This window comes from Triticum urartu, chromosome 5, assembly GCF_003073215.2.
Source record: "Triticum urartu cultivar G1812 chromosome 5, Tu2.1, whole genome shotgun sequence".
Classification (NCBI taxonomy): Eukaryota; Viridiplantae; Streptophyta; class Magnoliopsida; order Poales; family Poaceae; genus Triticum; species Triticum urartu.
Window position 1 is genome coordinate 533,229,902 of NC_053026.1, and position 72,089 is coordinate 533,301,990.

At 41.0% G+C, this 72,089-nt stretch overlaps 2 protein-coding genes, 1 long non-coding RNA gene and 1 pseudogene across 7 annotated transcripts; all 4 read left to right on the forward strand.

Annotated features, from left to right (window-relative positions):
• Positions 1-14,543: 14,543 nt before the first annotated feature.
• LOC125510443 (noroxomaritidine synthase 2-like) lies at positions 14,544-16,293 on the forward strand. The gene has a single exon (XM_048675622.1). It carries the CDS (start codon positions 14,927-14,929, stop codon positions 16,136-16,138), a length of 1,212 nt encoding a protein of 403 aa, XP_048531579.1. The 5' UTR covers positions 14,544-14,926; the 3' UTR covers positions 16,139-16,293.
• An 11,455-nt stretch (positions 16,294-27,748) lies between these two features.
• LOC125510444 lies at positions 27,749-31,091 on the forward strand. 4 transcript variants are annotated; one of them, XR_007284621.1, is made up of 5 exons: positions 27,749-28,519; positions 28,984-29,537; positions 29,653-29,689; positions 30,565-30,666; positions 30,894-31,091. It is a non-coding gene; the product is annotated as an uncharacterized LOC125510444 (long non-coding RNA). The 4 variants fall into 4 exon arrangements; XR_007284620.1 differs by lacking the exon at positions 29,653-29,689 and having other exon boundaries at positions 28,984-29,267; positions 29,346-29,537; XR_007284622.1 differs by lacking the exon at positions 29,653-29,689 and having other exon boundaries at positions 27,749-28,314; positions 28,386-28,519.
• A 1,412-nt stretch (positions 31,092-32,503) lies between these two features.
• LOC125510445 (noroxomaritidine synthase 2-like) lies at positions 32,504-34,278 on the forward strand. 2 transcript variants are annotated; one of them, XM_048675624.1, is made up of 2 exons: positions 32,504-33,864; positions 33,964-34,278. In XM_048675624.1, exons 1-2 carry the CDS (start codon positions 32,577-32,579, stop codon positions 34,140-34,142), a joined length of 1,467 nt encoding a protein of 488 aa, XP_048531581.1. In that variant the 5' UTR covers positions 32,504-32,576; the 3' UTR covers positions 34,143-34,278. The 2 variants fall into 2 exon arrangements, with proteins under 2 accessions (XP_048531581.1, XP_048531580.1); XM_048675623.1 differs by having other exon boundaries at positions 32,504-34,278.
• A 5,471-nt stretch (positions 34,279-39,749) lies between these two features.
• Positions 39,750-41,472, forward strand: LOC125556618 (annotated as a pseudogene).
• The last annotated feature ends 30,617 nt before the right edge of the window (positions 41,473-72,089 follow it).

Genomic DNA, 72,089 nt, shown 5'->3' on the forward strand with positions numbered 1-72,089 from the left:
TATAGGTTAAACCTAAGAATACAACTATATTTATTTCAAAATATTGAAATTTGACGTTCTCCTACTCAGTGGAAAAATTATATAGAAAGCTATGTTTCTCAAAATGTATTAGAAGTCTGTATTTATTTATAATTCGTATGAACACCATAAACAACTACTTTTTAATAATCTATAAAATACAAAAAATTAACTAAGAATTGCATAAAAACTGATAAATTGATTTTACTCCATGTGAGTTCTCTAAATAGCAAAATTATTAAATAGTCATGTATAGAAATGAATAGGCACATGAATGTGGAATAATATATAAAATAAATTTCACAATATACTTTACATTTGATAACATTGAATATATAGTGACGAGATATCTAATAACAGAACATGCATCATGTTGATGTATCAACATGCACATGTTGCTTAAATGTATAAACATGCATAGGGAGAAGGGAGCAAGAAAAGAGGTTGAGAAAATGGAGCAGAGAATCAAAAGAAAATTGTGGCTGGAAATGAGATGGATGGAGGAACATGATTATGTTTTAGTCCTCTGTAAGAAAATCCTATGGGCTCTAAGGTACAAGAAAGACCGGAAGAAAAATATATAAGAATGAAGAAAATTGCAATTTCACGACGATCTACCTTTGTTACACACCAATGTTTCTTACAAGCAACTTGATGTATCTTTATTTAGTAAATTCCATTTGTGCACCTGATTTTGATTGAAACTGATAGTGAAAATATTATGGTTACACAGTTCTCAATAATTTAAAATACCCACGTAACAACACTTTAATAATATAAATATGATAGAAAGTAAGACATAAATTTATGATATTTAGCTAATCTAGCCGCGCAAATGCGTGGGTAACCCACTAGTTATATTATTACAAAGATAGTAAAACTCAGCTAGCGATGGCTTTTCCATAGTATTTTAAGTTTGTCAGACGTCCGCTCTCCCGTATGAACACACAAGATTGTCGGGTCGTTACAGTGCTGCGCGTCATGGCCGCCTCAACATATCAAGGCTGCTGCTCTGGGAGCTTGTACATAGCGCTCACTACAAGCACTACAATCAGGTCGCCCGCAGGCGCACACGTCCATACTTCTCCCTCTCGCTGGTAGCCAAGTACGTACTCCCTCGGTCCGGAAATACTTGTCACCAAAATAAATAAAAAGGAATATATCTGGATGTATTTTAGTTCTAGATTCATCCCTTTTTATCCATTTTGATGACAAGTATTTTCGGACGGAGAAAGTATGTTTTGGGAGTTTTCTCCCTTTTTGGATGGGCCGGCCCCATTACCTTCGGCCGCTGACTTCTGTAACGTAGACAAATAGGTATGATTTTGGGGTGTTGTCCTTTTTTTCTACGGCACTAAAAAAACTTAAAAATGTATGCAAATTTGAAAAATGTTCAAAAACTCAGCTAGCTACGACTTCGCATAGTGTTTGAAGTTCATCGGCCGCTGGATCTCCCATGTGAACGCACAGGATTGTTGGCTGGTTACAAAGCTGCGCGTCACTGCCACCTCAACATATCTAGGCCGCTGCTCTGGGAGCTTCTATATAGAACTCGCTAGTAGCGTAGTGCGCATATGTCCAGACATCCCTCTCGCTGGTCGCGCGTGGGGTGAGCCGACCCCATTACCTTCCGTTGGTGACTTCTATTTATTTATTTTTTTCGAGAAAACTTTCAATATATTCATCTTCTATCATGGCAGTACAACAAACACTAGAAATAATAAAAATTACATCCAAATCCGTAGACCACCTAGCGACGACTACAATCACTGAAGCGAGCCAAAGGCGCGCCGCCGTTATCACCCCTCCCTCGCCGGAGTCGGGCACAACTTGTTGTAGTAGACAGTAGGGAAGTCGTCGTGCTAAGGCCCCGTAGGACCAGCGCACCAGAACAGCAACTGTCGCTGATGAAGAATAACGTAGATCGAAAGGATCCAACCTGAGGACACACGAACATAGACGAACCACAATCAGATCCGAGCAAATCCATCGAGGATAGATTCGCCGGAGACACACCTCCACACGCCCACCAACGATGCTAGACGCACCACCGGAACGGGGACTAAGCGGGAAGACCTTTATTCCATCTTCAAGGAGCCGTCGCCGTCTCGTCTTCCTGAGTAGGACACAAACCCTAACAAATCTTAAAGGAACGACCCTCCCGTCGGCCCTTGCGAGGATCCACCGCGCCCCCATGGCCCTAGGGCCACCGGAAACGAGGCAGACCTGCAGCAGAGCCGGCGAGAGGCACGAACCCAAGCTTTTCTTGGAAGAGGAGGCGGCGGCTGGAAAGAGTTCGGACTTTTCAAGAACGGCCTAGAAGTAGCTTCGTATCTATGATTTTGTTTTTTCTCTACCATACTAAAAACTGTAAAAATGTAAAAAATGTATGCAAATTAAAAAATGTTCATCAGTTTGAATATTTTTTCCAGATTTGACAAATGTTCATGTATTCAAAAAATTATCAGGAATTCAAAAAATGTTAGTGATTTTCAAAACTTCAAGAAGTTTAAAAATATTGACAGATTAAAAAGTTTATGAATTCAAAAAAGTTGGTAAATTCAGAAAAACTTCATGAATTCAGAAAATGTTCACAAAATTCAATAATATTTGAATTTATAAAAATATAAAAAATGTTCAACGTATTAAAAATTGTGAATTGTTTTTTCATGAAATTCAAGAAAAGTTAGTGAATTCAAAAGAGCTTCATGATTTCAAAATATAAACCCAACATACAAAAGAAGTTCACAAATTCAGAAACTATTCATGACTTTAGAAAAAAATTGCGAATATGAAAAGTGTTTGTAAATTCAACATATGTTAATGAGTTTGAAAAACATTCCCTTATTTGAATAATATTCATAAATTTAAAAAGTTTGTGAAAAAAATTATGAATTAAAAACATGCAAATTTGAATGACATTGACTAATTTTAAAGAAATTTGTGAAATTCAAAAAATCCTGGATCTCGGTAATTTTATGCGAAAAAATTAAAAAGGTTTGCGATTTTGAAAAATGAAAAATAAAAGGAATAAAAATAAAAATGCAAAAGAAATGCTGATGAAACAAAATAATAGAAGAAATAGTGGGGAAAAAGGAATGACAATTGACAGAAAAAACAACTAGAAAAAAACCCGGCCCGTAAGCTTCCCAAAACCAGTTGGGAAGCTCTCGAAAAATTCACCAATCCCGCTCGAGAAGAACGCTTCATAGCCCATAGCCTTTGATGGGCTGGCCCATGCCAATGATCATGTGGGCGATCACAATGATAGGCAATACGTATCAATTGTGTGCTGCTCCCGTGACCGACCAAGGCGCCCTCTCATCGAACGGGGTGAGAAAATACCCGCTTGCGCTTTTTTCACAGAGGTTTGCAGGATCTGGCTGGCCCTACACACTCATAACTTGTTTGATGATTCTCAAAAATTCATACCATGTTTGATGTAAAGCGAGATTTCTGGAGGCTGGCGGTGCCGGAATCACGGTATCGGGGAAGCTTTACTGTTCCCCTTCCTTCTGTTATTTCATTGATGGCTAGTTGTCGGCGTTGGTCGAATCAGTCCCCACTCTACCTCATTTTTCTATTGGGATGTCAAAACGCCATATCTTTTGGCCACTCCCCTTCCCCTCTTCCATCCACGAGTGATCGTCATACTGGCAGTGGTTCTGCTCTCCCCTTCCATGATGGTATGTATGTGACATCATCTGCTCTTCACTCTCGCGGCTACTTGATGGTCGAGGAACAATGACGTTGCGCAGTGCTGGCTTCTTTGAGATGTGAGTGTAAAAGTAGTTGATTTGATTGATTCATGGTGTTTTGGTTTTATTTTCATTGCGCCTACATATCCTGTACAACTGGACCCTGTTTCCACAAGGGCACATCACCAAGGTTAAGTACCACAGTGGCAAGATATTCATCACCTAGCATCATTGTCGCTTCCTCGGGCCCCCATAGACATGCTTGTGCCAAGAAACGGCAATTCAAGGAGGTTCCCAACAGGCCAACACAACAACACTGGACGCTTGATATTCCCCCACCCCCCTCCGCATATATGTGATGATTGGTTGGTCTTCTTTCCCGTCAGTGTTTCCTTAGGATGCCGCAGTGGAATTTTGTACTACCCGGATTATTCCGAGATAACGGAGTAATACCCTGTAAGGGCATCTCCAACGATGAGCCGCAAATTTGCTCTTGCATATGTCCGCGTACAGGTGGACCAATGCGAGGACACGGGTGCGAGAGCTGGGGATCCAAAGCTAACTGCATATGCCCGGTTACATTTCAAATGAAATTCAATTTTATTGGATTATCCGAGGTTATCAATATGATTAATTAATAATCAATCGACAAACCGAGATATCCAATAAGCTCACTAATTAGAATCACCGCATATAAATTGTTGTGTATTGGTGCAAACTATAACTTTAAATGCTTGGTCACTCTCTAGTTTTATGCAGTTGGAGAAAAAAATGTTTTCATATTGTTTGCATAGTAGAAATAAAATCATGACTCATTGCACATATGACTCGATATTTTTTGCCAGTTTCCAGTGCGAGTCCACTCCATTTTTGCTCTGACTCCACGATCAAATCTACATCCTGCCATTATGTGCTCCGTTCTGAATCTGACAAAAAAATACGGTCTGCGTATAGGGAAATCATTATCCGGTGTGCTCCGTTCTGAATCCGCGACAACTTACCCAAGGGAGCAGAGTTCGCCGCCAGCTTTGATATCATGGCTGGCAGCCTCTTCACCATTGATGGTTCACCGTCTCTTCGACCACACACAAAAATCTAGAGGGTGCTTATCAACCCATGGTTAGTTTCTAGAATGGCAACTTGCTATCGTGACAAGGTGGAGAACGGCCTTCTCCCATTCTTTGCCCGCCTGGCAAGCATCGGTGACGGGCCTCGCTCCACTCTGCTTTGGCCCAAGCCAATCAATGACGGGCCTTATTCCGTTCGCTCATCAAAAGATTGTCTTTCTTTTTATACTTGAATTTGGAGCATGACATAATAGAAGAATCAAAACTTCTATATCTATCCATCGTTAACAAAGAACCTTGTCTAAATTACATTTTGTAAGCTCCACGGAAAGGAAGAGCTATAGTTACTGTCAATTTAATGTGTTGGGTCACATTCTCTATGTGTGTCTCATATGTGTGGGTGCTTCTTGTTTTTGTATCACCATTGTCGTATTGCAGTGTTTTGTTATATGTCATGTTGTAGACTAGAGAAGGGGGAAAACTATTGCTACAGTGGCGCATGCACAAGTGTGGGACAGTTTGGCCTTTCTGGTGGCATTGCGGTTGCGCTCGATGGTGTCTACGCATGGCTGGGTCGGTGAAGGGAGTGTTCTTTCGGGTGTGTGTACCATACTACACCCACTAGAAACCAATGCCTAAAGTTAACATATAAAAATAGAAAAATTGGAGGATCTATGTGACTGCTAGTTCTATAAAAAAAAGTTACATACTTGTAGTATATTACTAGATTATTTCGATTTGCTGTTCAGGTTTTATGCCCACCCAAATCGATTGGCTTTCATATGTACCCTAGTACTTAATTATTCCCACTCCCTCTGTTCTTAAATATAAGTCTGTTTAGAAATTTCAATATGGACTAAATACAAATGTATATAGACGTATTTTAGAGTGTAGACTCATTCATGTTGCTTTGTATTTAGTTCATTTTATTACAATTTCAAAAAACACTTATATTTAGGAATGATGGGCGTACCTTCGTATTCATTGGATCGACATTCGTGGATAGAGGGTCACAATGCACATAAGATACTCCTTCCAGTCCTTTTTACTCTACGTATTAGATATATGTCAGGTCAAACATTGCAAAGTTTGACCAAATTTATAATGAAAAGTATCAACATCAAGAATACCAGAAAAAAGTATTTACTATGAAACTACATTTCAGAATGAACCTAAAGTATTGATTTGGCTTCGTGAATGTTGATACTTTTTTCTGGAAGTTCGATCAAAGTAAAGATATTTTGACTTCGGACAAAACTTATATGTGGACTAAAAAGGACCGGAGGGAGTACTTGTCATTTCATTCTTTGCTTGCTACCAGGCTATGATCACGACGGATATAAATATATATATATATATATATATATATATATATATCACTATAGTAATAATAATATCGACAACGACATAAATAAATATGGACCACACGGGATGCGTCCTAATAACTTCAACAAAATCATCTTCAATCACTACGAATGTGACCGGTCCTGATAGCTTGTGGGAAGCAAACCATCAACGTTTATACCCATTGTGATCCAAGATCCATGCCTAAATTCAAATTTTAACTTCCATGAGAAAGATACCATATTTTGACTAGTAGCTTTAAATATTCATTAACTGGCACATTTTGAATTTTTCATAGTTTCAGAAAATATAGATACGGCTAAGTATATGTCTCAGGATCGACATCTGCACCCAAATAATTAAAAATACTATTGCATTTCCTAGTCGGATAGTGATTGCCTACTGACCAACTGCTAATTAAGTACGATTTGGAGACTTTTCTCGAGCATATAACTACCTTTGTTGGAGCTACAAATATAATCTTCTAGTTGCTAGCTAATTATTGGTTAGTCAACACGCACTTAAAAATGCGAAAGAACATGCACATCAATGGACTTAGATAGAGGGAACTTGTCTCTAAATGAAGCCATGGGCATCTCAATTGCAGGATGCATAAATCGAAGTAGTACGGCAGTAGCATATCCTCCACTACCCTCGTGATAATAATGTCTAGTAGTTTCTCGCAAGAGCTGCTCATTTGCACCCTCTTGCTACGTGTCCCAATGTACATCTACTTCAGGTATAGTAGTAGATCAAAGAACCCAACAACGCTTCCCATAAATTGTCCAATATTGCACATGTTACCTTCCTTCCTGGCCAACACCCACAACTTGAATGACTATCTCACCATACTCCTTGCCGATTCAGGCCACAACTTCAGGGTACATGGCCCTGTTGGGAGCGGGATGTGGTTACTCATCAGCTGCGACCCCGCGAATATCCGACAAATCTTCACCACAAATTATACAGCCTTCCCCAAGGGAGCAGAGTTCGCCACCATCTTTGATATCATGGCTCGCAGCCTCTTCACCACTCATGGTGCACTATCTTTACGACCATGCGCAAAAATCTAGAGCATGCTTATAAGCCTGCGGTTGGTTTCTATAATAGCGACCTGTTACTGTGACAAGTTGGAGAACAGCCTTCTCCCATTCTTTGCCCGCCTACCAAGCATCGGCGACGGGACTCGCTCTGCTCTACTTTGACCCAAGCCTATCGGTGATGGGCCTCGTTCTGCTCGCTCATCAGAAGTTTGCCTTTCTCTTTATACTTGAATTTGGAGCGTGACATAATAGAAGAATAAAAAATTCTATATCTATCCATCGTCAACGAAGAACCTTGTCTAAATTACATTTTGTAAGCTCCACGGAAAGGAAGAGCTACAGTTACTGTCTATTTAACACGTTGGCTCACATTCTCTATGTGTGTCTCATATGTGTGGGATCTTCTCGTTTTTGTAACACCATTGCCATGTTGCGGAGTTTTATTATATGTGGTGTTGTAGACTAGAGAAGGGGAACTATTGCTACAGAGGCACATGCACGAGTGTGGGATAGTTAGGCCTTTCTAGTGGCATTGCGGTTGCGCTCGATGGTGTCTACGCATGGCTGGGTCGGTGAAGGGAGATGTTCTTTCGGGTGTGCGTACCATACTGCTCCCACTAGAAACCAATGCCTAAAGTTAACATATAAAAATAGAAAAATTGGAGGATCTATGTGACTGCTAGTTCTATAAAAAAAGTTATATACTTGTACAATATTACTAGATTATTTTGATTTTCTGTTCAGGTTTTATGCCCACCCAAATCGATTGGCTTTCATATTGACCCTAGTAGTTAATTATTCGACTCCCTCATTTCTTAAATATAAGTCTGTTTAGAAATTTCAACATGGACTAAATACAGATGTATATAGACGTATTTTAGAGTGTATATTCATTCATTTTTCTTTGTATTTAGTTCATTTTATTATAATTTCAAAAAATCCTTATATTTAGGAACAATGGGCGTACATTGGTATTCATTGGACCGACATCGTGGGTAGAGGGTCACAATGGACATTAGATAATCCTTTTAGTCCTTTTTACTCTACATATTAGATTTATGTGAAGTCAAACATTGCAAAGTTTAACCATATTTATTTTAAAAAGTATCAACATCAAGAATACCAAATATACATACTTTGAAACTATATTTCATAATGAACATGAAGTATTGATTTGGCTTCGTGAATGTTTATACTTTTTTCTGGAAGTTCGGTCAAAGCAAAGATACATTGACTTCAGACAAAACTTATATGTAGACCAAAAAGAACCGAAGGGAGTACTTGTCATTTCTTTCTTTGCTTGCTACCTACCAGCCTATGATCATGATGGATATAAATATATATATCACTATAGTGATAGTAGTATCGATAACGACGTAAATAAATATGGACCGCACTGGATGGGTCCTAATAGCTTCAACAAAACCAGCTTCCATCACTACTAATGTAGCTGGTCCCGATAGCTTGTGGGAAGCAAACCATTTACGTTTATATCCAACATGATCAAAGATCCTTGCCTAAATTCAACTTTTAACTTCCATGAAAAAGATACCATAGTTTGACTAGTAGCTTTAAAGGTTCATTAACTAGCACATTTCTAATTTTCATAGTTTCAGAAAGAATAGATACGGCTAAGTATATATCTCAAGATGGACATCCACCACCAAATAAGTGAAAAAGATTATTGTATTTCCTAATCGGATAGTGATTGGCTACTGACCAAGTGCTAATTAAGTATGATTTAGAGACTTTTCTCAAGCATATAACTACCTTTGTTAGAGCTACAAATATAATATTCTAGTTGCTAGCTAATTATTGGTTAGTCAACACGCACTTCATAATGCGAAAGAACGTTCACATCAATGGACTTAGATCGAGGGAACTTCTCTATAAATGAAGCCATCGCCATCTTCGATCGCAGGATGCATAAATCAAATTAGTACGACAGTAGCATATCCCCCACTACCCTCGTGATAATATTGTCAATTAGTTTCTCGCAAGAGCTGCTCATCTCCACTCTCCTGCTACGTGTCCCTATGTATACTTTGGTATAGTAGTAGATCAAAGAACCAAACAACGCTTCCCACAGACTAACCAATATTGCACATGCTACCTTCCTTCCTGGCCAACGCCCACAACTTGCGTGACTATCTCATCATACTCCTTGCCCGATTCAGGCCACAACTCCAGGATACATGGCTAGGTCAGTAGCGGGATGCGGTTACTCATCACCTGTGACCCCACGAATGTCCAACACATCTTCACCACAAACTATACCAACTTCCCCAAGGGAGTAGAGTATGCCGCTATCTTTGATATCTTGATATCATGGCTGGCAGCCTCTTCACCATTGAGTGTGCACTATCACTACATCCACGCGCAAAAATCAAGAGCGTGCTTATCATCCCGTGGTTGGTTTCTATAATGGCAACTTGTTACTATGACAAGTTGGAGAACAGCCTTCTCCCATTCTTTGCCGACCTGGCAAGCAGCAGTGACGGGCCTCACTTTGCTCTGCTTTGGCCCAAGCCTACCGGTGATGGGCCTCGTTTTGCTCGCTCTTCAGAAGTTTGTCTTTCTCTTTATACTTGAATTTGGAGCATGACATAACAGAAGAATCAAAACTTCTATATCTATCCATCGTTAATGAAGAACCTTGTCTAAATTACATTTTGTATACTCCATGGAAAGGAAGAGCCGCAGTTACTATCTATTTAACGTGTTGGGTCACATTCTCTATGTGTGTCTCATATGTGTGGACTCTTCTCGTTTTTGTAACACCATTGCCGTGTTGCAGAGTTTTATTATATGTGGTGTTGTAGACTAGAGAATGGGGGAAACTAATGCTACAGAGGCGCATGCACGAGTGTTGGATAGTTTGGCCTTTCTGGTGGCATTGCGGTTGCGCTCGATGGTGTCTACGCATGGCTGGGTCGGTGACGGGAGATGTTTTTTCGGTGTCCGCACCACACTGCTCCCACTAGAAACCAATGCCTAAAGTTTACTTATAAAAATAAAAAAATTGGCGGATCTATGTGACTGCTAGTTCCATAAAAAAGTTATATATTTGTAGTATATTACTAGATTATTTTGATTTGTTGTTCAGGTTTTATGCCCACCTAAATCGATTTGGCTTTCATATGGACCCTAGTAGTTAATTATTCCTATTCCCTCCGTTCTTAAATATTATTCTTTTTAGAGATTTCCATATGGACTAAATACAGATGTATATAGATGTATTTTAGAATGTAGATTCATTCATTTTGTTTTGTATTTAGTTCACTAGTCGTTAACCCGTGCATCTGCACGGGCTAGCAACTTTAATGTTAGATACAACGAAGTTGTTGCAAATTAGCAATGCCAGACAATAATATGAATATCTGGATATGGGTTATTGTTGCCACTGATGCATGTTTGTCTTTGTTGGATTCCCAATAAATTTTATGATGTTAAAAAATGGTTTTTTTTCTATTACAGGTACTGTTATTTTAAGGACGCTATCTTTTCTGTTTGAGGAACGGATGGGTTTTTTTACAACGTTGGAATTGTCACAAGCCAATGTTTGGATGGGGACATTTATGTTTGGCAAGATTTCTTTTTATCAGATATAAATTTTCAATTCAGTGGTCTACTTAGTTTTGGTGACTTGAACGATCCGGCCATATACAGGAGCCGTGGTTGCCTAAAAAATGTACGGGAGCCAATGTACATGCTTTCTCTTTTTTGGGAGAGATGCTTTTTTTTCTAATTGGCAAGAAGGCTTTCACTACTAGCTGTTTGTAACGGAAGGGGCCTTTTTTGAGACGGAGACTATCTCCTTTCTCTTTTTCTTTTTTTTTGAAACTAGACTATCTCCTTTCTAAAGGAACGGGCGGATACCTTTTGTATTTCATTTCAAAAATTGGACGTGTCAGATTTTTTCTTTTTTTTTGGAATAGACCACGGAAGCCAAGGTTACCTAAAAAATGCACATGAGCTGAGGAGATGTTTTCTCTTTTTTTAAGAAGCGATGCAACTCCTTTTTTAATTGCAGAAGAGTTTCACGAATCCTGCATGTCAAAAAAGATGTCTCATGGATCTTATAGAGTTTTTTTACATCTAAGATCATATATACTCCCTCCGTTTCTTTATCTAAGATGTATTATTTTGAACATGGTGACCAAGGCGCACAATTATAGAGGTCTTATGACAAAAGTACCCTTGGCAAATTTGTTGGTTAGTGGCAAGTAAATCCTTGAGTCCAAGAAAGTAAGAGATACATGCAATCTAGAGAGAGATAGTTTTCTTCTTTTGATACAAGGACACACAAAGGAAATCAGGATAGAGATACTTTCCTCTTTCTAGAGGGATAAAAAGGGAATTACGAGGAATTAGAGCAAATGCACCTTACATTGTGAAATTTAATGAAAAAACTAATACACCTAATATAAAGGAATTGAGGGAGTATAGAGTAATTATGGAAGGACTTTATCATTTGCTTTAAAGGAATATATGGAATTTTTTTCGAAACATTGGCCGTGTCATATGTCTTTTTGGACGGCCGGAACCATCTGTGTTATGCAAGTTTTCTTCTTATCTTGGACTTAATTTTACAATCCAACGGTTTAATTGATTATGATGGTGTGTCTTAATTAAAACGCTTGAAAGGTGCCTCTAATTAGTAAATATATAAGATTGTATTAGAATCTCTAAAAAGGCTTATATTTAGAAACAATGGGCGTACCTTGGTATTCAACGCAGGTTGGATCGACATTCCTGGGTAAAGGGTCACAATGGATATAAGATACTCTCTCCAGTTCTTTTTACTTTACGTATTAGATTTATGTCAAGTCAAACGTTGCAAAAAGTTTAACCAAATTTATATTAAAAAGTATCAACATCAACAATACCAAATATATATATGTACTATGAAACTACATTTCATAATCTATATCTATATCTATTAATAAAAGGATTAACACTTCATGAATTTCAAGATGATATGCTGGCTCAGTCTTTCGGATGTGCTCATAGGGGTAGGATGTGCATGTGTGCGTTCATAGGGGTGAGTGTATGCGCATGTATATGAGCGCTTGCGTCTGTGCTGTGTTCAAAAATAAATAAAAGGACTAAAGCTTCTTCCTCCCTAATTTTCGTTCGTTATTAGTTTCACCCGTCAATGCTCGTTTCGTCCGTCGTCGGTGAGTATAATTCGTCCGAGCCGGGTGAACTGAGCCCGCCCGTGCGCTCTGGCCCACCTATCATGTTTGAAGCAAAAAATACATGCCGATGAGAGGATTCAATCCCCAAACCTAACGTCCAACAGATAATGGCACAGCCAACCGAACTAGTTGTGTTATTTGAAGGAACAAATGTAGATTCAGTTGTTAAATAGTCCCACCTTGCTCCCTCAAATCCAATCTACCCAATATGCATACATCTTTAATCTCCTTGGTATATCAAGAAGCCATCTAGCGAACATAGTGAAGTGTGGGTCTCATGTTTCCTAAAGATAAAGATGGAAAGAAGGGATTTCTGTGATTGACAAAGAAATAGGAAGGTGGGAACCTGTCCGGTAATAAGAAGGAAAGGAGGGCTTTCGGGGATTGAAAGCGAAAAAAATAGGAAAGTAGGAAGTTGTCGCGTAATAAGAAGGAAAAGAGGGATTCGGGGAAAAACAGGGAAACCAGCCATCCCGTAATAAGAAGAAAGTGTCCTAACAAGGAAGAAGGAGAGAACAAAGAAGGAAAGGAGGGATTCCGGGAATTGAAAATAAAGAAAAAAGGAGGGATTTCTGGGATTGATGGAGAAAAATAGCAAAGTGAGAAGTCGTCCGGTAATAAAAAGGAAAGTGTCCTAATAGCCTCATGACTTTTTGTCATTTGTTTTGTCCCATAATGAGTTGTTGATCTCTAAAAAGATCGTGGGAACAAAAGTATACCAGTTAGAAATCATTCAAAAGTGGCCCCCCTCAAAAACATTTCATCCTCTGCCACTAGCTATAGTCCCACGAACGCATAGTTTTACCCCTCCCCATAAATGGAGAGAAAATTATGTTAGAATTGTTTAACACCTGCAAGAAAAACTATGTCTAAATCATAATTAATTTATTTACTTATTGTTCATGTACAATATATTTAAAAAATATATGATGAAAAAGATAGTACATGTTAAAAATATTTGCTTGATTGTTGGACACGAATAGTGCTATATACACAGTCCCTAAACCTAGCCAACATTGGTTCATGAAAATCAGTGTTACCTCCATAGTGAAGCACAAACATTGTACTAGAGTAAACTTTACTATTTACAGTATAATGCGATATGTTTTGGGCATCACTAAGCAACTCCAACAAAGGCATGAAGGGATACTGACAACCAGGTAGATATTTATGTGATTTAAATTCCACACACCTTTAGTACACTTCTGAAATATGTTCATATTTTTTCCGCAATACATATTTTCATGGCAGCATGGAGGATTTCAAAGAGTTTGTTCATGTCATCATGCCTAGCGGTGGATCGTGGAATGAGGAATGGGGGTGGGGGGTCTTGAGCAATTGGGTTAGAAAAGTGTGGTTTTTTTCACCCGTTGCAACGCATGGGCATTTGTGCTAGTGAACCTAAAGTATTGATTTGGCTTCATGAATGTTGATACTTTTTTCTAGAAGTTCGGTCAAAGTAAAGATATTTTGACTTCGGACAAAACTTATATGCAGATAAAAAAGGACCGGTGAGAGTGCTTGTCATTTCATTATTTCCTTCCTAGTAGCCTATGATCATGATGGATATAAATATATATCACTATAGTGATGATAATAATATCGACAACGGCGTAAATTAATATAGACCAAAGTGGATGGGCCATAATAACTTCAACAAAACCAATTTCCATCACTGCTAATGTGACCGGTACCGGTATTTCGTGGGAAGAAAACCCTCTACGTTTACATCCATCGTGATCAAAGATCCTAGCCAAAATTCAACTTCCAAGTTCCATGAAAAAGATACCATAGTTTGACTAGTAGCTTTAAAGATTCATTAGCTATTATGTTTTTAATTTTTTAGTTTTAGAAAGAATAGGTACAGCTAACTATCTCAAGATAGACATCCACCACCGAATAAGCAAAAAGACTAGTATATTTCCTAATTGGTGAGTGATTGGTTACTGACCAACTGCTAATTAAGTGCGATTTGGAGACTTTTCTCGAGCATATAACTACCTCTGTTGGAGCTACAAATATATTCTTGTAGTGGCTAGCTAATTATTGGTTAGTCAACACGCACTTCATAATGCGAAAGAACGTGCACATCAATGGACTTAGATCGAGGGAACTTCTCTATAAATGAAGCCATCGCCATGTTCGATTGCAGGATGGATAAATCAAATTAGTACGACAGTAGCATATCCCCTGCTACCCTCGTGATAATTATGTCGACTAGTTTCTCGCAAGAGCTTCTCATCTCCACTCTCGTGCTACTTGTCCCTATGTACTTCTACTTTAGGTATAGTAGTAGATCAAAGAACCCAACAATGCTTCCCACAAACTGGCCAATATTGCACATGTTACCTTCCTTCCTGGCCAACTCCCACAACTTGCATGACTATCTCTCCATAGTGCTTGCCGAATCAGGCCACAACTTCAAGGCGCATGGCCCGGTTGGGAGCGGGATGCGGTTGCTCATCACCTGCGACCCCGCGAATGTATGACACATCTTCACCACAAACTACACCAACTTCCCCAAGGGAGCAGAGTTTGCCGCCATCTTTGACATCATGGCTGGTAGCCTCTTCACCATTGATGGTGCACCCTCTCTTCGGCCGCGCGCAAAAATCCAGAGCGTGCTTAGCAGCCCACGGTTGGTTGCTAGTATGGCAACTTGCTGCTGTGACAAGGTGGAGAATGGCCTTCTACCATTATTTTCCCACCTGGCAAGCACCGGCACTCCGTTCGACATGCAAGAAATGTTTTCCAGGTTTATGTTTGACCTGGCTGCCACACCTCTCTTTGGCGTGGACCCTGGCCTCCTGTCCTTCTCCTTAGACATGTCGATGCCACCCATGGATGCCGCGGTCGCGATGGACACGGTCATGGAGGTGGGATTTATCCGACACTTAATTCCAGCCTCTTGCTGGAAGGCAATGAGGCGCCTAAACATCGGCTCCGAGAGGAAGCTTCGCACGGCGCACACGGTGCTAAGAAGATTTGCTGCAGAGATGATCGAGGAGAGGAGTAAGATAACTCTCAATAGGGGAAGATGTGCATTGAGTAATGATGATGAACACGAGGATATTCTATCTTCCTACATAAATGACCCAGAATACACAGACAATGACTTGCTCCATGCGGTGCTCCTCAGCTTCATGCTTGCTGGGCGGGACACGATTGGTACCACTCTACCCTGGGTCTTCTACAACCTCGCCCAGAACCCTGGCATTGTATCAATTATCCGCAGTCAACTCTCACCCATTGCATCGCGCAAAGTACCCGCGAGTACGGGTGCCATGATGATCTTTGAACCAGAGGATACAAAACCTCTGGTCTATCTCAGAGCTGCGTTGTACGAGACTCTTAGGTTGTACCCATCGGCACCTATTGAGCGCAAGACAGTGGCTGCTGGTGATATCATGCCGAGTGGCCATGAGGTGAAGGTCGGGGACACCATCCTTATATCTCTCCACTCCATGGGGAGAATGGAAGACCTATGGGGTAAAGACTGCCTTAACTATAACCCGAATAGGTGGTTGTCAAAGGATGGCAACACCCTGAGGTACGTACCATCTCACAAGTTCTTGGCCTTCAACTCAGGCTCGAGGATCTGCCCTGGCAAGGAGATTGCGGTTATGCAGATGAAGACCGTCGTTGCGACTGTGTTGTGGAACTTTGATGTCGAGGTGGTGGAAGGGCAGATCATCCAGCCCAAGCCATCTTGTATACTACAGAGGAAAAATGGATTTATAGTTAAACTGAGGAAGCGAGAATTGTAACATTACACAATCCTTGTGTTTAAACTTACTTAAGGGTCCTGCATGGTTCTTCCCAGGCCTGGAATCTCAGTATTGTATTTATATACATGGATTGCTATTTATATGATAAAATAATAAGGACCTATGTTTAAATTTATATCTATTATTTGCATACATTTTCTGTTGAGTCGGGGACAAGGATGAGGATCGAAGGATAGCTTGCCTCGGAAGCATTTTCTGTCTCTCTTGGACGGAGGAGTGGGCATAGTTGGCCTGGTTGTGGATGTGCTTTGTATTTTGTCTTGTTGATGCACTCATGGTTTCTACTTAGAATCAATCGAGAGGCCATACCTAGATTATTAGCATTTTTGTTTGATTGAGCTGTATGTAATCAGACAGGTTTAGGTCGCTATTCAAGTTGAGTGAATGAATGCGCACCAGCTCCATGAACATTCGTCCTCATTGAGCCCACCTATCTACTCCACTGATACCATGTTTTAGACATTAGCAATGAGAGAGACACACACACACACACACAGAGAGAGAGAGAGACGAAGCCATCTAATGTATGGCAAGAACATATGTTATACAGTTGGCTTTGATATATGGGACCCCTTTGATAGTTTGTTTATCACTTTTGGATACTAATTATTTTCTAAGGAAATGTCATTTATCGCATGTGGAATCAACATCTGTTTTGAAGGAGAGTCACGAAGGATATACATTTCTTTCTTCTATTGCTATCGACCTACGACCACCATGGTCTTAAATATACACCACGATCAAAGTTTTAAATAGTGCCGAGATAGCGTGCTATATATTTAAAATTATGACCAATATACATAATAATATGGATCACCATGAAATAAATATGAATCGCAATAAATAATAAGTAATAATAACATCGACAGCAAAATATCTTTCTTTGCTGCTTCTATGACCGGGTAACAAGCGAGAAATGAGCACTCTATATTTTAAGCATCATGGTCATAGATCCTTGTGTGAATACAACCGTAAGTTATCTCCAAATACACATATTTGTAATAATGGCATTACTGTCCATTACAAACTTGACACTCAATTAACCAAGAATTCGGTTATTTTGCTTTGGAGTCCAATGTTCTTTTTCACGTTTTCTATGCTCACCCGGTGGGCCATTTAGGTACGGGCGGGAATAAAACCTAACACTGATACTGTACTATATGAATTATCTGTTGTTGCAGTCAATAGCTATTTTTTGTCTTCATTTCTGATTAACTGGATCTAACACTGATGATGTCGGTTGCTTGCGCGTGTGGCCATCCGGTGGCATGTGACGTCGTGGTTGTGTCACATGTCGGTGGCCAGGTTGGCCGGTGATGCCCATGTCATGTGGGTTGGGTTGTAACGGTATTAGCCCGGTTTTCTATCAATTAACCAGGCAATTCTCTTCTCCTTAATCAATGAAAATGGCAAATCTTTTGCCTTGTTTCAAAAAGTTAAGTAAGGACTCAAAGTAACATGCCCACATGTAGATATTATTTCCTAATTAAATAGATATTCCTTGCATGTTGAATAAACATTCGAGCGGGAGGAGGGTCATAATCAATAGGACCAGCCTATGATCATGATGGATATAAATATATATCACTATAGTGATAATAGTATCGATAACGACGTAAATAAATATGGACCGCACTGGATGGGTCCTAATAACTTCAACAAAACCAGCTTCCATCACTACTAATGTAGGCGGTCCCGATAGCTTCTGGGAAGCAAACAATTTACGTTTATATCCAGCGTGATCAAAGATCCTTGCCTAAATTCAACTTTTAACTTCCATGAAAAAGATACCATAGTTTGACTAGTAGCTCTAAAGGTTCATTAACTGGCAAATTTCTAATTTTCATAGTTTCAGAAAGAATAGATACGGCTAAGTATATATCTCAAGATGGACATCCACCACCAAATAAGTGAAAAAGATTATTGTATTTCCTAATCGGATAGTGATTGGCTACTGACCAAGTGCTAATTAAGTATGATTTAGAGACTTTTCTCAAGCATATAACTACCTTTGTTAGAGCTACAAATATAATATTCTAGTTGCTAGCTAATTATTGGTTAGTCAACACGCACTTCATAATGCGAAAGAACGTTCACATCAATGGACTTAGATCGAGGGAACTTCTCTATAAATGAAGCCATCGCCATCTTCGATCACAGGATGCATAAATCAAATTAGTACGACAGTAGCATATCCCCCACTACCCTCGTGATAATATTGTCAATTAGTTGCTCGCAAGAGTTGCTCATCTCCACTCTCCTGCTACGTGTCCCTATGTACATCTACTTTGGTATAGTAGTAGATCAAAGAACAAAACAACGCTTCCCACAGACTGACCAATATTGCACATGCTACCTTCCTTCCTGGCCAACGCCCACAACTTGCGTGACTATCTCATCATACTCCTTGCCGATTCAGGCCACAACTCCAGGGTACATGGCTAGGTCAGTAGCGGGATGCGGTTACTCATCACCTGTGACCCCACGAATGTCCAACACATCTTCACCACAAACTATACCAACTTCCCCAAGGGAGCAGAGTATGCCGCTATCTTTGATATCATGGCTGGCAGCCTCTTCACCATTGATTGTGCACTGTCTCTACATCCACGCGCAAAAATCAAGAGCTTGCCTATCAGCCCGTGGTTGGTTTCTATAATGGCAACTTGTTAGTATGACAAGTTGGAGAACACCCTTCTCCCATTCTTTGCCGACCTGGCAAGCAGCAGCGACGGGCCTCGGTTCGCTCTGCTTTGGCCCAAGCCTACCGGTGATGGGCCTCGTTTTGCTCGCTCTTCAGAAGTTTGTCTTTCTCTTTATACTTGAATTTGGAGCATGACATAACAGAAGAATCAAAACTTCTATATCTATCCATCGTTAACGAAGAACCTTGTCTAAATTACATTTTGTATACTCCATGGAAAGGAAGAGCCACAGTTACTATCTATTTAACGTGTTGGGTCACATTCTCTATGTGTGTCTCATATGTGTGGACTCTTCTCATTTTTGTAACACCATTGCCGTGTTGCAAAGTTTTATTATATGTGGTGTTGTAGACTAGAGAATGGGGGAAACTAATGCTACAGAGGCGCATGCACGAGTGTTGGATAGTTTGGCCTTTCTGGTGGCATTGCGGTTGCGCTCGATGGTGTCTACGCATGGCTGGGTCGGTGACGGGAGATGTTTTTTCGGTGTCCGCACCACACTGCTCCCACTAGAAACCAATGCCTAAAGTTTACATATAAAAATAAAAAAATTGGCGGATCTATGTGACTGCTAGTTCCATAAAAAAGTTATATATTTGTAGTATATTACTAGATTATTTTGATTTGTTGTTCAGGTTTTATGCCCACCCAAATCGATTGGCTTTCATATGGACCCTAGTAGTTAATTATTCCTATTCCCTCCGTTCTTAAATATTATTCTTTTTAGAGATTTCCATATGGACTAAATACACGGAGATGTTTTTTCGGGTGTTGTCCCGCACCACACTGCTTCCCACTAGAACCAATGCTAAAGTTTACATTATAAAAATAAAAAAATTGGCGGATCTATGTGACTGCTAGTTCCATAAAAAAGTTATATATTTGTAGTATATTACTAGATTATTTTGATTTGTTGTTCAGGTTTTATGCCCACCAAATCGATTGGCTTTCATATGGACCCTTAGTTAATTATTCCTATTCCCTCCGTTCTTTAAATATTATTCTTTTTAGAGATTTTCATATGGACTAAATACACATGTATATAGAACCGTGTATTTTAGAATGTAGATTCATTCATTTTGTTTTGTATTTAGTTCACTAGTCGTTAACCCGTGCATTGCACGGGCTAGCAACTTTAATGTTAGATACAACAAAGTTGTTACAAATTAGCAATGCCAGACAATAATATGAATATCTGGATATGGGTTATTGTTGCCACTGATGCATGTTTGTCTTTGTTGATTCCAATAAATTTTATGATGTTAAAAAATGGTTTTTTTCTATTACAGGTACTGTTTTTTAAGGACGCTATCTTTTCTGTTTTGAGGAACGGATGGGTTATTTTACAACGTTGGAATTGTCACAAGCCAATGTTTGGATGGGGACATTTATGTTTGGCAAGATTTCTTTTTATCAGATATAAATTTTCAATTCAGTGGTCTACTTAGTTTTGATGACTTGAACGATCCGGCCATATACAGGAGCCGTGGTTGCCTAAAAAATGTACGGGAGCCAATGTATATGCTTTCTCTTTTTTGGGAGAGATGCTTTTTTTTCTAAGGGCAAGAAGGCTTTCACTTGTTTTTTTATGTAATGCCATCATGGCGGATTATATTAAATGTGGAAATAACGATACATCATCCGCTAGTACATGTATTAAAAAATCCGGTGGATCCACATTCCAGACAATGTTTTGTGGATCTACCAGTTGTCTAGCTAACAAATCAGCAGCTTTATTAGCCTCCCTAGGACAATGATTTATTATGACATGATCAAAATTGCGAGCTAGAAAGGAGCACTCCTCGTAAATCGTCGCTGCTGGTCCTATGGAGTTGCTGCCATGCTCCATTATATCGACAACCTCCATGCAGTCTGATTCGACCATGATCCTGTTACATCCCACTTGTCCCGCAAGAATTAGTCCGTTCAGAAGGGCTCGAGCTTCAGCTGTGGCAGCGTCATCCACGAATGGTATACCACAACATCCCGCTGCTACAAACCTTCCACGATCGTCTCTGATTATGGCACCCGTCCCACCTGAACCAACTTCATCATTAAAAGATGCATCAATGTTTAGCTTGACATATTCTTCCTTAGGTTTGCGCCATCCATGTCTTATGATTCCTGTCTGAGTTTTCTTGTGAGCCCTCGAATAATTGGTCACCAAAACGGATATGGCTTGAGCTGTGTCGTGTGGCTTCTGGATCTGCTCACCATAGGTAACTTGTCGACGTTCCCACCATATATACCACACAGTAGTAGCAATTAAGTCGTTACACAGCATTTCAGGTAGCAAAGGAGCCATCACTAATGTATTGAGGAGCAAGCCTCCCAGAATTGACTGGCCCTCCTCGTCGAGCATACATGCATCTTAAATTACATCTTCCATGCCTAGATTCATCCAAATCTCCTTCACACGTACACATTGGAACAAAGCATGTCGTATACTTTCACAATCAATAGAACAAAGTGGACATTAGCTGCTCGTTTGAATGTGACGATTTGCTAACACCCCTTTGCATGGTATAGCTCCATACAATACTCTCCAACAGTGAATTTTTATCTTAGCCGGTACATGCAAATCCCATAGAATTTTCCATATCTTGGCTCCAGTAGTACTCCCTTCCCGTTGAGTACGACGCAACTTTCGCCCATGCTGATGATCCCACTCAGCATGGTAGGCGGATTTAACTGATAAAATGCCATTCCTGTTAAAATGCCATGAAATGAAGTCATCCATCATCCCAATGGCCAATGGAATTTTGAGAATACGGTTAGCATCAATTGGTCAAAATATGTTCTTGATGAGCTCTTCATCCCAAACTCTGTTTTCATGATCTATCAATTCAGATACTTTCGTGAGCACAATGTTTCCCCTTCGTGTAACTATACTTCTGTTCGGGCTGCTAGGGACCATGGGTCCTCCCATATATTAATTTTCTCACCGTCTCCCACGCGCCAAATATAACCCCTCTTAAAGGTTTGTATTCCTGACCACAAACTTTGCCAAGTAAAGGAACTACCTTTTTTCAGTTGGCAATTCAATAAATCTCCATCAGCGAAATACTTTGCTTTCAACACCATGGCACACAAAGATTCGGGTTCTGCAATTAGGCGCCAACATTGCCTAGACAACATGGCCAGATTGAAACAATGCAAGTCCCTGAATCCCATACCACCTTGTTTTTTTGGAACACACATTTTCACCAAACAAACCAGTGCATATGTTTATGTTGGTCTTCGTCTCCCCACCAGTATTGGGACATAGCAGTGATAATCCCTTGGCATACCTGCTTAGAAAGCTTGAAGACCGACATAGCATAACATGGCATAGCTTGTGCAACTTCTTTCAACAAAGTTTCTTTCCCTCCAAAAGATAATTTCTTCTCTTTCCAACCATTCAGAATACTACACACTCTGTCGACTAGGTACTGAAAAGTGTCTGTCCTATCCAGACCAACAATAGGAGGCAACCCCAAATATTTATCAGTAATTGCTTCAGTCATAATATTTAAGGAATTGCAAACCTCCACTCTAGATTCAACAGAGGTACAAGGGCTAAAAAAGATACTGGATTTTGCTTCGCTTACCATTTGACCCGACGCCGCACAATATTCATCCAAAGCCCTTCGTAGACTTGTAGCATTGTTGTTGTCTGCTTTCATAAGAATGAGCGAGTCATCGGCAAATAGCAAATGTGACACCGTAGGAGCCCCTCTACAAACTTTCACCCCCGTCAAATTTCCAGTCTCCTCTTCATGTATCAGGAGACTAGTAAGACCTTCGGCGCACAATAAGAATAGGTATGGTGAAAGAGGGTCTCCCTGTCGGAGTCCCCTTGATGGAGCAAAACTATAAGAGAAATCATTATTCACTCTCACCCTGTAAGTGACCGATGTTACACACTCCATGATAAGTTTTACCCATTCCAAATCAAAACCAAGCTGAATTAAAATCCCTTTCAAGAAACACCATTCCACTCTGTCATATGCCTTGTGCATGTCCAATTTTACTGCACAATTTTCAGTCTTTCCATGCCTCTTATTTTTAATGGCATGATAGCTCTCATAAGCGACAAGGAAATTATCAGTAATCAACCTTCCCGGTACAAAAGCACTTTGCATTGGAGAAATTACCTCAGGCAAAAGTACCTTGAGCCGGTTCGCAGGGAGTTTTGAAATCACCTTATACACCACGTTGCATAAACTTATTGGACGGAATTGGGTGATATGATCGGGGCTGTCAGTTTTTGGAATCATGACTATTATAGTTTCATTCCACCCATCCAGAATCTTCTTTGAGTTGACTGCCAATAAGACTTCGTCAATAAGATCATCCCCAATAATATGCCAAAATCTTTTGTAGAAAACTGCGTGTAACCCATCCGGACCGGGGGCTTTGAAATCCCCGATGCTAAAAAGGGCCTTCTTTACTTCATCTCGAGTATATTCTGCTGTTAACATGTCATTCATGGCCCGACTCACCTTCGGTTTTACCTTTGCTAGCACGTCCGGATCAGCATGTAGGACGCCTGACGTGAACAGTGTTTTGAAGTACTCCACCGCCAGGTTCTTTAAATCATCTGGATCCTCTACACAGTCACCACTATCATTTCTCAGTTTCTTGATAAAGTTCCTCCTCCTTCTGGCAGAGGCGAATCCATGAAAAAACGCAGTGTTACAATCTCCGTGACGTAGCCAGTTAACTCTGCCACGTTGCACCCAGTACAGTTCTTCTTGTTCTAACAAATTCTCAATTTGCATATGAAGTTCTTGCTGCCTTGCAACTGCCCCATCTGATAAAGGGCCGGTCATAACATCATTTAATTCACGCTGCAATTTTTTCAGCCTAGTACGCGGACCCTTAAGCACATTCTTATCCCATCGATGCAGTTCCTCATGAACTTCTGTCGTCCGGCCTGACAACGTTGGTTGTCTGTCCTTTGCTCGTTCCCACGCATCAAGTATGATTCCCTCAACTGATTCTTCACAAAGCCATTTTGCCTCAAATTTCTTAGGTGCTTCACATCTCATAGTTTGCACCCGTTCAGAATAAATAGTATCAATAAGAATCGGGCGATGATCAGACTTGTAAAACTCTTCATTGGTCACTCCATGATGGGGAAACATGGTGGTCCAACTATGATTACTGACCGCCCTATCGAGTCTCTCCCTGATTTGACCTCATCTCCAAGTGAAAATGTCACCATGATATCCCAGATCTTCCAGATTACATTCATCTAGTACATCTCTAAAAGCCTGCATGCATCGTTGGGGCCTGATGTTACCCCCATCTTTCTCGAATCCATGCAAGATTTCATTGAAATCACCGGCTACTACCCACGGCAAATCAACCATGGCCTGAAGCCCTCTCAAGTAATCCCATGTCAGATGCTTCCGGTCTCCCCTTGGTTCGCCATACAACCCAGTAAACCTCCATCCCGATGCACTGTTTTCATCAATACGAATATCAATATAGTTTCTATGAATTTCCGAAGAAGTGACCTTTATTTCATCCGTCCACATCATCACAAGTCCACCACTCTGGCCGTTGCTTACTGAGACCTCTATCCCTGAAAACTTCAACCGTCGTTTGAGAATTTCTGCCTTTGCCTTACTCAGGTGCGCTTCAGACAAAAAAAATACATCTGGTTTTATCCGCTCATGCAATAACACGAGCGCACGAATTGCCGCGGAATTTTGCATGCCCTGGCAATTCCAACTAAGTATTTTCATTGCGACAGGACAAACCTATAAAGCAACAGAAGCTTGCACGTACCAAACCAGACTTTCAAAGCTGCTGACGCTTGCATGTAACAAAACAGACCTCCAAAGCAAACCACCTCCATGAGGCAACTCAATAGCACAATGCTTCAACGATCCACACGGCAGAAGAAGACAGACAACCTGACGGATCAAGTCGACTGGAAACAAGACGACACACCATCCATCAAGCCAGGCTTACGGAGGGGTCGGAAAAAAACAGCACGGCCTGACCTAGCACGCCGGCTGGAGACGAGAACAACCTGACTGCCGCAATGCGGAGAGGCCGGACTAAGCAGCGGCGACAACACCGGCCGCCGAAGTGGCGGCTGGCGGCGCCGCGAGACCTTCACTATGAGCTGTTTGTAACGGAAGGGGCCTTTTTTGAGACGGAGACTATCTCCTTTCTTTTTTCTTTTTTTTTTGAAACTAGACTATCTCCTTTCTAAAGGAACGGGCGGATACCTTTTGTATTTCGTTTCAAAAGTTGGACGTGTCAGATTTTTTTTCTTTTTTGGAATAGACCACGGAAGCCAAGGTTACCTAAAAAATGTACATGAGCTGAGGAGATGTTTTCTCTTTTTTTAAGGAGCGATGCAACTCCTTCTTTAATTGCAGAAGAGTTTCACCAATCCTCCATGTCAAAAAAGATGTCGCATAGATCTTATAGAGTTTTTTTTACATCTAAGATCATATATACTCCCTCCGTTTCTTTATCTAAGATGTATTATTTTGAACATGGTGACCAAGGCGCACAATTATAGAGGTATTATGACAAAAGTACCCTTGGCAAATTTGTTGGTTAGTGGCAAGTAAATCCTTGAGTCCAAGAAAGTAAGAGATACATGCAATTCAGAGAGAGATAGTTTTCTTCTTTTGATACAAGGACAGACAAAGAAAATCAGGATAGAGATACTTTCCTCTTTCTGGAGGGATAAAAATGGAATTACGAGGAATTAGAGCAAATGCACCTTACATTGTGAAATTTAATGAAAAAACAAATACACCTAATATAAAGGAATTGAGGGAGTATAGAGTAATTATGGAAGGACTTTATCATTTGCTTTAAAGGAATATATGGATTTTTTTTTGAAACATTGGCCGTGTCATATGTCTTTTTGACGGCCGGAACCATATGTGTTATGCAAGTTTTCTTCTTATCTCGGACTTAATTTTACAATCCAACGGTTTAATTGATTATGATGGTGTACCTTAATTAAAACGCTTGAAAGGTGCCTCTAATTAGTAAATATATAAGATTCTATTAGAATCTCTAAAAAGGCTTATATTTAGAAACAATGGGCGTACCTTGGTATTCAACGCAGGTTGGATCGACATTCGTGGGTAGAGGGTCACAATGGATATAAGATACTCTCTCCGGTTCTTTTTACTTTACGTATTAGATTTATGTCAAGTCAAACGTTGCAAAAAGTTTAACCAAATTTATATTAAAAAGTATCAACATCAACAATACCAAATATATATGTACTATGAAACTACATTTCATAATCTATATCTATATCTATTAATAAAAGGACTAACATTTCATAAATTTCAAGATGATATGCCGGCTCAGTCTTTCGGATGTGCTCATAGGGGTAGGATGTGCATGTGTGCGTTCATAGGGGTGAGTGTATGCGCGTGTATATGAGCGTTTGCGTCTGTGCTGTGTTCAAAAATAAATAAAAGGACTAAAGCTTCTTCCTCCCTAATTTTTGTTCGTTATTAGTTTCACCCTTCAATGTTCGTTTCGTCCGTCGTCGGTGAGTATAATTCGTCTGAGTCGGGTGAACTGAGCCCGCCCGTGCGCTCTGGCCCACCTATCATGTTTGAAGCAAAAAATACATGCCGATGAGAGGATTCAATCCCCAAACCTAACGTCCAACAGATAATGGCACAGCCAACCGAACTAGTTGTGTTATTTGAAGAAACAAAGGTAGATTCAGTTGTTAAATAGTCCCACCTTGCTCCCTCAAATCCAATCTACCCATTTTGCATACATCTTTAATCTCCTTGGTATATCAAGAAGCCATCTAGCGAACATAGTGAAGTGTGGGTCTCATGTTTCCTAAAGATAAAGATGGAAAGAAGGGATTTCCTTGACAAAAAAATAGGAAGGTGGGAACCTGTCCGGTAATAAGAAAGAAAGGAGGGCTTTCGGGGATTAAAAGCAAAAAAAATAGGAAAGTAGGAAGTTGTCCCGTAATAAGAAGGAAAAGAGGGATTCGGGAAAAAACTGGGAAACCAGCCATCCCGTAATAAGAAGAAAGTGTCCTAACAAGGAAGAAGGAGAGAACAAAGAAGGAAAGGAGGGATTCCGGGAATTGAAAATAAAGAAAAAAGGAGGGATTTCTGGGATTGATAGAGAAAAATAGCGAAGTGAGAAGTCGTCCCGTAATAAAAAGGAAAGTGTCCTAACAGCCTCGTGATTTTTTGTCATTTGTTTTGTCCCATAATGAGTTGTTGATCTCTAAAAAGATTGTGGGAACAAAAGTATACCAGTTAGAAATCATTCAAAAGTGGCCCCCTCAAAAACATTTCATCCTCTGCCACTAGCTATAGTCCCACGAACGCGTAGTTTTACCCCTCCATAAATGGAGAGAAAATTATGTTAGAATTGTTTAACACCTACAAGAAAAACTATGTCTAAATCATAATTAATTTTTTTACTTATTGTTCATGTACGATATATTTAAACAAATATAATGAAAAAGATAGTACATGTTAAAAATATTTGCTTGATTGTTGGACACGAATAGTGCTATACTACACAGTCTCTAAACCTAGCCAACATTGGTTCATGAAAATCCGTGTTACCTCCGTAGTGAAGCACAAACATTGTACTAGAATGAACTTTACTATTTTAAAACATTATAATTGGGCACCCGAGGAGCTCTCTCAGGCTATCAGCCTTTGAAGCCGTCCGATTTCACGTTATGGTTGTCCCTGGCCATTGGATGCACAGTAGTTTTTTTTTCATCACTCCCGTCCCCGCAGCTTCTTGAGGGCAGCTACTCCCGTAACTTTTTTTTTTTGAGAAGAAGCTACTCCCGTAACTTTTTCTGACTAACGTGGTTAACTGGGCCAAACGGCCCATCTGTCCGCTGAAGCGAGGAGAAAGATCGGTCCGAAAAGCACCAAACCGATCAATCGTGGGCGACTGGGGTGGTCGCTAACCCTATGGTCCCTATCCAAGGCCAACGGCGATGGCGGCTGTGAGCCGAGATGTCATCGGAGTTCGAGCCCGTGCTACTATTCCTTAAAGCGTGTCTGTGTCCATCCAGTCCCAATTTGAGGCGCACAGAGGAGCGGCCGCCGGCAGGCCGTGTGCCGGATGCGAGGCACTGGATTGGATTGACCACAGGTGAGGAGCAGCAGGATCGGGTGGAGTCGCGGGAGCAAACAATAGCATGGCGGCCGACGCTGGACGGGAGCGGCGGTGCCTCCCCCGCGACCTTCACCTCCAGCGGTGGAGCCAACCGCGACTTCCATTCTCGTCTTGCGGTCGCCCCTTGCAATCCGAGAAGGAAAGGGGTGCGGTGGCGGCAGCAAGGATGAGAAGGTTGGCAAGGAGACGAAGAAGGCGCCCCCGCTCCCCGTGCTCACAGACGTGCTCAGTATTCATATGTCTCGTGGCTTATGTTCTAGCAACCGCTTAAGGAGGAGAAGGGCAGAACGCCACGTACAGGTAAATGCTTTCATGGTGTCCCTTTCAATGTATTGTTGTTCGGCGGATTCTACCGTTCTCTGTGGTCACAGTGCGCAGGCGGCTCTTCCTGGCGTCATGGAGTTCAACAGAGAGGAAGGAGTACATGGCGATGTGCACAATGTATGCAAGGAGCGTGGCCATGCCCATGCGTGTGCATTGGTTGTTTGGGACCCTGCATGGAGTGGTATGCTTGGTGATGCACACAAGATTAGCCAAGAAATCCTGAAAAAATGCGCATCAACTGTTCAATTTATGCATATAGAGGCTCTTCGTAAGATAGAAGTTGATATTCTTCATATGTTTCTTAACCATGCTTTCCTGATCAGCAAAGAAATCCTGAAAAAATGTGCATCTTCTGTTCAATTTATGCATATAGAGGCTCTTCGTAAGATAGAAGATGATGTTCTTCATATAATCATGCTTTCCTGATCAGCCAAGAAATCCTGAAAAAATGTGCATATACTGTTCAATTTATGCATAAACGGCTCTTTGTAAGATAGAAGATGATGTTCTTTATATGTCGCCTTCATGCTTTCCGGAAAAGCATAAGCATGTATAGCTGACATCACCATATATAGGCCTGGTTTATTATTGCGATCTCTGTCATACCTATGTGCAGCTCTTTTTTAGCTAATCCTTATTTTGCAGGCCTCGTGGTTCAATTCAATAAAAATAATGTACCCTATAGCATTTTTTCAATGTGACGGAACAACATCCGAGAGGGTCAGTGCTGGACCGATAGGTGTCTCTACGAGTCTGCACATTATGTTACCCTATGATATGATCCTCCATGGAGCGAAATTATCTTCATGTGTCACAAAAAACAGGTTTGATCGGTGCTAATGGGGTTGCTGCTATGAGTAGTCTTTTTAGAGCTAACTGTACGGACTTTGAGACAGATTCTTTTCGTGAAATGCTGCCTTCTGAAGGAGGTGCTCACAGATCGATTCCTTTTTTCAGAAAAATATCATCTTACTATGATCATGCTTTTAGACCTTCTGCTTTAGCAGTGATGCAGGTTATCCCTTTTTGCAAGAAAGGTTATTTCGCTGCTCATGTCTTTATGTGGCTGGGCTCTCTCAAGCAACAGGAAACACACATTTCGGCAGGGAATCACAAAGCTTTCAGCAGTAATGTCCAACAGGCTATTGTGAAACCCAGCAAAATTGGATAGGGATGCCAAGCTGCTGATTTTCTGTCAGGTAAAACAATTGCTCATGCAAATGTATGTTCAGCTCTATTTTGTTGTTACAATGTTGAATTCTCTTTTAACTTGGTGTTCTCTTTACCGACGTTCTTTCCTGCGGACTGTCTCAGCTTTGGATAAACATCTATTATGTTCTCCGAGGAATAAGTAATAGCCCTGTCATGCTTCTAATGTGTTATTCCTTTGTTGTTATATGGTAGTACGAACCCAGTTTGTTGTTTGGTTTATCTAAATATAAGAAAACATGGTTTCCATACATTTTAAATTACAGAACATGTTAGCTTAACTATGGGCTACAATATATAGGTAAAATGTGTATCCTTTGTGACAAAGATTTCTGTGAATTCTGCCATCTTTTGTCCAGACTACTCTGTCATGCTAACAAAATGCTGGAAGGGTAATGTTTCGTATGATCAGCAGGCATGCCCGCCTGAATTGGGCGCCATGTTTTCTTGCAATAAAGGACTTTCTAATACACTTGAAAAGTGGCCTATAAAATCGAAACAAGAGTTTGATAATTGATTTATAAAGGACTTTGTGCGTTTAGAGTTTTGACAATGATAGACAACGGAGGAATGACCACGATCACTCTACTTTGTTGCTTCATCTTGCGGTACAATAATGATATGCCAAATTATTAGCATTATTATTTGGTATAAAGAATTTTAGGCGGCATTTATTTCTTCTTACATTAGTATTTGGAATAAACATTCCCCTGATTTTTAAGGTATTTAGATGAATAGTTTTTCAAATTGCATGGTCATTCCATATCTAGAATTATCTTTTCCTTGCATTATATTTTAGAATAAACAGCTCTTGCATTTTATGTTTTTTTGCCAAATGGATTCTCCTACTATATATGCTTGCCTTATTCAGAACATGTACAGCAGTGTGTCATGAGCATATGGCATCGTTGCATCTTATTTGGTTGTGTACAAATTTATCACAATATTTCCCTTTATGATGCATAATTAATTTAGTCCAGTTTAGTCCTCAGATATGTTCATCTTCTTGTTCATCAGATTTGATGAGAGACTGATGCTGCTGCGACCATAAGTGCCGGTGATTTCTGTACATGCACCGAACCAACTAAAGCAAACATCGAATGTGTAACTTCTTCCTAGGTAAGAATAATGTGCGCTCATGTTTGCATAGTTTTTATATAGTAAGTTTGTAATGTACATGACCAAGTGGGGCCACATGACTCACCAAATAGTATTTGTTGTCTCTTGGATTGTTGTTTATAAAAAAATCATTTGTATTGATCTGAACAGAAAGGTCACATTTGCATTTTGGTTCCGTATGTATATGTAGTACTTTCACTGATCTTTTTTCTTATACAAACATACAGGGCACAAGCATTGGGTGAATCAAATTCACCAAAGGTTGAAGGAGCTCATCCATCCAGTGAGAGCATTGCAGCTTCCCACATGCCATTTATTAATCCATTTGTTTTAATTGCATCAGATACTCCATCCTTCAATTGTATTGCCAATGTCACTTACACATATGTAATTAAGAGAGAAAATAGGACTTTGCAAGGATGTCACACTACTATTATTTCGATGTGTTTTGTTAAGAAGCTTTATCAAAATTACTATAGTGATCAGTTTCATGGAGTGCCATTTGTTTACACTTTCCTTGCACGGTCATAGTCATGAAATGCCTATGTTGTAGATTTATGATACAATTTATTACTTGCTAGAAAAAACTTGTTGACATGGAACTAAGAGGATGGCCAATATGACCCGGAAAATATAGATGATGGTAGCTATATAAAATAATAAATATTGGTGTAGGTTCAGATGTTCTTTCACTGGAAATAGAAATTCAGTTCTTCCATGTCTATCTATTTGTAAAATTACTATCACTTTATTGGAAAAATAGACGGGCGCAGCAACGCGCGCCAATCATGATCTAGTTTACAGTATAATGCGATATGTTTTGTGCATCACTAAGCAACTCCAACAAAGGCATGAAGGGATACTGACAACCAGGTAGATATTTATGTGATTTAAATTCCACAAACCTTTAGTACACTTCTCAAATATGTTCATATTTTTTCCGCAATACATATTTTCATGGCAGCATGGAGGATTTCAAAGAGTTTGTTCATGTCATCATGCCTAGCGGTGGATCGTGGAATGAGGAATGGGGGTGGGGGTCTTGAGCAATTGGGTTAGAAAAGTGTGGTTTTTTTCACCCGTTGCAACGCATGGGCATTTGTGCTAGTGAACCTAAAGTATTGATTTGGCTTCATGAATGTTGATACTTTTTTCTAGAAGTTCGGTCAAAGTAAAGATATTTTGACTTCGGACAAAACTTATATGCAGATAAAAAAGGACTGGTGAGAGTGCTTGTCATTTCATTATTTGCTTCCTAGTAGCCTATGATCATGATGGATATAAATATATATCACTATAGTGATAATAATATCGACAACAACGTAAACTAATATAGACCAAAGTGGATGGGCCATAATAACTTCAACAAAACCAGTTTCCATCACTGCTAATGTGACCGGTACCGGTAGCTCGTGGGAAGAAAACCCTCTACGTTTACATCCATCGTGATCAAAGATCCTTGCCTAAATTCAACTTCCAAGTTCCATGAAATAGATACCATAGTTTGACTAGTAGCTTTAAAGGTTCATTAGCTATTATGTTTTTAATTTTGATAGTTTTAGAAAGAATAGATATGGCTAACTATCTCAAGATAGACATCCACCACCAAATAAGCAAAAAGACTATTATATTTCCTAATTGGTGAGTGATTGGTTACTGACCAACTGCTAATTAAGTGCGATTTGGAGACTTTTCTCGAGCGTATAACTACCTCTGTTGGAGCTACAATATATTCTTGTGGTGGCAAGCTAATTATTGGCTAGTCAACATGCACTTCACAATGTGAAACAACGTGCACCACAATGGACTTAGATCGAGGGAACTTGTCTATAAATGAAGCAATCGCCATGTTCGATTGCAGGATGCATAAATCGAAGTAGTACGACAATAGCATATCCCCCGCTACCCTCATGATAATAATGTCGAGTAGTTTCTCGCAAGAGCTGCTCATCTCCACTCTCGTGCTACTTGTCCCTATGTACTTCTACTTTAGGTATAGTAGTAGATCAAAGAACCCAACAATGCTTCCCACAAACTGGCCAATATTGCATATGTTACCTTCCTTCCTGGCCAACTCCGACAACTTGCATGACTATCTCTCCATAGTGCTTGCCGAATCAGGCCACAACTTCAAGGCGCATGGCCCGGTTGGGAGCGGGATGCGGTTGCTCATCACCTGCGACCCCGCGAATGTACGACACATCTTCACCACAAACTACACCAACTTCCCCAAGGGAGCAGAGTTTGCCGCCATCTTTGACATCATGGCTGGTAGCCTCTTCACCATTGATGGTGCACCCTCTCTTCGGCCGCGCGCAAAAATCCAGAGCGTGCTTAGCAGCCCGCGGTTGGTTGCTAGTATGGCAACTTGCTGTCGTCACAAGGTGGAGAATGGCCTTCTACCATTATTTTCCCACCTGGCAAGCACCGGCACTCCGTTCGACATGCAAGAAGTGTTTTCCAGGTTTATGTTTGACCTGGCTGCCACACCTCTCTTTGGAGTGGACCCTGGCCTCCTGTCCTTCTCCTTAGACATGTCGATGCCACCCATGGATGCCGCGGTCGCGATGGACACGGTCATGGAGGTGGGATTTATCCGACACTTAATTCCAGCCTCTTGCTGGAAGGCAATGAGGCGCATAAACATCGGCTCCGAGAGGAAGCTTCGCACGGCGCACACGGTGCTAAGAAGATTTGCTGCAGAGATGATCGAGGAGAGGAGTAAGATAACTCTCAATGAGGGAAGATGTGCATTGAGTAATGATGATGAACACGAGGATATTCTATCTTCCTACATAAATGACCCAGAATACACAGACAATGACTTGCTCCATGCGGTGCTCCTCAGCTTCATGCTTGCTGGGCGGGACACGATTGGTACCACTCTACCCTGGGTCTTCTACAACCTCGCCCAGAACCCTGGCATTGTATCAATTATCCGCAGTCAACTCTCACCCATTGCATCGCGCAAAGTACCCGCGAGTACGGGTGCCATGATGATCTTTGAACCAGAGGATACAAAACCTCTGGTCTATCTCAGAGCTGCGTTGTACGAGACTCTTAGGTTGTACCCATCGGCACCTATTGAGCGCAAGACAGTGGCTGCTGGTGATATCATGCCGAGTGGCCATGAGGTGAAGGTCGGGGACACCATCCTTATATCTCTGCACTCCATGGGGAGAATGGAAGACCTATGGGGTAAAGACTGCCTTAACTATAACCCGAATAGGTGGTTGTCAAAGGATGGCAACACCCTGAGGTACGTACCATCTCACAAGTTCTTGGCCTTCAACTCAGGCTCGAGGATCTGCCCTGGCAAGGAGATTGCGGTTATGCAGATGAAGACCGTCGTTGCGACTGTGTTGTGGAACTTTGATGTCGAGGTGGTGGAAGGGCAGATCATCCAGCCCAAGCCATCTTGTATACTACAGATGAAAAATGGATTTATAGTTAAACTGAGGAAGCGAGAATTGTAACATTACACAATCCTTGTGTTTAAACTTACTTAAGGGTCCTGCATGGTTCTTCCCAGGCCTGGAATCTCAGTATTGTATTTATATACATGGATTGCTATTTATTTGATAAAATAATAAGGACATATGTTTAAATTTATATCTATTATTTGCATACATTTTCTGTTGAGTCGGGGACGAGGATGAGGATCGAAGGATAGCTTGCCTCGGAAGCATTTTCTGTCTCTCTTGGACGGAGGAGTGGGCATAGTTGGCCTGGTTGTGGATGTGCTTTGTATTTTGTCTTGTTGATGCACTCATGGTTTCTACTTAGAATCAATCAAGAGGCCATACCTAGATTATTAGCATTTTTGTTTGATTGAGCTGTATGTAATCAGACAAGTTTAGGTCGCTATTCAAGTTGAGTGAATGAATGCGCACCAGCTCCATGAACATTCGTCCTCATTGAGCCCACCTATCTACTCCACTGGTACCACTTTTTAGACATTAGCAATGAGACACACACACACACGCACGCACGCACAGACAAAGCCATCTAATGTATGGCAAGAACAAATGTTATACAGTTGGCTTTGATATATGGGACCCCTTTGATAGTTTGTTTATCACTTTTGGATACTAATTATTTTTTAAGGAAATGTCATTTATCGCATGTGGAATCAACATCTGTTTTGAAGGACAGTCACAAAGGATATACATTTCTTTCTTCTGTTGCTATCGACCTACGACCACCATGGTCTTAAATATACACCACGATCAAAGTTTTAAATAGCGGCATAAGCGTTAGCAGATAAATGGGTGCTATAGTGCCGAGATAGCGTGCTATATATTTAAAATTATGACCAATATACATAATAATATGGATCACCATGAAATAAATATGAATCGCAATAAATAATAAGTAATAATAACATCGACAGCAAAATATCTTTCTTTGCTGCTTCTATGACCGGGTAACAAGCGAGAAATGAGCACTCTATATTTGAAGCATCACGGTCATAGATCCTTGTGTGAATACAACTGTAAATTATCTCCAAATACACATATTTGTAATAATGGCATTAGTGTCCATTACTAACTTGACATAACCAAGAATTCGGTTATTTTGCTTTGGAGTCCAATGTTCTTTTTCACGTTTTCTATGCTCACCCGGCCGGCCATTTAGGTACGGGCGGGAATAAACCTAACACTGATACTGTACTATATGAATTATCTGTTGTTGCAGTCAATAGCTATTTTTTGTCTTCATTTCTGATTAACTGGACCTAACACTGATGTTGTCGGTTGCTTGCGCGTGTGGCCATCCGGTGGCATGTGACGTCGTGGTTGTGTCCCATGTCGGTGGCCAGGTTGGCCGGTGATGCCCATGTCATGTGGGTTGGGTTGTAACGGTTTTAGCCCGGTTTTCTGTCAATTAACCAGGCAATTCTCTTCTCCTTAATCAATGAAAATGGCAAATCGCTTGCCTTGTTTCAAAAAGTTAAGTAAAGACTCAAAGTAACGTGCCCACATGTAGATATTATTTCCTAATTAAATAGATATTCCTTGGATGTTGAATAAACATTCGAGCGGGAGGAGGGTCACAATCAATAGGATATTTATTTACCGAAAAAGGCTTTCTCCCTGCTTTATATATAAAGCACCGTTCAACATCACCCAGTACAAACTCACGCCCACACAACACACACACACACACACCCAAGGCAAGATGCATAGGCGCTGAGCGTAGCAAAACCATCCCTAGCACTACGCGAAGAGGTGAAACTACATATGACGAACCGTGGGCTCCAAGGCGGCGCCTTCATGAAGGGGACGACACCAGAGCGCCTCCACCTCCCGATCCGAGGATCAGAGTTTCCCCCGGAGCAACACGAAGGGCAATGAGAGCCGCGACGACGCCTTCAAGAAGGGAACGAGTCTGCCGCCGCCGGTCCATCCGAAGAAAGAGCAGGTTTTCACCCCGACCATCATTCACCGCTGCCGAACGCCATACCCCGGTTACCACGCCGCCCACACGGCCATGGCAACTGGGCAGCATCAAGCCACGGGCTCTGCCCAAGAGCCCCGCGGAGCCACCGTCAGGGCCGCCACCCCGACATCCAAGACCTTGGCACCTCCTCACCCGAGATCAGCCGCTACCCCGACCAAAGACACGAGTGGAAAGGACCCGCCTTTCGCACCCACGGGTTGCCCCTAGTGCCGAGACCCAATAGGCTGACCAAGGCTGGCCTCCATCAGCCCGTCCTCGGCACCGGGCACGAGACGAGCTCAGTCCTGCTGCCGGGCGCGAGATGAGCATGGTTCTGCTGCCGGGCGCGAGACGGGCTCGGTCCTGCTGCTGGGCGCGAGACAAGGTCAGTCCTACTGCAGGGTGCGAGACAAGATCGGTCCTACTACCGGGTGCGAGACGAGTGATGGACTGTCACTGGGGGAGGGCCAACCATCGACGATGATAGCGGACGGACGCCCGAAGAGAAGGGTCGAAGGTCCACACGGGCCGCACACCGACGAGCCGACGCCGGATAAGCCCAGCCGCCGCCGTGAATGACCCGGACCACCGCCATGAGCCACCACCTCGAGGAGGAGACGATCATGGAAAACCACCACTGCGCTGCCGCCACCACCTACCAATGCAGGGCGACCGCCCGCGGCCCAAGCAGCCCACGACCCGCACCGTCACACGGCCGCGAGCAAGCAAGCCAGCCGCCCACCGCCCGCCTGGATGCGCACCAACCACCGCCACACCTCCATGCCCCTGCTGGCCACAGCCCTCGCTGCCGGACGGGCCGCCAGCGCCAGATCCGGCCGGATCAGACTGGGATCGCCCTGCACGAACCGCCCGAAGGACGAAACTCCGCCTTCACCGCACAGCCGCCACGGCACCGACGACCGCCCATGCCACCAGCGTCGCGACCCACAGCCCCGCCGCCGCGCCCTGCACACAGTGACGTGCCACGCTAGATCCGCAACACCCCGCACTGCCGGAGGCAGACGGGGAGGAGAGAGCCCCCGCCGCCACCCAGGCCAACCAGGCTTCGCCCGGCGGCCCGCGCAGGTGGCGGCGAGGAGGGCGGAGAAGGGCTGAGTCGACGGGCGCCGGGGAAGAAGAGGCCCGCCCGGCCGCCGCGGGGTGGCGGCGCGGACGAGCGGGAGGGCGGAGTCGAGAGACCTCCCTCTCTACAAATATACGATGAAATAAACTCAGGATATTTATTTTCCCATTTTTTTCCCATTCACTTTTGGTTCTAACCAGCCTATGATCGTGACAGACATCAATATATTTCATGATAAATAATAATATGGAGTACGGTCGAAATAAGTATGGATCATGACTACGGACAAGTGCTAATAACTTTGAGAAAAACTTTTCCATCCCCTGCTACTTCATCCGGTAGCAAGGAAGAAGCAAACCCTGATCGAATATCCTTATCTTAAATATAATTACAATGTTCCTAGAAATGAACACGGATATGTAGCAGCATTTGGTTCTCTTAATAAGGCACTGAATAAAATTAGAATTCACTTATTTCAGTTTGGTATTTGGTTCGATATTCGGTTTCAAGTTTATTATGCCCACCCCAGTGGATTCGCTTCCATATAAGCACCCTTAAGTAGTAGTTAATTATTTCCTACCTAGATGATCATCGCAGACTGGATCAACATTCCCAATTTCGCAACATAATATGACGGATTTTATTGCCTGGAGTTATACGAAAAATGGTATATTTTCGGTACGGTCTGCTTACTCTATGGAGTGGAACTATCAGTATGGGAGCAAACTAAAATTTTCCAATGGGATGGGATGGAGCACACCTACCCTATATGGTGTCAGATATGGAAGTTATCTTGTCCGGCTGATGTCAAAAAAATTTATGGCGGACACTACATGGCACTCTCCCATGTCGGACAACACTCACTAATAGACACATGAACGTCTTGCCCTCTTGCCCTACCTGCTCTCAGGGTGTAGAGATACGAAGCACTTGCTTTTCCTATGTAGAAAAGCGAAGGAGGTTTGGAAAAGGTTAGGGTTGGATATGATTATTGAGAGAGCTCGTGAGATTGATCGTGCTGGAGAGGCAACATTGGAATACCTATTACTCCTTCCAGATCAAGCCTTGCGCATTATGGGGCATGAAAATGATAGAGAAATGATAGCTATCTCAGTTTGGTATATATGATGGGAAAGACGGAAATTAGTGCACCAGGAATTAACTCAAAATGTGACTCAGATCTCAATGGGGATCATAGCTCTTACATATAATTTTGTAAATGCATCATCTTCAAAGGCGTCCATGAAAAAAGGGGGTTGGAAATGTCCTCCTAGGGGATTTGTGAAACTCAATGTTGACGCCTCTTTTGACCTTGACTTGCTGAAGGGTACGATGGGGGCAGTATTGAGAGACGACAAGGGTAGATTTATTGCAGGAGGGAATGGAAAGACAGACTACTGCGCGGATGTTATCATGGCGGAGGCCTTAGCTGTCAAATTTGGCCTAAATTTAGCACAAAGGGCGGGATGTAATCACCTAATCATCAACTCTGACAATCTGGAGGTGATTGAGACCATGCAGGACGGAGGACAGTCGACGGGAGCGGCGGCGGCAATCTTCGATGACTGCTATCACTATGCTTGTGATTTTATCATGACTAAATTCGAACATTGTAATAGAGAGGCTAATAAAGTAGCACATGAATTTGCTAGATTAGCTAGATTTTTTTCGACTTCGGATTGGTTTAAGGAGCCTATTGGTGAAATTGTAATCGTTTCTTACAAACGATGTATTGATTATTGCTAATGAATAAAATTTCGTTTTAATTCAAAAAAACATTCACAAGGAAGGATGGCGACAATGGATATAAAGTACTAGGCATCCTTCTTCGCCTGCTACCGGTACACGATCATGATGGATATAAATATATGTCGCGATAAGATAATCGGTGGAAATAAATATGGGTACAAAATGGCTAATAAGTGGCAACAGTTCTGACAAAATCATCTTCCTTCACAGCTACTGTGATCCGGAAGCATGGAAGAAGGAACCCATCTATATTTATATACATCATGATCGAACATCCTTGTCTAAATGCAACTGCCGGTTCCCTAGCTAGGAGCAGACACATTTTTGTGTGGAAGAATTAGCTTTGTTAGCTGGCACGTTTTGATTGTTAGCAAAGACTATATGCTACAGCTAACCGTCACGATAGATACCCATTACTAAATAACTAAAAAAGATCCTCGAAGAAAAACGGAAAAGAGTGGTTGGCTACTGATCAACTGCTAATTAAGGATGATTTGAACATTGGTCGACTGTAGTACTCTTCATATAGGAGGTACTAAAACATACAGTATCTTTCTAGTAGGTTAATGATTGGTTGGTCCATATCGAAAATCCACCACCAAATTCAATTATTTTATATTTTTTCTTTTTTTTTAATTTACTGTTCATCCAGGAGCATATGCTCCCGGGAGCCAAAACGCCCCTCCCTGGTCCATATGCAGTACATGATGCAAAAAGATGTGCACACGACCAACGAGCTTAAATTGAGGGGTCATGTCTATAAATGAAACCATTGACATATAGTAGTGTGTATCCTCCCACAGTAGTGATAAACAATGTTGATTCCATTCCGTCTGGAGTTGCTCATCTCCACACTCGTGCTACTTGTTCCCATGTACTTGTACTTTAGGTCTCGTAGTAGATCAAAGAACCCAGCAGCTCTCCCCATAAACTGGCCAATAATACACATGTTCCCTTCCTTGCTGGTCAACGTCCACAACTTGCTTGACTATTTCACCTTGGTTCTCGCCGGTAACGGCCACAACTTCAGGGCGCATGGCCCACCTGGGACCGGAATGAGGTTCTTCGTTACCTGCGACCCTGCAAACATCCGCCACATCTTCACGACAAACTACACCAACTTCCCCAAGGGCGCGGAGTTCGCTGCCATTTTCGACATCATGGGTGACAGCCTCTTCAACGTCGACGGCGCACGAGCTCTTCGTCCACGAGTGAAGATCCATACTGTACTCAGCAGCCCGCGGTTGGTTGCCAGTATGGAGGCTTGCTGCCGCGACAAGGTGGTGAACAACCTTCTCCCGTTGTTTTGCCACATGGCAAGCACCAACGCTCTATTTGACATGCAGGAACTAATGTCGAGGTTTATGTTTGACTTGGCCACTACGGCTCTATTTAGCGTGGACCCTGGCCTTCTTTCCACAGACATGCCGTCCATGGACATCGCAGTTGCCATGGATACGGTCATGGAAGTAGGCTTTTTCGGCACATGATGCCAGCCTCTTGCTGGAAGGTGATGAGGTGGCTAAACATTGGGCCTGAGAGAATGCTTGGTGCAGCGCACACAGTACTACGAGTGTTCGTCGCAAAGATGATCGAACGGAGGAACATCGACAAAGTACATGTTAGTAATGATGAGGAACAAGAGGGTGTGGATATTCTGTCTTCCTACATCAACGACCCAGACTTTGCTGACTACGACTTTCTCTGTGCGGGGCTCATTGGCCTCATGCTCGCTCTGCGGGACACGGTTCGCACGACCCTGACATGGATCTTCTACAACCTCGCTCAGAACCCTGACATCGTGGCAACTATCCGTAATGAATTGTTACCAATTGCATTACAAAAAGCACCCACGGGTGCGGGTGCCATGGTGATCTTTGAGCCAGAGGAGATCAAGTCTCTGGTCTATCTACGAGCCACCTTGTATGAGACTCTCAGACTCTACCCACCGGCGCCTTTGGAGCGCAAGACGGTGGCCACTGAGGATATCATGCCGAGTGGCCACAAGGTGCATGCAGGTGACACAGTCTTTGTTTCCATCTATTCCATGGGAAGAATGAGGGACGTGTGGGGTGAGAATTGTCTGGACTATAACCCACACAGATGGCTCTCAAAGGACGGCAACACGCTGAGGTACGTACCGTCTCACAAGTTCTTGTCCTTCAACTCAGGCCCGAGGATATGCCCTGGCAAGGACATTGCGGTTATGCAAATGAAGATCATCATCGCCACAGTGTTGTGGAACTTCAATGTGGAGGTATTAGAAGGGCAGAGCATCCGGCCCAAGTCGTCCTGTATACTGCAAATGGAAAATGGGCTCATTGTGAAGCTGAAGAAGCGACAAGCATAACACTAGTCTGTTTATCTATAATAAAAGTACCTACATATTCTGCATGACTCTTTCGAGGTTCAGGGCTTCAATATTGTACTTTATATATGTGTCTTGCTGTATGTATACTATCTGTATATTTACGTATATATGCACTATATCCCTCGGGGCTGAGACGCTTGTCTCAACTCGCACTATCTTAGCTAACAGAAAGAACCGTATGCTTGATTTGATACACACAAAACGTATTCTGCATGGAAACACTTTGCTCTTAGCAGCACACTACCGACTCCAGTTCCTATATATTGTTAGGCTCGCGGCAAGACATCGGTGATTCCAATCTTCTATCTATCTGTCTATCTATCTATTATATACTTAAAATGATAGAAAAGTAACGGTAGAGATTCACCGCTCAAAAAGTTAAGAAATATGAACGGACTAGATTAAGGCAACTTGCCGTAGAAAAAAAAGGAAAGCTTGGCAACGCAGCATATGAGTTGGAATTATGCCTAAGTACAAGTCCAACCGGACATCTATTGACATCAGCAAGTCATTATTTTGTACTACTTGAAAAAAAGTGATGCCGTGCCGGTTTTGACTGGCCAGCCATACAACTTCGGTGTAGAATAGAGTTTTTTAGATCACCACTTCAGTGCAGAATACCGTACCGTAAAGGTGCAATGGTGCAAACAGAAAAGGAAAAAACTTTCCAAACAAAACTGACGAATCAGAGTTTTGTTTCACATGTCACCTACAATAATGTAACCGGAGTCAACCAGGTTCGCACGTGTACGTAGTGAAGGCAAAAGTGGTGCAATCAAGTTCGTAGTATATAAGCTTCCTACAAACTACAAACAATGACATCACTTTGTTGTCATTGGTTAATAATTCATTTGGCTAGCTCATTTGCTTCTTAGCAATATCATAACCACTGGATAAAATTAATTCGTATTACTTCTCAAATAAAAAAGTATACACATGTTTCATCATTCAAAGTAAATAAATATTTGATATTTACATCTCAAATTTCATAAATAGCTAAATTTAAAAATAATATTGAAATTAGCATTTGACTAGGACAAAGATGAGCTGAGATATATGTACTTCACAAAATTCATAAATAGCTAAATTATGAAAAACTATTAAATTATTAAAATAGGAGAAAAGTAATGGCTCACAGTAAGCACATAAAAGAAAACAGCTCGGGTTTAAAGTTTGGAAGACACGTGCAGATAAATCTATAAGCTGACACATACCATCTAAACACGTACATACAAGGGAACTCATAGTCCCAATCCATCACGTATGAAAAAATTACCAAGCATGTTAAACTAAAACATGTCCGACGTCCAGTCAAAGGGGCAAAACATAGCTGATCATACAGACATGAGCAAGAAGACTCAGACGCGGACGCAGGTGGACGTGCTTCAAGTAGATAAGCAAATCACATAAGACAATTTGCTTGCAACTAGGCGCATCACGCATATAAATTTGTTTTCCTTTTTTTTACGAACAGCATGTGGATTTGTTAAACTTGCCATATGTGAATGCATGCATATATACATTATGGTGGCCTTCGATTGGGCTTCAGCTACAGATTCCCAGATTCTAGACCTTTCAAAATCAGAATCCCAAACAGACACGTCAGATTTTTACGTAAGCAACCACCTCATCCGATATCTCAGGACTTGAGGCAAACCATATAACACAGCCAGTTAACTATTTCCATGGGAATTCAGCGGAAACCCCTGTACTTGACAAGCAAGTGAGGGATTTTTTATCTATTGTTTGATTAAATAAATATGTTAAATATACACCGATAAATACATATCATTAGCATTTTTTGTACATCTCCTACATGAAACCCAAGTAGAGAAATTTCAGAATAAATTTATTAAAAATATTATAGGTTAAACCTAAGAATACAACTATATTTATTTCAAAATATTGAAATTTGACGTTCTCCTACTCAGTGGAAAAATTATATAGAAAGCTATGTTTCTCAAAATGTATTAGAAGTCTGTATTTATTTATAATTCGTATGAACACCATAAACAACTACTTTTTAATAATCTATAAAATACAAAAAATTAACTAAGAATTGCATAAAAACTGATAAATTGATTTTACTCCATGTGAGTTCTCTAAATAGCAAAATTATTAAATAGTCATGTATAGAAATGAATAGGCACATGAATGTGGAATAATATATAAAATAAATTTCACAATATACTTTACATTTGATAACATTGAATATATAGTGACGAGATATCTAATAACAGAACATGCATCATGTTGATGTATCAACATGCACATGTTGCTTAAATGTATAAACATGCATAGGGAGAAGGGAGCAAGAAAAGAGGTTGAGAAAATGGAGCAGAGAATCAAAAGAAAATTGTGGCTGGGAATGAGATGGATGGAGGAACATGATTATGTTTTAGTCCTCTGTAAGAAAATCCTATGGGCTCTAAGGTACAAGAAAGACCGGAAGAAAAATATATAAGAATGAAGAAAATTGCAATTTCACGACGATCTACCTTTGTTACACACCAATGTTTCTTACAAGCAACTTGATGTATCTTTATTTAGTAAATTCCATTTGTGCACCTGATTTTGATTGAAACTGATAGTGAAAATATTATGGTTACACAGTTCTCAATAATTTAAAGTACCCACGTAACAACACTTTAATATGATATTTAGCTAATCTAGCCGCGCAAATGCGTGGGTAACCCAGCTAGTTATATTATTACAAAGACAGTAAAACTCAGCTAGCCATGGCTTTTCCACAGTGTTTTAAGTTTGTCAGCCGTCCGCTCTCCCGTATGAACACACAAGATTGTCGGGTCGTTACAGTGCTGCGCGTCATGGCCGCCTCAACATATCAGGGCCGCTGCTCTGGGAGCTTGTACATAGCGCTCACTGCAAGCACTACAATCGGGTCGCCCGCAGGCGCACACGTCCATACTTCTCCCTCTCGCTGGTAGCCAAGTACGTACTCCCTCCGTCTGGAAATACTTGTCGCCAAAATGAATAAAAGGGAATGTATCTGGATGTATTTTAGTTCTAGATTCATCCCTTTTTATTCATTTTGATGACAAGTATTTTTGGACGGAGAGAGTATGTTTTGGGAGTTTTCTCCCTTTTTGGATGGGCCGGCCCCATTACCTTCGGCCGCTGACTTCTGTAACGTAGACAAATAGGTATGATTTTGGGGTGTTGTCCTTTTTTTCTACGGCACTAAAAAAACTTAAAAATGTATGCAAATTTGAAAAATGTTCAAAAACTCAGCTAGCTACGACTTCGCATAGTGTTTGAAGTTCATCGGCCGCTGGATCTCCCATGTGAACGCACAGGATTGTTGGCTGGTTACAAAGCTGCGCGTCACTGCCACCTCAACATATCTGGGCCGCTGCTCTGGGAGCTTCTATATAGAACTCGCTAGTAGCGTAGTGCGCATATGTCCAGACATCCCTCTCGCTGGTCGCGCGTGGGGTGAGCCGACCCCATTACCTTCCGTTGGTGACTTCTATTTATTTATTTTTTTCGAGAAAACTTTCAATATATTCATCTTCTATCATGGCAGTACAACAAACACTAGAAATAATAAAAATTACATCCAGATCCGTAGACCACCTAGCGACGACTACAATCACTGAAGCGAGCCAAAGGCGCGCCGCCGTCATCACCCCTCCCTCGCCGGAGTCGGGCACAACTTGTTGTAGTAGACAGTAGGGAAGTCGTCGTGCTAAGGCCCCGTAGGACCAGCGCACCAGAACAGCAACCGTCGCTGATGAAGAATAACGTAGATCGAAAGGATCCAACCTGAGGACACACGAACATAGACGAACCACAATCAGATCCGAGCAAATCCATCGAGGATAGATTCGCCGGAGACACACCTTCACATGCCCATCAACAATGCTAGACGCACCACCGGAACGGGAACTAAGCGGGAAGACCTTTATTCCATCTTCAGGGAGCCTTCGCCGTCTCGTCTTTCTGAGTAGGACACAAACCCTAACAAATCTTAAAGGAACGACTAACAACGGAGCCCTCCCGTCGGCCCTTGCCAGGATCCACCGCGCCGCCATGGCCCTAGGGCCACCGGAAACGAGGCCGACCTGCAGCAAAGCCGACGAGAGGCACGAACCCAAGCTTTTCTTGGAAGAGGAGGCGGCGGCTGGAAAGAGTTCGGACTTTTCAAGAACGGCCCAGAAGTAGCTTCGTATCTATGATTTTGTTTTTTCTCTACCATACTAAAAACTGTAAAAATGTAAAAAATGTACGCAAATTAAAAAATGTTCATCAGTTTGAATATTTTTTCCAGATTTGACAAATGTTCATGTATTCAAAAAATTATCAGGAATTCAAAAAATGTTAGTGATTTTCAAAACTTCAAGAAGTTTAAAAATATTCACAGATTAAAAGTTTATGAATTCAAAAAAGTTGGTAAATTCAGAAAAACTTCATGAATTCAGAAAATGTTCACAAAATTCAATAATATTTGAATTTATAAAAATATAAAAAATGTTCAACGTATTAAAAATTGTGAATTGTTTTTTCATGAAATTCAAGAAAAGTTAGTGAATTCAAAAAAGCTTCATGATTTCAAAATATAAACCCAACATACAAAAGAAGTTCACAAATTCAGAAACTATTCGTGACTTTAGAAAAAATTTGCGAATATGAAAAGTGTTTGTAAATTCAACATATGTTCATGAGTTTGAAAAACATTCGCTTATTTGAATAATATTCATAAATTTAAAAAGTTTGTGAAAAAAATTATGAATTAAAAACATGCAAATTTGAATGACATTGACTAATTTTAAAGAAATTTGTGAAATTCAAAAAATCCTGGATCTCGGAAATTTTTTGCAAAAAAATTAAAAAGGTTTGCGAATTGGAAAAATGAAAAATAAAAGGAATAAAAGTAAAAATGCAAAAGAAATGCTGACGAAACAAAGTAATAGAAGAAACAGTAGGGAAAAAGGAATGACAATTGACAGAAAAAACAACTAGAAAAAAAACTTGGCTCGTAAGCTTCCCAAAACCAGTTGGGAAGCTCTCGAAAAATTCACCAATCCCGCTCGAGAAGAACGCTTCATAGCCCATAGTCTTTGATGGGCTGGCCCATGCCAATGATCACGTGGGCGATCACAATGATAGGCAATACGTATCAATTGTGTGCTGCTCCCGTGATCGACCAAGGCGCCCTCTCATCGAACGGGGTGAGAAAATACCCGCTTGCGCTTTTTTCACAGAGGTTTGCACGATCTGGCTGGCCCTACACACTCATAACTTGTTTGCTGATTCTCAAAAATTCATACCTTGTTTGATGTAAAGCGAGATTTCTGGAGGCCGGCGGTGCCGGAATCACGGTATCAGGGAAGCTTTACTGTTCCCCTTCCTTCTGTTATTTCATTGATGGCGAGTTGTCGACATTGGTTGAATCAGTCCCGCCTCTACCTCATTTGTCTATTGGGATGTCAAGACACCATATCTTTTGGCCACTCCCCTTCCCCTTTTCCATCCACGAGTGATCGTCATACTGGCAGTGGTTCTGCTCTCCCCTTCCATGATGGTATGTATGTGACATCATCTGCTCTTCACTCTCGCGGCTACTCGATGGTCGAGGAACAATGACGTTGCCCAGTGCTGGCTTCTTTGAGATGTGAGTGTAAAAGTAGTTGATTTGATTGATTCATGGTGTTTTGGTTTTATTTTCATTGCGCCTACATATCCTGTACAACTGGACCCTGTTTTCACAAGGGCACATCACCAAGGTTAAGTACCACAGTGGCAAGATATTCATCACCTAGCATCATTGTGGCTTCCTCGGGCCCCCATGGACATGCTTGTGCCAAGAAAGGGCAATTCAAGGAGGTTCCCAACAGGCCAACACAACAACACTGGATGCTTGATATTCCCCCACCACCCCCCCTCCGCATGTATGTGATGATTGGTTGGTCTTCTTTCCTGTCAGTGTTTCCTTAGGATGCCACAGTGGAATTTTGTACTACCCGGATTATTCTGAGATAACGGAGTAATACCATGTAAGTGCATCTCCAACGATGAGCCGCAAATTTGCTCTTGCATATGTCCGCGTACAAGGGGACCAATCCGAGGACACGGGTGCGGGAGCCGGGGATCCTGTAGCGACCAGGCCTCAAACAGTCTGATCTCTGTGCTCCGGTGTCATCCCTGGATCAGTAATGCTGACACCACACAGTACTCGGAGGATTTATAGCAGAGTAGCAATCACACACTTATTACATCGAGTGTCTCAAAAGAGAACTTATTACAATAAATATGGCTTAAGGCCATCTAATAACGATAACAGCGGAAGGCTTGGAAGATAAGTGAGTCCATCAACTCCAACGGCATCACTGAGTATAGAACCACGACCTAAAAACTCCTTAATCGTCGTCTGAAAAGTCTGCAACATTAACGTTGCAGCCCGAAAACGGGTCAGCACATGAAATATGCTGGCAAGGTAACACATAGAGAGTAATGGAATGAAACAGCTATACTACATGCATAGTTGGCCGGTGGAAAGATCTATGGTTACTGTTTTGCGTAAAGCCAATTTTTCCCTACTGCAAAGGAATAAAATTTAATTACTATCATGATGGTTGTTAAACATTGAGAATGGTTGACAGCATTCTCAATCCCAATTAAGCATCATCATTAACATAACCTAACAAAATTAATTTAGAGTAACATGTTGAGATTCACATGAAAATCCAAGTACTAGATACTCAAGATGTCCATAACCGGGGACACGGCTAACCATGATTAGTTTATTACACTCTGCAGAGGTTTGCGCACTTTTCCCCACAAGACTCAATCGCCTCCGTTTGGTTTCTCGCACTACAGGGTGTTTGAGAAGACGGATGACCGAGACATAGTCTTTCAGAAGCGCTAGCACCTTACGATCGGGTAGACCGTACCACCTACATCCCCTACATCTGCTAGTCTACCACTGTAAGAGTTCGCACAACTTAGTCAACTATGCTAGAGCCCATAATAGCTTGTGGCTGCACACGGAAGTTTCTAGTATGAATAGTCTCATGATCCCTTTGAGCCTGGGTGGCGGTCCAAAAGAAAACAGGCAAGTCCTGGAATACCCAGGTGCCTCAATCCACCCAGATGTGTGTTTAAGTTGCCACCTTAGATAAACTATTAATTAACAATCTCACATCTGTCATGGATATCACTCACCCAATCCACGTCTACTAGCATAGCATGGCATAATAAGCAAACGTAGAAGTAACTCCCAAAGGTTTGATAATAAACAGGTAATAGGTACTACCACATCTACTTCCCATCCCACAATTTAATTAGATCCTAATCTCATGCAATGTGTGAGGATTGATCTAATGCAATAAAACTGGGTAGTAGAAAAGGTATGATCAAAGTGTTACTTGCCTTGCTGATGATCCGCAAAACCTAACGATTCGAAGTAACAGGCGGCGCACTCCGGGTACTCTATCGTAGACAAACAAACAAGAATACAATAAGTACTCATCTAATGCACAGGTAAAACTCAAATAAGAGATCTAACCAGAAGGTTCAACTTAAGAACTCCGGTTGGCAAAAAGAATCAAATCGAACGAAGCAACGAAAGTCAAACGGTGAAAGAAAACAACTTCGTTCTAGTAATATGGATCTAGGGAAAATTTTACATTAGCAAAATCTTGTTTAAGTTGGTTAAACGGATAGAGGGTTTCGAGACGAATCCCTAGGCGCTTGAATCGCCTGATTCCGATAAACGAGCAAAAAGTTAAACTAAAACGAAAAGCGGATCAGGAATCGCGATCAGAAAAATCGCGGATTTAATCCAAGAAAAAGAAAAACGACGAACACCAAATATTTATTTTTCCTTTTTTCGGCACGGAAATCGAGGCGCGACGAACCTCAGCGGCGGGATCCGGCGGCGGACGTCGGCGGCGGCGGCGGCGACGGCGCTGGGCTGGGTGCTGGCTAGGGTTTCCCTCGGGGTGTGCTGCCCCGGCTTATAAAGCCCCCCTCGGGCCGGAGTCCTAGTCGGACACGGCCCGTAGGTCGGTTCGTTTTTTTTTAATTATTCCGCTCGGAAGAAAAATAAAAAGAAATACTAAACGGACTCCAAAAATTCCGAAATAAATTTTCACGGGCTTCTAAAATCAAGCCGCACAAGGTGAACATTTATTTGGGTCCTAAATGCAATTTTGAAAAACGCACATTTTTCCTAAATTCAAATAAAACACCGAAAAACTCCGAAATAAAATCTTATTTGATTTTATTATTAAATCCTCAATATTTCTTTATTTTGGGAAATTCATTTTATTCCCTCTCTCATATTTTTGTAATAGAAATAATTGATGATAAAATAAATAAAATCAAATGATCCTATTCTCAAAATTTGAGAAAACTCAAATATGAAAATAACGAAATCCCCAACTCTCTCCGTGGGTCATTGAGTTGCGTAGAATTTCTAGGATCAACAAAAATGCAAAATAAAATATGATATGCATGATAATCTAATGTATAACATTCCAAATTGAAAATTTGGGATGTTACAAACCTACCCCCCTTAAGATGAATCTCGCCCTCGAGATTCGGGTTGGCTAGAAAATAGGTGAGGGTGGTCTTTGAGCAAATCTTCCTCTCGCTCCCAGGCGGCTTCATCCTCCGTGTGGTGGCTTCACTGAACTTTGCAAAACTTAATAACCTTGCTGCGAGTAACTCGGCTGGCAAACTCGAGGATCTTAACTGGTTTCTCCTCGTAGGTCAAATCATTGTCCAACTGAATAGTTTCCAAAGGCACTGTGTCTCTCAACGGTATGTCAGCCATCTCCGCGTGACATTTCTTTAACTGAGAAACGTGGAACACATCATGTACTCCTGACAATCCTTCGGGCAATTCCAACTTGTAGGCCACTTCTCCCATACGCTCCAAAACTCGATATGGTCCTACAAATCGTGGTAACTTCCCTTTAACTCCAAAACGTTTTGTTCCTCGAAGTGGAGATACTCGAAGATAAGCTCTATCTCCGACTTCGTAAACTGTCTCCTTGCGTTTAGAATCTGCATAACTTTTCTGTCTGGACTGGGCTACCTTGAGCCTATCGCGAATCAACTTCACCTTCTGTTCAGACTCTTTAATCAAGTCAAGACCAAACAACTGGCGGTCTCCAACTTCGTCCCATGACAACGGTGTCCTGCACCTCCTTCCGTACAAAGCTTCGAAAGGGGCCATCTTCAAACTGGTTTGGTAACTGTTGTTGTAAGAGAACTCTGCATATGGCAAATTATCGTCACAACTAGATCCGTAATCTAGCGCACAAGCTCTCAGCATATCCTCCAAAATCCGATTGACTCTCTCGGTCTGTCCATCTGTCTGTGGATGAAAAGTTGTACTGAATTCTAGCCTGGTACCCAAAGTTTCGTGCAACTGCTTCCAGAACTTTGAGGTAAACTGGGTTCCTCTATCTGATACGATACTCCTTGGAACTCCATGCAGACATACGATCCTGGTCATGTATATCTTTGCCAACTTAGCACTGGTATAAGTGGTCTTTACTAGGATGAAATGAGCTACTTTCATCAATCGATCGACTACAACCCAAATCGAGTCATAGCCTGAACGAGTCCTGGGCAATCCCGTGATAAAATCCATGCCTAACTTATCCCACTTTCATTCGGGTATCGACAATGGTTGTAACAATCCTGCTGGCTTCTGATGCTCTGCCTTTACTCTCTGACATACATCACAAACTGCTACATACTCTGCAATATCCTTCTTCATTCCGGTCCACCAGAAAATATCCTTCAAATCCAAATACATCTTAGTATTTCCTGGGTGAATCGAATACGGTGAATCGTGTGCCTCTTGCAGTATCAACTTCCTGATCTCCGGGTCATTGGGCACGTAAACGCGGTCTTCAAACCATAGGGTGTCGTGCTCATTCTCACGAAATCCTTTAGCTTTTCCTTTGCTCAGTTTCTCCTTTATAGCGGCAATCTCTTTGTCAGCTTTCTGAGCTTCCCTAATTCTATCCATCAAAGTTGACTGAATCTCCAATGCTGCTACATAGCCTCTCGGAACTATTTCCAAACATAGTTCACGAAGATTTTCGGCTAACTCCCTTGGTATTTCTCCCGTCATTAACGTATTGACATGGCTCTTACGGCTTAATGCGTCTGCTACTACATTAGCCTTTCCAGGATGATAATGCAATTTCATATCATAATCCTTGATAAGCTCCAACCATCTCCTTTGTCTGAGATTCAACTCCTTCTGTGTGAAAATGTACTTCAAACTCTTATGATCCGTGTACACCTCACAATGATTTCCAATGAGAAAATGTCTCCATGTCTTCAATGCATGCACTACGGCTGCTAACTCCAAATCATGCGTGGCATAATTCAACTCATGAGGCTTCAGTTGTCTTGAGTCATATGAAACAACTCTCCTTTCCTGCATAAGCACTGCTCCAAGTCCTCAACGTGAAACGTCGCAATACACCTCATAATCCTTGGTCTGGTCTGGCAAGATCAATACTGGTGAGGTAACCAAACGTTTCTTCAACTCTTGGAAACTAGTCTCACATTCCTCTGTCCATATGAACTTGGTATCCTTCTTCAACAACTCAGTCATAGGCTTCGCAATCTTTGAGAAATTCTCAATAAATCTCCGGTAGTATCCTGCGAGTCCAAGAAAATTCCGGATCTCTCCAACTGTTGTTGGGGCTTCCCACTTGGTCACAATTTCAACTTTAGCGGGATCTACTGCTATACCTTCTCCAGATATAACATGTCTGAGGAATCCTACTTCCTTCAACCAAAACTCACATTTGCTGAACTTGGCATATAGTTGATGTTCTCTGAGCTTTCCAAGTACCAAACGCAAATGCTCCTTATGCTCCTCTTCATTCTTCGAATAAACCAGGATATCATCAATGAACACTACGACGAACTTATCCAAAAACTCCATAAACACTTTGTTCATCATGTTCATAAAATAGGCAGGTGCGTTAGTCAGACCAAATGACATAACGGTATACTCATACAGCCCATACCTGGTGGTAAAAGCTGTCTTCGGAATATCCTGTTCTCGAATCTTCAACTGGTGGTATCCTGATCGCAGATCGATCTTGGAAAATACGTTAGCTCCTTGCAATCGATCAAACAGATCGTTGATCATTGGTAGTGGGTACTTGTTCTTGATTGTTACTTCATTCAATCCTCGATAATCAACAACCATCCTTAACGTTCCATCCTTCTTCTCCACTAGTAGTACTGGCGATCCCCAAGGCGAAGAACTTGGGCGAATATATCCCTTATCTAGTAACTCCTTAATCTGCTTCTTAATTTCCACCAAATCCTTTGCTGGCATCCTATATGGTCTCTTTGATATTGGACCTGTGCCTGGCAATAGCTCAATCAAAAACTCAATATCTCTATCCGGTGGCATGCCTGGCAACTCCTCTGGAAATATATCAGGGAAATCCCTTACCACTGGTACTTCCTCCTGCACAACTCCTGTTAGGCAATTTACTTGAGTCCTCTTTGGCTCATGCCGGGATACATACTTGATCCTTCTCCCTTCTGGTGTGGTAAGCAAAATTGACTTACTAGCACATTCAATATTCCCTTCATACTTTGATAACCAATCCATGCCTAATATCACATCCAATCCTTGAGATTCCAATACTATTAGGTCTGAGGGAAAAACATAGTTACCAATCCTTAATGGTAACCGATCACACCATAGACTAGCCACATACTCTGCTCCGGGCGAGGTTACTAACATGGGTGACCTAAGGGCTTGGGTTGATAGGTTATACTTATCCACAAATCCCCTTGAGATGTATGAATGCGATGCACCAGTATCAAAAAGAATGAGTGCAGTAAATGACTTAACCAAAAACTTACCTATTACTGCATCGGGCTGAGCTTCAACCTCCTCCACGCTAACGTGGTTCACCTGTCCCCTGTTAAAAGGGTTCGGCTTCTTCCCAGAACTTCCATTGCTATTTCCATTTTGTAATTCAGGACATTCATTGGCATAATGTCCGGTCTTCGAACACTTAAAACAAATGACTTGGCTTAGGTCCTTCTTGGCTGAGGTTGAGGGGTTGGTGCGGTTCTGGCCGTTGCTTCCTCCATTGCCATTACCATTCTTGGTGCCATTGTGGTTGTGCGAGCTACCTCCTCCATGGGTATGCTGAAAATGTCCTCCCGGTCTAGGGGTAAAATGGGGCTTCTGCTGAGCTCCTGAATTGTACTTTCCTTGTCCATACTTCCTCTTGCGATTCTCAATTTGCTGCTGCTTCCCTTCAATCATAAGAGCACGATCTACCAACTCATGGTAGTTGTTGAAAGTTGCCACCATCAACTACATGCTCAACTCATCATTCAGTCCTTCCAGAAACTTCTCATGCTTAGCTGCATCCGTAGCGACGTCATCTGGGGCATAACGTGCTAGCTTACTAAATTCCTCCACATACTGGCCAACTGTCCTTCCTCCTTGGCACAAGTTGCGAAACTCACGCTTCTTCATGGCCATAGCTCCCGCTAAAACATGGGTAGTACGAAAAGCCTGCTGAAACTGGTCCCATGTGACAGTGTCTACAAGGAAAGTGGCTGTGAAATTCTCCCACCATGATGCTGCGGGTCCTTCTAACCGATGTGCGGCAAACTTCACCTTTTCCGCATCTGTGCATCCTGCTGTGGTCAACTCCCTAGTTGTCTTGCGGAGCCAATCATCTGCTACTATCGCCTCGGTGCTACTGGAAAACACCGGCGGATTCAGCCTAAGAAAACGGGCTAAGTGGTCAACAGGTGGTGGTGGTGGTGGGTTGTTGTTGTTGTTCCCCTGATTCTGATTTTGGACTAGCAACTGCATCAATTTGTTCTGCTGCTGGATCAATTGGGTGAGCTCCGGTGGAAAGGCAAATCCGGGGTCACGTCTCAGAGGCATCTGAGGGTTTTAGAAGAGATGAGATATAAGAATAGAGGGGGTCTAAAGAGAAAACACTACCCATATGCACATGAGGCAAAACAAACAATTCACTTCAATCAATCAAACAAAGGCATACAATTGATCTATCTATCGCAAAAGTGCTCGGACTACTATATTTACATGGTGGACTACTACTACTGATGAGGTGGTCTACTAGAAATATTCTACGGTCGTGGACTCCATGATATCTGCTCCAGCTTCATCAACATAGTCATCATCGCTACTATCTGCTTCCGAGTCGGTGCCATCTATGATGATGTAGTCTTCCAGGCTAATTTCCTGGGGTTCTTCGTCTTCATCTACTGGCGTAGGGCCTCCCATAAATATTCCAATCTTCTTGATTAGGTCGTCATTCTTCTCCACCAATACTTCTATTTCTTCTTCATAATCTTCCCGTGTAGCCTTGAGTTCTTCCTCCAATTCCTTGATTCTAGTCTTAGCCTTCTTCAGATCTATCATGTCGGCGCACATCTGGTTCTCCTGTCGTCGAATGTGCTGGTTTAGCTCCTGGATAAAAGCTACAATTGATCTATCCTTCCTGGTGCTGATCATCTCCCAGTGCTCATCTCGGCGCCCACAAATCTGGTAGATAGTATCCTTGAGATCCTTGCGGTAGACTTCTCCAATGCGTCTCATGGCGATGTGAGCTGCCATGCTCTTTCCTAGACTCCAAGTTTGTGCATCAAAAGAAAATTCTACGGGCTCAGTGACTGGCATGAACGTCCTTCCTGGAACTTGAACTTGAATCATCCAGCGCTCTTCTTCAGGTAAAGTGGCGTTGTAGGTTCCCGTGAAGCTAGGTACTCCTATGTTCAGGTATCTAGTGACTTCCTTCAAGTGACGTCCAAAGGGTGTATCTTCATCCGGTTGTGTGAACTTGTTCCTTGCATCCGCCATCCTAAAGAGTAGAAAAGATGAGAGGTCAGAATAGAAGAGAGTGAATAGTGATCTAGGTCTTGTGCTTAGTGGTCGTGTCCTACAGTCAGCGTGTGCTCTGATACCATCTCTATAGCGACCAGACCTCAAACAGTCTGATCTCTGTGCTCCGGTGTCATCCCTGGATCAGTAATGCTGACACCACACAGTACTCGGAGGATTTATAGCAGAGTAGCAATCACACACTTATTACATCGAGTGTCTCAAAAGAGAACTTATTACAATAAATATGGCTTAAGGCCATCTAATAACGATAACAGCGGAAGGCTTGGAAGATAAGTGAGTCCATCAACTCCAACGGCATCACTGAGTATAGAACCACGACCTAAAAACTCCTTAATCGTCGTCTGAAAAGTCTGCAACATTAAAGTTGCAGCCCGAAAACGGGTTAGCACATGGAATATGCTGGCAAGGTAATACATAGAGAGTAATGGAATGAAACAGCTATACTATATGCATATTTGGCCGGTGGAAAGCTCTATGGTTACTGTTTTGCGTAAAGCCGATTTTTCCCTACTGCAAAGGAATAAAATTTAATTACTATCATGGTGGTTGTTAAACATTGAGAATGGTTGACAGCATTCTCAATCCCAATTAAGCATCATCATTAACATAACCCAACAAAATTAATTTAGAGTAACATGTTGAGATTCACATGAAAATCCAAGTACTAGATACTCAAGATGTCCATAACCGGGGACACGGCTAACCATGATTAGTTTATTACACTCTGCAGAGGTTTGCGCACTTTTCCCCACAAGACTCGATCGCCTCCGTTTGGTTTCTCGCACTACAGGGTGTTTGAGAAGACGGATGACCGAGACATAGTCTTTCAGAAGCGCTAGCACCTTACGATCGGGTAGACCGTACCACCTACATCCCCTACATCTGCTAGTCTACCACTGTAAGAGTTCGCACAACTTAGTCAACTATGCTAGAGCCCATAATAGCTTGTGGCTGCACACGGAAGTTTCTAGTATGAGTAGTCTCATGATCCCTTTGAGCCTGGGTGGTGGTCCAAAAAAAAACAGGCAAGTCCTCGAATACACAGGTGCCTCAATCCACCTAGATGTGTGTTTAAGTTGCCACCTTAGATAAACCATTAATTAACAATCTCACATCTGTCATGGATATCACTCACCCAATCCACGTCTACTAGCATAGCATGGCATAATAAGCAAACGTAGAAGTAACTGTCAAAGGTTTGATAATAAACAGGTAATAGGTACTACCTCATCTACTTCCCATCCACAACTTAATTAGATCCTAATCATGCAATGTGTGAGGATTGATCTAATGCAATAAAACTGGGTAGTAGAAAAGGTATGATCAAAGTGTTACTTGCCTTGCTGATGATCCGCAAAACCTAACGATTCGAAGTAACAGGTGGCGCACTCCGGGTACTCTATCGCAGACAAACAAACAAGAATACAATAAGTACTCATCTAATGCACAGGTAAAACTCAAATAAGAGATCTAATCAGAAGGTTCAACTTAAGAACTCCGGTTGGCAAAAAGAATCAAATCGAATGAAGCAACGAAAGTCAAACGGCGAAAGAAAACAACTTCGTTCTAGTAATCTGGATCTAGGGAAAATTTTACAGTAGCAAAATCTTGTTTAAGTTGGTTAAACGGATAGAGGGTTTCGAGACGAATCCCTAGGCGCTTGAATCGCCTGATTCTGATAAACGAGTGAAAAGTTAAACTAAAACGAAAATCGGATCAGGAATCGCAATCAGAAAAATCACGGATTTAATCCGAGAAAAAGAAAAACGACGAACGCCGAATATTTTTTTTCTTTTTTTTGGCACAGAAATCGAGGCGCGACGAACCTCTGTGGCGGGATCCGGCGGTGGCGGCGGCGGACGTCGGCGGCGGCGGCGACTGGGCTGGGGGCTGGCTTCCCTCGGGGTGGGCTGCCCCGGCTTATAAAGCCCCCCCTCGGGCCGGAGTCCTAGTCGGACACGGCCCGTAGGTCGGTTCGTTTTTTTAATTATTCTGCTCGGAAGAAAAATAAAAAGAAATACTAAACGGACTCCAAAAATTCCGAAATAAATTTTAGCGGGATTCTAAAATCAAGCCGCACAAGGTGAACATTTATTTGGGCCCTAAATGCAATTTTGAAAAACGCACATTTTTCCTAAATTCAAATAAAACACCGAAATAAAATCTTATTTGATTTTATTATTAAATCCTCAATATTTCTTTATTTTGGGAAAGTCATTTTATTCCCTCTCTCATATTTTTGTAATAGAAATAATTGATGATAAAATAAATAAAATCAAATGATCCTATTCTCAAAATTTGAGAAAACTCAAATATGAAAATAACGAAATCCCCAACTCTCTCCGTGGGTCATTGAGTTGCGTAGAATTTCTAGGATCAACAAAAATAGAAAATAAAATATGATATGCATGATGATCTAATGTATAACAATCCAAATTGAAAATTTGGGATGTTACAGATCCAAAGCTAACTGCATATGCCCGATTACATTTCAAATGAAATTCAATTTTTTTTGGATTATCCGAGGTTATCAATATGATTAATTAATAATCAATCGACAAACCGAGATATCCAATAAGCTCACTAATTAGAATCACCGCATATAAATTGTTGTGTATTGGTGCGAGCTATAACTTTAAATGCTTGGTCACTCTCTAGTTTTATGCAGTTGGAGAAAAAATGTTTTCATGTTGTTTGCATAGTAGAAATAAAATCATGACTCATTGCACATATGACTCGATATTTTTTGCCAGTTTTCAGTTGCCAGTTTCAGTTCTCTAAATAGCAAAATTATTAAATAGTCATGTGTAGAAATGAATAGGCACGTGAATGTGGAATAATATACAAAATAAATTTCACAATATACTTTACATTTGATAACATTGAATATATAATGACGAGATATCTAATAACAGAACATGCATCATGTTGATGTATCAACATGCACATGTTGCTTAAATGTATAAACATGCATAGCGAGAAGAGAGCAAGAAAAGAGGTTGAGAAAATGGAGCAGAGAATCAAAAGAAAATTGTGGCTGGAAATGAGATGGATGGAGGAACATGATTATGTTTTAGTCCTCTGTAAGAAAAGCCTATGGGCTCTAAGGTACAAGAAAGACCGGAAGAAAAAATATATAAGAATGAAAAAAATTGCAATTTCACGACGATCTACCTTTGTTACACACCAATGTTTCTTACCTTTGTTACACACCAATGTTTCTTACAAGCAACTTGATGTATCTTTATTTAGTAAATTCCATCTGTGCACCTGATTTTGATTGAAACGGATAGTGAAAATATTATGGTTACACAGTTCTCAATAATTTAAAGTACCCACGTAACAACACTTTAATAATATAAATATGATAGAAAGTAAGACATAAATTTATGATATTTAGCTAATCTAGCCGCGCAAATGCGTGGGTAACCCAATATAACACAGCCAGTTAACTATTTCCATGGGAATTCAGCGGAAACCCCTGTACTTGACAAGCAAGTGAGGGATTTTTTATCTATTGTTTGATTAAATAAATATGTTAAATATACACCGATAAATACATATCATTAGCATTTTTTGTACATCTCCTACATGAAACATAAGTAGAGAAATTTCAGAATAAATTTATTAAAAATATTATAGGTTAAACCTAAGAATACAACTATATTTATTTCAAAATATTGAAATTTGACGTTCTCCTACTCAGTGGAAAAATTATATAGAAAGCTATGTTTCTCAAAATGTATTAGAAGTCTGTATTTATTTATAATTCGTATGAACACCATAAACAACTACTTTTTAATAATCTATAAAATACAAAAAATTAACTAAGAATTGCATAAAAACTGATAAATTGATTTTACTCCATGTGAGTTCTCTAAATAGCAAAATTATTAAATAGTCATGTATAGAAATGAATAGGCACATGAATGTGGAATAATATATAAAATAAATTTCACAATATACTTTACATTTGATAACATTGAATATATAGTGACGAGATATCTAATAACAGAACATGCATCATGTTGATGTATCAACATGCACATGTTGCTTAAATGTATAAACATGCATAGGGAGAAGGGAGCAAGAAAAGAGGTTGAGAAAATGGAGCAGAGAATCAAAAGAAAATTGTGGCTGGGAATGAGATGGATGGAGGAACATGATTATGTTTTAGTCCTCTGTAAGAAAATCCTATGGGCTCTAAGGTACAAGAAAGACCGGAAGAAAAATATATAAGAATGAAGAAAATTGCAATTTCACGACGATCTACCTTTGTTACACACCAATGTTTCTTACAAGCAACTTGATGTATCTTTATTTAGTAAATTCCATTTGTGCACCTGATTTTGATTGAAACTGATAGTGAAAATATTATGGTTACACAGTTCTCAATAATTTAAAGTACCCACGTAACAACACTTTAATATGATATTTAGCTAATCTAGCCGCGCAAATGCGTGGGTAACCCAGCTAGTTATATTATTACAAAGACAGTAAAACTCAGCTAGCCATGGCTTTTCCACAGTGTTTTAAGTTTGTCAGCCGTCCGCTCTCCCGTATGAACACACAAGATTGTCGGGTCGTTACAGTGCTGCGCGTCATGGCCGCCTCAACATATCAGGGCCGCTGCTCTGGGAGCTTGTACATAGCGCTCACTGCAAGCACTACAATCGGGTCGCCCGCAGGCGCACACGTCCATACTTCTCCCTCTCGCTGGTAGCCAAGTACGTACTCCCTCCGTCTGGAAATACTTGTCGCCAAAATGAATAAAAGGGAATGTATCTGGATGTATTTTAGTTCTAGATTCATCCCTTTTTATTCATTTTGATGACAAGTATTTTTGGACGGAGAGAGTATGTTTTGGGAGTTTTCTCCCTTTTTGGATGGGCCGGCCCCATTACCTTCGGCCGCTGACTTCTGTAACGTAGACAAATAGGTATGATTTTGGGGTGTTGTCCTTTTTTTCTACGGCACTAAAAAAACTTAAAAATGTATGCAAATTTGAAAAATGTTCAAAAACTCAGCTAGCTACGACTTCGCATAGTGTTTGAAGTTCATCGGCCGCTGGATCTCCCATGTGAACGCACAGGATTGTTGGCTGGTTACAAAGCTGCGCGTCACTGCCACCTCAACATATCTGGGCCGCTGCTCTGGGAGCTTCTATATAGAACTCGCTAGTAGCGTAGTGCGCATATGTCCAGACATCCCTCTCGCTGGTCGCGCGTGGGGTGAGCCGACCCCATTACCTTCCGTTGGTGACTTCTATTTATTTATTTTTTTCGAGAAAACTTTCAATATATTCATCTTCTATCATGGCAGTACAACAAACACTAGAAATAATAAAAATTACATCCAGATCCGTAGACCACCTAGCGACGACTACAATCACTGAAGCGAGCCAAAGGCGCGCCGCCGTCATCACCCCTCCCTCGCCGGAGTCGGGCACAACTTGTTGTAGTAGACAGTAGGGAAGTCGTCGTGCTAAGGCCCCGTAGGACCAGCGCACCAGAACAGCAACCGTCGCTGATGAAGAATAACGTAGATCGAAAGGATCCAACCTGAGGACACACGAACATAGACGAACCACAATCAGATCCGAGCAAATCCATCGAGGATAGATTCGCCGGAGACACACCTCCACATGCCCATCAACAATGCTAGACGCACCACCGGAACGGGAACTAAGCGGGAAGACCTTTATTCCATCTTCAGGGAGCCGTCGCCGTCTCGTCTTCCTGAGTAGGACACAAACCCTAACAAATCTTAAAGAAACGACTAACAACGGAGCCCTCCCGTCGGCCCTTGCCAGGATCCACCGCGCCCCCATGGCCCTAGGGCCACCGGAAACGAGGCAGACCTGCAGCAGAGCCGGCGAGAGGCACGAACCCAAGCTTTTCTTGGAAGAGGAGGCGGCTGGAAAGAGTTCGGACTTTTCAAGAACGGCCCAGAAGTAGCTTCGTATCTATGATTTTGTTTTTTCTCTACCATACTAAAAATTGTAAAAATGTAAAAAATGTACGCAAATTAAAAAATGTTCATCAGTTTGAATATTTTTTCCAGATTTGACAAATGTTCATGTATTCAAAAAATTATCAGGAATTCAAAAAATGTTAGTGATTTTCAAAACTTCAAGAAGTTTAAAAATATTCACAGATTAAAAGTTTATGAATTCAAAAAAGTTGGTAAATTCAGAAAAACTTCATGAATTCAGAAAATGTTCACAAAATTCAATAATATTTGAATTTATAAAAATATAAAAAATGTTCAACGTATTAAAAATTGTGAATTGTTTTTTCATGAAATTCAAGAAAAGTTAGTGAATTCAAAAAAGCTTCATGATTTCAAAATATAAACCCAACATACAAAAGAAGTTCACAAATTCAGAAACTATTCGTGACTTTAGAAAAAATTTGCGAATATGAAAAGTGTTTGTAAATTCAACATATGTTCATGAGTTTGAAAAACATTCGCTTATTTGAATAATATTCATAAATTTAAAAAGTTTGTGAAAAAAATTATGAATTAAAAACATGCAAATTTGAATGACATTGACTAATTTTAAAGAAATTTGTGAAATTCAAAAAATCCTGGATCTCGGAAATTTTTTGCAAAAAAATTAAAAAGGTTTGCGAATTGGAAAAATGAAAAATAAAAGGAATAAAAGTAAAAATGCAAAAGAAATGCTGACGAAACAAAGTAATAGAAGAAACAGTAGGGAAAAAGGAATGACAATTGACAGAAAAAACAACTAGAAAAAAAACTTGGCTCGTAAGCTTCCCAAAACCAGTTGGGAAGCTCTCGAAAAATTCACCAATCCCGCTCGAGAAGAACGCTTCATAGCCCATAGTCTTTGATGGGCTGGCCCATGCCAATGATCACGTGGGCGATCACAATGATAGGCAATACGTATCAATTGTGTGCTGCTCCCGTGATCGACCAAGGCGCCCTCTCATCGAACGGGGTGAGAAAATACCCGCTTGCGCTTTTTTCACAGAGGTTTGCACGATCTGGCTGGCCCTACACACTCATAACTTGTTTGCTGATTCTCAAAAATTCATACCTTGTTTGATGTAAAGCGAGATTTCTGGAGGCCGGCGGTGCCGGAATCACGGTATCAGGGAAGCTTTACTGTTCCCCTTCCTTCTGTTATTTCATTGATGGCGAGTTGTCGACATTGGTTGAATCAGTCCCGCCTCTACCTCATTTGTCTATTGGGATGTCAAGACACCATATCTTTTGGCCACTCCCCTTCCCCTTTTCCATCCACGAGTGATCGTCATACTGGCAGTGGTTCTGCTCTCCCCTTCCATGATGGTATGTATGTGACATCATCTGCTCTTCACTCTCGCGGCTACTCGATGGTCGAGGAACAATGACGTTGCCCAGTGCTGGCTTCTTTGAGATGTGAGTGTAAAAGTAGTTGATTTGATTGATTCATGGTGTTTTGGTTTTATTTTCATTGCGCCTACATATCCTGTACAACTGGACCCTGTTTTCACAAGGGCACATCACCAAGGTTAAGTACCACAGTGGCAAGATATTCATCACCTAGCATCATTGTGGCTTCCTCGGGCCCCCATGGACATGCTTGTGCCAAGAAAGGGCAATTCAAGGAGGTTCCCAACAGGCCAACACAACAACACTGGATGCTTGATATTCCCCCCCCCCCCCCCCCCCCCCCATGTATGTGATGATTGGTTGGTCTTCTTTCCTGTCAGTGTTTCCTTAGGATGCCGCAGTGGAATTTTGTACTACCCGGATTATTCTGAGATAACGGAGTAATACCCTGTAAGGGCATCTCCAACAATGAGCCGCAAATTTGCTCTTGCATATGTCTGCGTACAAGGGGACCAATCCAAGGACACGGGTGCGGGAGCCGGGGATCCTGTAGCGACCAGACCTCAGACAGTCTGATCTCTATGCTCCGGTGTCATCCCTGGATCAGTAATGCTGACACCACACAGTACTCGGAGGATTTATAGCAGAGTAGCAATCACACACTTATTACATCGAGTGTCTCAAAAGAGAACTTATTACAATAAATATGGCTTAAGGCCATCTAATAACGGTAACAGCGGAAGGCTTGGAAGATAAGTGAGTCCATCAACTCCAACGGCATCACTGAGTATAGAACCACGACCTAAAAACTCCTTAATCGTCGTCTGAAAAGTCTGCAACATTAACGTTGCAGCCCGAAAACGGGTCAGCACATGGAATATGCTGGCAAGGTAACACATAGAGAGTAATGGAAAGAAACAGCTATACTACATGCATATTTGGCCGGTGGAAAGCTCTATGGTTACTGTTTTGCTCGCTCTTCAGAAGTTTGTCTTTCTCTTTATACTTGAATTTGGAGCATGACATAACAGAAGAATCAAAACTTCTATATCTATCCATCGTTAATGAAGAACCTTGTCTAAATTACATTTTGTAAGCTCCACGGAAAGGAAGAGCTACAGTTACTGTCTATTTAACACGTTGGCTCACATTCTCTATGTGTGTCTCATATGTGTGGGCTCTTCTCGTTTTTGTAACACCATTGCCATGTTGCGGAGTTTTATTATATGTGGTGTTGTAGACTAGAGAAGGGGAACTATTGCTACAGAGGCACATGCACGAGTGTGGGATAGTTAGGCCTTTCTAGTGGCATTGCGGTTGCGCTCGATGGTGTCTACGCATGGCTGGGTCCGTGAAGGGAGATGTTCTTTCGGGTGTGCGCACCATACTGCTCCCACTAGAAACCAATGCCTAAAGTTAACATATAAAAATAGAAAAATTGGAGGATCTATGTGACTGCTAGTTCTATAAAAAAAGTTATATACTTGTACAATATTACTAGATTATTTTGATTTTCTGTTCAGGTTTTATGCCCACCCAAATCGATTGGCTTTCATATTGACCCTAGTAGTTAATTATTCCCACTCCCTCATTTCTTAAATATAAGTCTGTTTAGAAATTTCAACATGGACTAAATACAGATGTATATAGACGTATTTTAGAGTGTAGATTCATTCATTTTTCTTTGTATTTAGTTCATTTTATTATAATTTCAAAAAAATCCTTATATTTAGGAACAATGGGCGTACATTGGTATTCATTGGACCGACATCGTGGGTAGAGGGTCACAATGGACATTAGATAATCCTTTTAGTCCTTTTTACTCTACATATTAGATTTATGTGAAGTCAAACATTGCAAAGTTTGACCATATTTATTTTAAAAAGTATCAACATCAAGAATACCAAATATACATACTTTGAAACTATATTTCATAATGAACATAAAGTATTGATTTGGCTTCGTGAATGTTTATACTTTTTTCTGGAAGTTCGGTCAAAGAAAAGATACATTGACTTCAGACAAAACTTATATGTAGACCAAAAAGGACCAAAGGGAGTACTTGTCATTTCTTTCTTTGCTTGCTACCAGCCTATGATCATGATGGATATAAATATATATCACTATAGTGATAATAGTATCGATAACGACGTAAATAAATATGGACCGCACTGGATGGGTCCTAATAACTTCAACAAAACCAGCTTCCATCACTACTAATGTAGCTGGTCCCGATAGCTTGTGGGAAGCAAACCATTTACGTTTATATCCAGCGTGATCAAAGATGTAACATTACACAATCCTTGTGTTTAAACTTACTTAAGGGTCCTGCATGGTTCTTCCCAGGCCTGGAATCTCAGTATTGTATTTATATACATGGATTGCTATTTATATGATAAAATAATAAGGACCTATGTTTAAATTTATATCTATTATTTGCATACATTTTCTGTTGAGTCGGGGACAAGGATGAGGATCGAAGGATAGCTTGCCTCGGAAGCATTTTCTGTCTCTCTTGGACGGAGGAGTGGGCATAGTTGGCCTGGTTGTGGATGTGCTTTGTATTTTGTCTTGTTGATGCACTCATGGTTTCTACTTAGAATCAATCGAGAGGCCATACCTAGATTATTAGCATTTTTGTTTGATTGAGCTGTATGTAATCAGACAGGTTTAGGTCGCTATTCAAGTTGAGTGAATGAATGCGCACCAGCTCCATGAACATTCGTCCTCATTGAGCCCACCTATCTACTCCACTGATACCATGTTTTAGACATTAGCAATGAGAGAGAGACACACACAGAGAGAGAGAGACGAAGCCATCTAATGTATGGCAAGAACAAATGTTATACAGTTGGCTTTGATATATGGGACCCCTTTGATAGTTTGTTTATCACTTTTGGATACTAATTATTTTCTAAGGAAATGTCATTTATCGCATGTGGAATCAACATCTGTTTTGAAGGAGTGTCACGAAGGATATACATTTCTTTCTTCTATTGCTATCGACCTACGACCACCATGGTCTTAAATATACACCACGATCAAAGTTTTAAATAGTGCCGAGATAGCGTGCTATATATTTAAAATTATGACCAATATACATAATAATATGGATCACCATGAAATAAATATGAATCGCAATAAATAATAAGTAATAATAACATCGACAGCAAAATATCTTTCTTTGCTGCTTCTATGACCGGGTAACAAGCGAGAAATGAGCACTCTATATTTTAAGCATCATGGTCATAGATCCTTGTGTGAATACAACCGTAAGTTATCTCCAAATACACATATTTGTAATAATGGCATTACTGTCCATTACAAACTTGACACTCAATTAACCAAGAATTCGGTTATTTTGCTTTGGAGTCCAATGTTCTTTTTCACGTTTTCTATGCTCACCCGGTGGGCCATTTAGGTACGGGCGGGAATAAAACCTAACACTGATACTGTACTATATGAATTATCTGTTGTTGCAGTCAATAGCTATTTTTTGTCTTCATTTCTGATTAACTGGATCTAACACTGATGACGTGTTGCTTGGCGCGTGTGGCCCATCCGGGCATGTGACGTTCGTGGTGGTGTCACATGTCGGTGGCCAGGTTGGCCCGGTGATGCCCATTGTCATGTGGGTTGGGTGTAACGGTATTAGCCCGGTTTTCTATCATTAACCAGGCAATTCTCTTCTCCCTTAATCAATGAAATGGCAATCTTTGCCTTGTTCAAAAAGTTAAGTAAGGACTTCAAAGTAACAATGCCCACATGTAGATATTATTTCCTAATTAAATAGATATTTCCTTGCATGTTGAATAAACATTTGAGCGGGAGGAGGGTCATAATCAATAGGACCAGCCTATGATCATGATGGATATAAATATATATCACTATAGTGATAATAGTATCGATAACGACGTAAATAAATATGGACCGCACTGGATGGGTCCTAATAACTTCAAAAAAACCAGCTTCCATCACTACTAATGTAGGCGGTCCCGATAGCTTCTGGGAAGCAAACAATTTACGTTTATATCCAGCGTGATCAAAGATCCTTGCCTAAATTCAACTTTTAACTTCCATGAAAAAGATACCATAGTTTGACTAGTAGCTCTAAAGGTTCATTAACTGGCACATTTCTAATTTTCATAGTTTCAGAAAGAATAGATACGGCTAAGTATATATCTCAAGATGGACATCCACCACCAAATAAGTGAAAAAGATTATTGTATTTCCTAATCGGATAGTGATTGGCTACTGACCAAGTGCTAATTAAGTAGATTTAGAGACTTTTCTCAAGCATATAACTACCTTTGTTAGAGCTACAAATATAATATTCTAGTTGCTAGCTAATTATTGGTTAGTCAACACGCACTTCATAATGCGAAAGAACGTTCACATCAATGGACTTAGATCGAGGGAACTTCTCTATAAATGAAGCCATCGCCATCTTCGATCGCAGGATGCATAAATCAAATTAGTACGACAGTAGCATATCCCCCACTACCCTCGTGATAATATTGTCAATTAGTTGCTCGCAAGAGTGCTCATCTCCACTCTCCTGCTACGTGTCCCTATGTACATCTACTTTGGTATAGTAGTAGATCAAAGAACAAACAACGCTTCCCACAGACTGACCAATATTGCACATGCTACCTTCCTTCCTGGCCAACGCCCACAACTTGCGTGACTATCTCATCATACTCCTTGCCGATTCAGGCCACAACTCCAGGGTACATGGCTAGGTCAGTAGCGGGATGCGGTTACTCATCACCTGTGACCCCACGAATGTCCAACACATCTTCACCACAAACTATACCAACTTCCCCAAGGGAGCAGAGTATGCCGCTATCTTTGATATCATGGCTGGCAGCCTCTTCACCATTGATTGTGCACTGTCTCTACATCCACGCGCAAAAATCAAGAGCGTGCTTATCAGCCCGTGGTTGGTTTCTATAATGGCAACTTGTTACTATGACAAGTTGGAGAACAGCCTTCTCCCATTCTTTGCCGACCTGGCAAGCAGCAGCGACGGGCCTCGTTCGCTCTGCTTTGGCCCAAGCCTACCGGTGATGGGCCTCGTTTTGCTCGCTCTTCAGAAGTTTGTCTTTCTCTTTATACTTGAATTTGGAGCATGACATAACAGAAGAATCAAAACTTCTATATCTATCCATCGTTAACGAAGAACCTTGTCTAAATTACATTTTGTATACTCCATGGAAAGGAAGAGCCGCAAGTTACTATCTATTTAACGTGTTGGGTCACATTCTCTATGTGTGTCTCATATGTGTGGACTCTTCTCGTTTTTGTAACACCATTGCCGTGTTGCAGAGTTTTATTATATGTGGTGTTGTAGACTAGAGAATGGGGGAAACTAATGCTACAGAGGCGCATACACGAGTGTTGGATAGTTTGGCCTTTCTGGTGGCATTGCGGTTGCGCTCGATGGTGTCTACGCATGGCTGGGTCGGTGACGGGAGATGTTTTTTCGGTGTCCGCACCACACTGCTCCCACTAGAAACCAATGCCTAAAGTTTACATATAAAAATAAAAAAATTAGCGGATCTATGTGACTGCTAGTTCCATAAAAAAGTTATATATTTGTAGTATATTACTAGATTATTTTGATTTGTTGTTCAGGTTTTATGCCCACCCAAATCGATTGGCTTTCATATGGACCCTTAGATAATTATTCCTATTCCCTCCGTTCTTAAATATTTATTCTTTTTAGAGATTTCCATATGGACTAAATACAGATGTATATAGACGTATTTTAGAATGTAGATTCATTCATTTTGTTTTGTATTTAGTTCACTAGTCGTTAACCCGTGCATCTGCACGGGCTAGCAACTTTAATGTTAGATACAACAAAGTTGTTACAAATTAGCAATGCCAGACAATAATATGAATATCTGGATATGGGTTATTGTTGCCACTGATGCATGTTTGTCTTTGTTGGATTCCCAATAAATTTTATGATGTTAAAAAATGGTTTTTTTCTATTACAGGTACTGTTTTTTTAAGGACGCTATCTTTTCTGTTTGAGGAACGGATGGGTTATTTTACAACGTTGGAATTGTCACAAGCCAATGTTTGGATAGGGACATTTATGTTTGGCAAGATTTCTTTTTATCGGATACAAATTTTCAATTCAGTGGTCTACTTAGTTTTGATGACTTGAACGATCCGGCCATATACAGGAGCCGTGGTTGCCTAAAAAATGTACGGGAGCCAATTATAGGGGTCTTATGACAAAAGTACCCTTGGCAAATTTGTTGGTTAGTGGCAAGTAAACCTTGAGTCCAAGAAAGTAAGAGATACATGCAATCCAGAGAGAGATAGTTTTCTTCTTTTGATACAAGGACATACAAAGGAAATCAGGATAGAGATACTTTCCTCTTTCTAGAGGGATAAAAAGGGAATTACGAGGAATTAGAGCAAATGCACCTTACATTGTGAAATTTAATGAAAAAACTAATACACATAATATAAAGGAATTGAGGGAGTATAGAGTAATTATGGAAGGACTTTATCATTTGCTTTAAAGGAATATATGGAGTTTTTTTCCGAAACATTGGCCGTGTCATGTATTTTTGGATGGCCGGAACCATCTGTGTTATGCAAGTTTTCTTCTTATCTCGGACTTAATTTTACAATCCAACGGTTTAATTGATTATGATCGTGTGGCTTAATTAAAACGCTTGAAAGGTGCCTCTAATTAGTAAATATATAAGATTCTATTAGAATCTCTAAAAAGGCTTATATTTAGAAACAATGGGCGTACCTTGGTATTCAACGCAGGTTGGATCGACATTCGTGGGTAGAGGGTCACAATGGATATAAGATACTCTCTCCAGTTCTTTTTACTTTACGTATTAGATTTATGTCAAGTCAAATGTTGCAAAAAGTTTAACCAAATTTATATTAAAAAGTATCAACATCAACAATACCAAATATATATGTACTATGAAACTACATTTCATAATCTATATATATATCTATTAATAAAAGGATTAACACTTCAGGAATTTCAAGATGATATGCCGGCTCAGTCTTTCGGATGTGCTCATAGGGGTAGGATGTGCATGTGTGCGTTCATAGGGGTGAGTGTATGCGCGTGTATATGAGCGCTTGCGTCTGTGCTGTGTTCAAAAATAAATAAAAGGACTAAAGCTTCTTCCTCCCTAATTCTCGTTCGTTATTAGTTTCACCCGTCAATGCTCGTTTCGTCCGTCGTCGGTGAGTATAATTCATCCAAGCCGGGTGAACTGAGCCCGCCCGTGCGCTCTGGCCCACCTATCATGTTTGAAGCAAAAAATACATGCCGATGAGAGGATTCAATCCCCAAACCTAACGTCCAACAGATAATGGCACAGCCAACCGAACTAGTTGTGTTATTTGAAGAAACAAATGTAGATTTAGTTGTTAAATAGTCCCATCTTGCTCCCTCAAATCCAATCTACCCAATATGCATACATCTTTAATCTCCTTGGTATATCAAGAAGCCATCTAGCGAACATAGTGAAGTGTGGGTCTCATGTTTCGTAAAGATAAAGATGGAAAGAAGGGATTTCCGTGATTGACAAAAAAATAGGAAGGTGGGAACCTGTCCGGTAATAAGAAGGAAAGGACGGCTTTCGGGGATTGAAAGCGAAAAAATAGGAAAGTAGGAAGTTGTCGCGTAATAAGAAGGAAAAGAGGGATTCGGGGAAAAACTGGGAAACCAGCCATCCCGTAATAAGAAGAAAATATCCTAACAAGGAAGAAGGAGAGAACAAAGAAGGAAAGGAGGGATTCCGGGAATTGAAAATAAAGAAAAAAAGGAGGGATTTCTGGGATTGATGGAGAAAAATAGCAAAGTGAGAAGTCATCCGGTAATAAAAAGGAAAGTGTTCTAATAGCCTCGTGACTTTTTGTCATTTGTTTTGTCCCATAATGAGTTGTTGATCTCTAAAAAGATTGTGGGAACAAAAGTATACCAGTTAGAAATCATTCAAAAGTGGCCCCCCTCAAAAACACTTCATCCTCTGCCACTAGCTATAGTCCCACGAACGCGTAGTTTTACCCCTCCCATAAATGGAGAGAAAATTATGTTAGAATTGTTTAACACCTGCAAGAAAAACTATGTCTAAATATAATTAATTTTTTTATTTATTGTTCATGTACAATATATTTAAAAAATATATGATGAAAAAGATAGTACATGTTAAAAATATTTGCTTGATTGTTGGACACGAATAGTGCTATATACACAGTCCCTAAACCTAGCCAACATTGGTTCATGAAAATCAGTGTTACCTCCATAGTGAAGGTAAAAACATTGTACTAGAATAAACTTTACTATTTACAGTATAATGCAATATGTTTTGGGCATCACTAAGCAACTCCAACAAAGGCATGAAGGGATACTGACAACCAGCTAGATATTTATGTGATTTAAATTCCACACACACCTTTAGTACACTTCTGAAATATGTTCATATTTTTTCCGCAATACATATTTTCATGGCAGCATGGAGGATTTCAAAGAGTTTGGTCATGTCATCATGCCTAGCGGTGGATCGTGGAATGAGGAATGGGGGTGGGGGGTCTTGAGCAATTGGGTTAGAAAAGTGTGGTTTTTTTCACCCGTTGCAACGCATGGGCATTTGTGCTAGTGAACCTAAAGTATTGATTTGGCTTCATGAATGTTGATACTTTTTTCTAGAAGTTCGGTCAAAGTAAAGATATTTTGACTTCGGACAAAACTTATATGCAGATAAAAAAGGACCGGTGAGAGTGCTTGTCATTTCATTATTTCCTTCCTAGTAGCCTATGATCATGATGGATATAAATATATATCACTATAGTGATGATAATAATATCGACAACGGCGTAAATTAATATAGACCAAAGTGGATGGGCCATAATAACTTCAACAAAACCAGTTTCCATCACTGCTAATGTGACCGGTACCGGTAGCTCGTGGGAAGAAAACCCTCTACGTTTACATCCATCGTGATCAAAGATACTAGCCAAAATTCAACTTCCAAGTTCCATGAAAAAGATACCATAGTTTGACTAGTAGCTTTAAAGGTTCATTGGCTATTATGTTCTTAATTTTTATAGTTTTAGAAACAATAGGTACGGCTAACTATCTCAAGATAGACATCCACCACCAAATAAGCAAAAAGACTATTATATTTCCTAATTGGTGAGTGATTGGTTACTGACCAACTGCTAATTAAGTGCGATTTGGAGACTTTTCTCGAGGGTATAACAACCTCTGTTGGAGCTACAAATATATTCTTGTAGTGGCAAGCTAATTATTGGCTAGTCAACATGCACTTCACAATGAGAAATAACGTGCATGACATGGGCCGGTGATGCCCATGTCATGTGGGTTGGGTTGTAACGGTATTAGCCCGGTTTTCTATCAATTAACCAGGCAATTCTCTTCTCCTTAATCAATGAAAATGGCAAATCTTTTGCCCTGTTTGAAAATTTTAAGTAAGGACTCAAAGTAACATGCCCACATGGAGATA

What these genes read in the sequence shown, in the direction of transcription:
- LOC125510443 (XM_048675622.1), top strand. Translation starts at nt 14,927, where the DNA reads ATGGCTGGTAGCCTCTTCACCATTGATGGTGCACCCTCTCTTCGGCCG.
- LOC125510445 (XM_048675623.1), top strand. Translation starts at nt 32,577, where the DNA reads ATGATAATAATGTCGAGTAGTTTCTCGCAAGAGCTGCTCATCTCCACT.